The sequence below is a fragment of the Glycine soja genome, chromosome 5 (assembly GCF_004193775.1).
Source record: "Glycine soja cultivar W05 chromosome 5, ASM419377v2, whole genome shotgun sequence".
Taxonomy (NCBI): domain Eukaryota; kingdom Viridiplantae; phylum Streptophyta; class Magnoliopsida; order Fabales; family Fabaceae; genus Glycine; species Glycine soja.
In genome coordinates, this window is record NC_041006.1 from 25,695,813 (window position 1) to 25,767,901 (window position 72,089).

The 72,089-nt window shown below is 34.4% G+C and overlaps 2 protein-coding genes across 2 annotated transcripts; one reads left to right on the forward strand and one right to left on the reverse strand.

Moving 5' to 3' along the window:
• Positions 1-28,438: 28,438 nt before the first annotated feature.
• On the forward strand, positions 28,439-30,365 carry LOC114412410. Its single transcript, XM_028376302.1, has 3 exons — positions 28,439-29,154; positions 29,462-29,647; positions 29,760-30,365. The coding sequence occupies exons 1-3, from the start codon at positions 28,651-28,653 to the stop codon at positions 30,042-30,044; spliced, it is 975 nt and encodes a 324-aa protein (XP_028232103.1). The 5' UTR covers positions 28,439-28,650; the 3' UTR covers positions 30,045-30,365.
• A 20,410-nt stretch (positions 30,366-50,775) lies between these two features.
• On the reverse strand, positions 50,776-52,476 carry LOC114412411 (mitogen-activated protein kinase kinase kinase 17-like). Its single transcript, XM_028376304.1, has one exon. It carries the CDS (start codon positions 52,013-52,015, stop codon positions 50,990-50,992), a length of 1,026 nt encoding a protein of 341 aa, XP_028232105.1. The 5' UTR covers positions 52,016-52,476; the 3' UTR covers positions 50,776-50,989.
• Positions 52,477-72,089: the final 19,613 nt, after the last annotated feature.

Genomic DNA, 72,089 nt, shown 5'->3' on the forward strand with positions numbered 1-72,089 from the left:
CACATAACGTAGTGCAACAGATTGAACTAGCTACTGGTTGAAGTTCATCAAGCCGATGCCATACTATTTCCTACAGGTAACACAATTTCTCAGTATTAATGTTGAAAGTTCTCAGCCACAACACACTCAATTGGAGGTGCAAGGAACAAACAATAAAGACTAAATACATATCCAAAATTCAGAGTAATAAAGATTCAAATTATTGGCAACTTTTTTTCTTTTGGTTTCTCTGTTTTTGGAAATTGACTTATCATCCCAGGATTGTACTTTTACATTCTACTCTAAACAAATTTCTTATTTAATCCTATACTAAACTACTATATAAGAAATTATTAAAGATAAGTCTAAGTACATAGGATCATAAGAAACTTAATAAATTATAATAAAGAAATATAAAGAATCACATACACTAATCTCCTTTTTGGTAAGAGGAGCAAGTGTTGTATCATTTTTCACTCCAGTAATAAAAATAAAAGCATCTGTAGTACGTGCAACTGAATCACACAACACACATGTTTAGATGCATCCCCTGTCTAAATTGAACATTTAGATGCATATTCAAAATTCATGAGACACCACACATGTTTTGGCTTATTTGTACATTAAAGGGCAGTTATAAAGAATATAAAAACATTAAAGGGTGGGCAAACTCATTTGGAGAAAATAAACCTTAAACAGAGACAAAAAGAATTGTGCACTTGTACTTACATCAAAGAGTATTGCATGCTAGGAGGTATGTTGTCCAGCATTTTTTTGTTACTTAGAAGCTACTTTTACATCAGAACTCCTTTTATTTCCTTTTCCCAAACACATGTTGACATTGGGATAAATAAGCAAAACAGGCTGAAAGGCATCTGCGAGGCAAAGATTTAAAAAAAAAGAATTACCCGCTCAGAAGTTCAGCATAGAAATTAATAGATTATTAAATCTGCTATAAATAATTCAAATTGTACACATAAGTAGTATAACATTTTACAAATTTTAAAATTGATTTTTTTTAGTGTTGAACTTAAAAATAGAAAGAAAAAAAACTAATATCTAGTGGTAAACTCTCGAGCATTGCATAATAATTTCATTACAAAATCCTTAGAATAATCTGCTGAAGCAAACATTAAGAAGTGAAGCATGTGAATTATGAATAACATGGATTTTTATAAAGCTCCTTCAAATATTAAGCGTTAATTTTGTTGCAATATCACCTAGTACCGAATCAGCCAAATATTATCCTGTAGTACACACATAACAAATTCCAGGTTTGTTGGTTTACCTTAAAATACTTTTCATCTGTCAAAGGGGTAGAAAATTAATTCAAAGAAGCAAAATGCTTAAGATGCAAAGAAGAAATTGATATGCATCATAAATCAATTTAAGACATATCTCTGCAAACATGACTCAGATCAACCACTTATTCTATAACAAGAAGATTTAGGAAGCCAAATAAAATTGAATAGACTAATTTTAACCAACTAGATACAATAGGTTGTCAGTCAGGAAGCCAAATAAAATTGAAATTTTTTTATAAGCAAAGTAATTTATGGATATAAGAATGCTTGCAATGAGAACAAGAGATGCCCAAAACAATACTCAATACAAAAAATGATGCTGCATAATATAAAGCTCAACAACAAGCTAGCCTAAAACAGAACTTCAAGTATACGGAATACCTACATGTGGAAGTTCCCAATCATCAATATCATCATGAGCAGCATCCTTTTTCTTCTTTTCAGAATCATGTTTATTCTGTGCCCAAGCTCTTGATTGTGGCTTCCTGACATGACATCAATAAAAAAAATTAAATAAAATTAAATAAATATGGGAAATATAAACTTGGCTGCGTGATTGAAAAGGAAAGGAAGAAAAAAAGATCGTAGGTCCAAACCCTCTTCCCGCAGAAACAAAAATATCAAACTAATTTGTCAATAAAAAAAACTATAAATACGTTTTTTATTTTGATAGGGAAAGGAAAGTAAAACAACCTCTTTCGATTCCTTCTAGAAGCTTCGCAGGCCTTCCTCTTGATCTTGTCGTCTTTGTTCTCAGAGAACCTTCTACATTTGCACTCCTAAAGCACACCGGCTTTGAGGACCTCCTTCTTAAAGCGGTTGATGATTCTGTCCTCGGGCTCGTCCTCGCCCACCATGATCTGCACATTGAAGTGAAGAATGTTGGAAAGGGAGAGTGCAGGGTATAATATACTCTTAATTGAGGAATCATTATCGATTCCAATTGCACGCGCAGATGCAGATGTTGATGCTGATGTTGTCATGGCAATCGCTCAAGACCGCTACCTCCTTGTCTCCTTCAACCATGCCATCAGCGCAACGATGTCGTTCTTCACCGCGATTTTTGCGTTTTTGATCACATGCAAGAAGGAGACTGGGGTGGTGTTCGGTATCGTTGTGGCGAGCAACAGTGAAGCGGAGAAGACATCACCGCCTCTCTCTCTCTCTCTCTGGCGCGATGGAGACAGCGGAGGCCTTGGTAGGGACGTTAGGGTTGCTGCTGGCTGCATTTGCAAATAAATTAAACCAAAATAAATAAAATAATTAAAGATTCGATCAAAGGAAGTTTTTTTTAAACCGTAGTAGGTAAGTAGACTAACAAGGACGGTCTTTATAAAACCACCTTCGTAACATTAATATCGAAGGCGGTTTTACAAAACCGTCATAGCTGGGTTAAAAAAGTTTGATTTATTTTCAAAAATGCCATCGTATGATTTATTACATCGGTTTTTTATAACTGATGTAGATATGACGACGTGAAAAGATATTTTTCTAGTAGTGTATATATATATATATATATATATGTGTGTGTGTGTGTGTGTGTGTGTGTGTGTGCGTGTGTGTGTGTGTGTATATATATATATTGATAACATGGAGCACTTCCTTACAATTGGGCGTCCATTGGGATTTACCATGTTTTTTTAATGCACTAGAAGATAGGGCAAAGTTGATTTCTAACTTAGATAAGAATATGGATAGTGCGGCAATGCAGTTAGCCAACCTTTGGACTCACTTTTTTTTTTCCATGCTTTCAATTTTTAGGACGGCCTCACATTATTTGGGGTTGCCTCTATTCCTCAGTCAAATAAGATGAAGCAGAGGAATTTTCCTCTATCAACCATGAAGGTACATTTCTCTAAGTTAAGACACACGTTGAACTTTCTATCTCGATCAAAGATTTCTTGGAGGTATGTGACATGGTTTTTCAATTTTTTTTCTATTTTAGTGACAATGTTATCAATGTAAACCTTAGGGTTCTTACCGATCTTCTCCGTGAAGATTTTTTCCATCAATCATTGATGTGTTTGAAGGTCGAAGGGCAATTGTATTAGTAGTTAGCATTGTCTTCATAGGTCAGATTCAAACAAATCTAACTATACCTAAAGTAAGCGTTCATTATTTGATAGTCAAATACTTCATCGACAAGGTGGTCAATATAAATTTCATATATATATATATTATATGTAATATGATGAACATTATAATATAGAATAGGGATTCACTTAAGTGGAGTGGATCAATTGATCACTAGAAGGGGATTTGAATAGTGACCTTTTTACTGATCTAGCTCTTTTTGCACTAGCATACTAGTTTCTGAATTTCTCTTCAAGCTTCTCAGTTTTATGATTCATAAGACTAGTAGGAGTAACCTATAACAAATCACCAAGTAGACATGTTCATTACTACTTCAAAACCTACTCACACATGATATAGAATCTGTTAACAATAATTTCTAGTTCTCACTTGGTTGCATTAAGTAGGGTTTCTTCTTAGTAATAAACAATTTTGTAAAAAACCCTTGATCAAGGATCAAGTTTAAGTTCAAAGCAAGCTTTTGTAAAATTAGATTTAAGTTCACAACAATAGTAAATAATAAGCAGTAAAGAGAGACAACATTCCAAGGATTTATATTGGTTCACCAGGGATGACAAAATGGGTAAGCTGGCTTGGCCTGACCTAGTCCATCAGGCCAAGCAAGAAACATGGGTTGGGTCGAGTTAGCCCATATTTTATACGTGACTCATTTTTTGAAGTCCAGCCAGGCCCGGTAGACCATCAGGACAATCCATATTGGCCCTCTTTACTTTTTTGTCTTAATTTATTCAAATTGAAAAGAAAAAAATTAAAAAATATCGAGCCAAAATAGGCCTAGTTGAATTTGGGCGTATATTTCTTAAGTCAAGTTTGCCTGATGGGCTAGATCATATAGGCCCAGTTATATTTGCGCAACCATTTATCTTAGCAGGCCAACGGGCCGGCCCAGTCCAGTTTGCCAACTCTAGCCTACATCTAGACCCTACAACTATAGACTTTTCACCAAGACCAAGCACCCTGTGGTATACTTGTTAGAACTAGAGGCATTGGACAATGTCCAACCCCTCAAAATCAATATTTTTAATGATAACAATAATATTAAAAAAAATTGTGGACTGGTGAATTTATTTATGTGTTACAAGAATACATTGTCCAATCTTTGTAAGGTAACATCTTAAGCTTATATTCTGATTTTATCCAAGCATCCATATAACTGGAACTTGTTTTTTATTTAAGGCTGCATTTAGCATCCAATGTGCTAAAAGAAACACGCATCCAAAACATTTGTGAAAACCAGTACCAAAGTACTGAGGGTTTTACGTGTCCAAATAGGAGCTAACTAACTTACACAATTGTTTTATATTAGTTAGTTCACTTCCAAATATGAGCTACTACACTTGTCCTTTTATGAGGTTGATACATGTTCTAAAAACTCATATATTTTAGATAATTGCTTCTCACACCTTGTTGTTGTGAGCAATTATCCTAGTATTGTTTATAGAATTTTTGTTAATAATTATTTTTTGTAAATAAATTGTATAAAATCATTTCAGAAACTAAAAAGATAGTTTTTAATATTTTTGTGATAAATTTTGATGTTACAAGGGAAAAATTTAGGCTTAAAGGAATGATATGATGTAGACTTGATCTCAACACAATGAAATGAGTTTTTGCGACAACAAAAGAGGACCAATGATCAAGTGAAGATTGTGAAGATTTGCCACAGTGAAGCTACGCATCGCCACAACGAATATGAAAACTGAAGAACATGAGTTTAATAGAAACTCATCACAATGAATCATTATCTTGCCATAACAAGCATAGGTCAGAAGCATGAAGATTCAAGTGAAGAAGTCCTTTATAACTGTTGCAATTTCCTTGTACCGACATGTGCCCTCGCTATAGCAAAACTCCCACATGGAAAGAAAATAATGTAATTTCAGCTCTCTATATAAGAACTTGAAACATCTTAGTTTACAAACTTTGGTTCATTTTTCAGTTTCAAAAATAGAAACTCAAAATTACTCAAAATTCTTCTTCTCTCTCCCTCTCTCTTTTCTTCATTTGTGATTCATATTTTGAGGTTCTATTTGGATCAATCATGATCCAAATGAGCCAAATTTCTAGTTGTTGAGTGAAAGAAGTTGAATTGAAGTATGCAAATCTTTGTTTTCTGGTCAATTCTCTTAGTTATGTGATCCTATTTCAATTCTATGCTCAGGAGTGATCAACCTAGCTTTTAGGCATTTGGATTGTGTGGAAATAAGTTCATCTCCTAGATCTGAACTGAAATTGTAAAAGGATTTGGTTTTAGGGATGAAATAATGTATTTGCATTGTAGAGATTCATTGTTCATGTTTTGAGTTTTAGGTTAAATCACCTAAGGAATTAGGGATTTGATTTAGAACTAAAGGATTAATCATCTAAGGAATTAGGATTAATCATTTGAGTTGAATATTGGTTGCATTGAATTGAGAGATTGATTAGGATCGAATTACATATGTAGAATTCTATGAATTTCATCTCATCAATGTTTTTCTACTTTTGAATTTGTTTTTTCTCCAAAAATTCTTTCAAAAACCATAAACAATTTTGTTTTGCTACAACAAAATCCTTTCTTAAAAAAACAAAATGTTAAGACATTTGCCAAAACAAATTAACACAATGTCGCAACCTACCCTACGATGGGAGTGCGGGTGAGAAGCCAAAGGAGCGTCTTCCAAAAAGGAAAACATGCGGGAGTCACCACCAACGTTTATTCGAGGAAACGTCGAAAAAAACCAATAAGAGGTCTGTGAATTTTGAAAATAAGGGTTCTGGAGTTGTTTGCACGGGAAAGGTATTAGCATCCCACGTGCCCGTCACAAGGGACGACAACCATTGATCAAGTGTGCATAACGTGACTTCAAAATTATTTTCTTTTCCCTTTTTATATTTTTTTATTTTTTTGGGGTCAACAAGGGTGTTGCCCTTGCTCCTACGTATCCTCAAGTGCGATGAGGAATTCATACCTACGTAGTTCTTTAAGTCTGAATGTTTGTGTGTTAAATTGGTTGTTTTATGTTTTTGAAAGATTCATTTAAATTGGGAGCAAAAAGTCGTTTAAGGCATGGAACCTTGAAACGATCTTTTAAACTTGAAAAGTGGAGAGAATCGTTAAGGCGTTGAACCTTGAAACGATGTTTTAAACTTTGAAAAGTAAAGAGAAACATTAAGGCGTTGGACCTTGAAATGATCTTTCAAATTTGAAAAGCGGAGAGAGTCGTTAATGCGTTGGACCTTGAAACGATCTCAAGTGATATTTGATAAAAAGAAATTAGTTATGAGTTGGTTTTATCTTGGTTTTGTTTATTAATTTTCAATCTTTTTAAAGACAACTTTACAACACTAGTGATCGGTTAAGATTGAACTTTACAAAGAAAAATGAGATTAGTGATGATAGAAGAACGAGATGAAGATGCACAAAACAACAAAGAGGACCCCTAAGGGTGCATAGATCATATCCAAATCCTTAAAACAAGAACTAACCGGATGACGAATGAAGAACACTGAACGAAGAACGATGTAGAAGTCAATTATGGTCGCAATTCGGTAGCGCCTCGACCTCGTTTTTCTCTTCTTTCTTCTTTTTCTCTCTGATTTCTCTCCAAATTCTCTTAATACTGAATGTCCAACCTCTTCCTTAGCCTCCCTCACTCCTATTTATAGCCAAAAAGGGCACTTGGTGGACTTGCAGCTTGCCCAGGTGAGTTTTTGCTTCACTCTGAAGTAACTTGGCTCGCCCAGGTGAGCTGGTTACTTAAGCCCTAAGCCATTTGGAGGCCCAGGCGAGCCAGAGGCTAGCCTGGGCGAGCCAGGGTTCAGAAAATTTCCTGGAATGACCCTTTTGCCCCTCCCTTTTAGTATCTTTCGCACCCTTGACCAAAATATCGAATGCTATTTCGTCTTGCATGATAACAGGTGTCGAACAGCTCAATTCGGCTAGCGAGAATCAAAATATCCATGAATGATAGTCCCGAACGAAATTAGGGTATGACACACCGCATTGTCGCGAATGCTTCTAAAAACTTCTCATTTTTGATAACTTTACTTGTTGATTTCCCATATGTTACACTAAGTCTCTATTGATATGCTAACTCAATAATCATTATTTCTTACTACAACTAGACTAGGTTCACTTGTCTATCTCAAGAGTACAACAATGTCCCTTCCATGATTGAAATGCTAATCATTAGAATTTTGAGTTCATCAACAACTAAGCAGAAAGAATATTCTCTGTAAGACTATTATTGAACAAGAAGTGGAGCAAAAAACCACATCTTGATTGTACTATTGTCTCCATCCTTTCTCCTTTGCAAGTTGACATGTGGCATCTCCGAGAGTTATATGACAACAAATTTCTTCATTGAAGGCTCTGATCCCACATCGGATACATTAATTGTGAAGCCTATATAAATAAGATCAAAGCACTAAAATAAAAAACAAAGCTATCATTATTTACAAGTGTTGTTATTCTGTTGAAGTGATTGGACAATCTAAACACTGAGTGAAAAGAGCTAACCTTTACTTTGCAAAGTTATTCTGTGTATTCGTACTTATTGTACACTCTTGAGAGCTTTGAATATTGTTAATTTAAACTTTTACTTTGAAAATCATGAGTGGCTTAGTGACCAAAGAATACTTAGGTGTTCTTAATCTCAGGGGGAGATTAATGTGTGCCATAAGTGGCTTAGAGAATACTTGTTGTAGCTAGAAGTGGCAAGGTAAAAACTTATTTGTAATCTATGTGTGATTTTTTTTTTGTCTTAATCCTCTGGTTCATCAAGGGAAAGGGAACCTGACTAATTCAAAGTTCTGTTGGGAGGTAAGTAAAACCTGACCAAGAATTATTTCAGTCAAGAATCAAACTCTGATATTACCCAAATGATTCAACCTTGATTTCATCACATTAACCCATTTATGCCCAATCACTGGGTTAATTTGTGTGTGATTAGTGGAACCCTTCAAGGATTTGAAGGAAAACTGCACATAGCTCAAGAGTTAAGAGAACCAGTGTAAACCTTATGTTCTTACTCTAGCTTCTATTATAACTTATTTTATCTTAAGTTACTTCGTTCACACTAATGATTGCTTTTGATGGTAGAATCTATGTCATGGAAAAGCTTCCATTATAGGCTTATGCTTCACACATGTGTTATGCTTTTGAATATGCCTTGTCTTAATAAGAACACTTAAAGCAATCATTAGTATCTAAGTTCAGTAACTTTGGTTTTGCTTCATAGTGATTTGTCTTCATTAAAATGTATAGTTCTTGGAGGGACTTTATGTCTCAATATTAAGTGTGTTAATGCCTTGCTTTTCTTTCTCCCTTCAATTTTTATCTTCTGCATTGTTTTGTTTTTAATGTCATTTGAAAAAATAACAAAATAGGGTAGGGATGTTGTAACAACCCACCATCGTTACATGGAACTAGAAACTTTCTCAAGCGAAAGACTTTATTTTAATTCATTTAAAACTCTTCCATTAATTTAATTATGAAAATACTTGTAAACTTTTTTCGTTTCAAAGGCCAAAAGCTAAAATGCATGATAACAAGATAAAAACATCATGTGCTATATCTACATCACTGAAAATACCATGTGCCTTATGGCACTCCAACATAAACAAGATCTTATACAACATCAAAGAACCTCTATAAAGATAAGCCACATAGCCTCTGAGATGTCAACACTATAATGATGCTAAAAGAAAACAAAAGATATAACCATTTTGATTTTTGGTGATGCAATTCTACCCCCCCAAGGGCATTGGATAAAAGACTCCAAGAAGATTGGGCCAGAGATGTAAGAGAAGGCCTTAAGGTTCTCATGAGCCTTAGGGTAGATTTTGGACCCATGGGCTAAGTATGAGCTCACTTATCTTTGTACATATTAGATTAGGATTTCATTATTTTTGGGCCTTGTATTTAGGGCTCCATAATGTAGGTAGGGTACCCTAGAAATGTAGGATTTTTCAGCCCTTGTATTTTAGGGCACCTAGACTAGTTTTTGTATTAGGGGTAGTTTTGTAATTTCACATGCATTAAGTGAATATTTGATGTGTGTGTTGAGAAATAAATTTAATTGAATTGGGAGAAGCTCAATCCAATTAAATTTTAGAGGGGGAGGTGAGCATTTGCTTGCTATACCTCATTGTCACATCATATAGTCACATTTTGTGCATGTCCTTCATGTTTTACATGCCTCATGACACCTAAGCACACTTAGTGGAGAATCTTGGACTTGATCTTGGATTAGTGGGCTGAACCATAGCTAAAATTCACTAATCATAATTAGTGAAATTTTGGCTCCAAAAATTGGCTCCACAAATTCAATTTCAAATTCAAGTGAAATTTGAATAGAAATTCAAATTTCCCTCCAATTTTGTGTGACACTTAGGCTATAAATAGAGGTCATGTGTGTGCATTTTTTCAACTTTGATCATTTGAGAATTACACTTCAAAGTTTAGACCTCATTTGGGGCACAAAATTTCGTGCTCCTTCTCTTCCTATCCCTCCACTCATCTTCTCTTTCCTTCAAGCTCTTATCCATGGCTTCCTATGGTGGTGAGCTTCTTCTTGACTCATCTTCTCCTTGAAGTGGCATCTCCAATCATCTTTCTTCCTTCTCCATTCCACTGCCATTAAACTTCAAGAAGCAAAGAACTCCATTGATGAAGAAGATCCAAGGCCTACAAGCTCCAATGGAGCTACATCAGTTGGGGGCCTTCGTGAGTTCCATCCGTGGGAGCTACATTGTCTGGATCTACTCAGTGTAGATTATTGGAAATAACTTTGTAAATCAGACTCAGAATTGTTACCAAACCAAGGTGCAAATTATTGGAAGAAAGAGGTGCATGGATGACACTGTCTATATCTTCTAGTCTAGTCCTCTATGCTAATATATGTCTTCTATCCAATGAAGCGTCAAATTGTGTCTAGCAATGTATCATCCAGTTTGTTTAGTTAGTTGTTAGATGGTTCAGATAAAAAATTCTATTTGTAACCATTTTCTATTTCAGTTTGTTATACTCCTGTATAAAAGAGCTAATTAGAAAGACTTAAGTGCGACGAGAGTGTTAAACCCACACATTGTAATTTCATTGTTATGATCTTCAATAACATCAATACTCTTTCTCACATGTTACGATTATTTGTTTTCTTCTTCCCTAATCTGAATTCATCTTTATCAGTCTTAAACCCAACAAAATTCTTAAAAACTTCTAGTTTTTTCTCTAAACCATACCTAAGTGAAATTCTGATACCAGGGGACAGATGTCGTACCGGATGTCACGACATCACGCTTCAGAACATGCAGATTATATGTGTCCGTATGAACAGATTAAACAAGTAAATAACACAAGAGAATTGTTTACCCAGTTCGGTGCAACCTCACCTACATCTGGGGGCTACCAAGCCAGGGAGGAAATCCACTCTCAATAGTGTTAGTTCAAGGTCTAACAGCCCCTGTTTACAACCTTCTCACCTAACCACTACCCGTGCGATCTCTACCTAAGAGCCACTCTTAGATATGAGAACCTCCGCTCACTCCCTCTCACTCACACTCCCGTGTTTACAATTAAGTCAAAGACACACCAGAGATCAACTCTGAACAAAAGAGATCAACTCTACACACTAGAGATCAACTCTAGACACAAGAGATCAACTCTACACACATAGGTCCAACACTTGATGCTAGGGTACCATCAAGGTGGCTCACAAAAGACTCAAGTCCCAAAAACTCACAAACTAACTCTTCAATCCCGGACTTGGTACAGAACTCGTGCAGCCTCCATGATTATATAGCAATTTGCGTTTCTGGGCTGCAACGGCTTGATGCTGGAGGAGATCTATCTTCTTCTGGAAAATCTGCAGTTAAAGAACTAAAAGATAACTTTTGATCTTTTAGTTTGAATCTTTAATCTTTAATCTTTAATCCCTGAACGAACTCTTCTACTTTGAAATTCGAACTTTAATTATCTTTTAATTCGTTCCTAAAGATAGATCTTCTTATCTCTTGCTAACTGCACAATAATCTGTTAAAGATATAACAGAATTATATGTCCAGTATTATCGGGCCGGATGTCAGGACATCGTATCCGACATCGTGGATCCTGCAGCTTCACTTCTGCACTTGACTTTTATCTTGCATTGCACAGCAACTCCAGTATTCTCGAGCAGGATGTCAGGACATTGTATCCGACATCGTGGATCCTGCAACTTCAATCCTTCATTTGACATTTTATCTTGCCTTGTGCATTGTGCAGCCCGATCTTATTCCTTGACATAACGTTGGACATCATGTGCAGCAACTCCAGCTTTCCTTCATTGTCTAAGTGCTTATGTTTTAACAAAATCTTAGCCAATCTTTTAAAGCTCAGTAGAGCTAAGCACTAACACTAAGTCCACATTTCCCATGACACACTCTTGAGAACTCAATAAAGCATCTAATTAAGTTTGCTCTTCCACTTGTGTTTTGCAACTGTCTTCTCAAGATAATCAATTTTACATTGAAGATGCTTGCAATTTTCACAATTTGAACTAGAAGCAATATTCCTAGATTTACATTTACAAATGGAGTCCTAAATAGATTTTTCTAAATCCGCTTTCTCTTTTCTCAAATTATGGACTTCCTTTTGTAAATTAGTAAATTTCTCAATATGCCATCTAACTTGGCTTTTTAGAGTTTTGTTCACTTTGGTAAGTCTTTGTGCCTCTTCATGTAACTCTTTGAATGCATCAAGTAGATTGTCATAATTTTTGTTAGATTCAAAAGAAGAGCCATTTACATTGCCTTTAGTCGCATCCTCATCAATGTTGGCCATGAGATATAGATTTGCTTCTTCCTCCTCACTTGAGGAACTTGCATCGTTATAATCCTAAGTTGTGTGTGTTTTTCTCTTTTTAATTGGCTTCTTTGACTTTTTATAATCTCCTTGTTGTTTCTTAAGATAGATTGGACAATCCCCTTTTATGCGACCTTGCTTCCCACATTCAAAGCATGTGTAGGTTGTGGAAGTGAAGTCACTTTTCTTAATGTTCTTCTTTCGAAAGTTCCCTTTGTCTCTGTCATACCCTAATTTCGTCCGGGAACCTTCATTTGCTAACATTTGGATTCTTGTCAGCCAAATTGAGCTGCTTAACACCAATTGTCATGCAATCTGTAGGGTTTTGTGACGTTTCGGAATGAAATGTGCAAGATATTCAAAAGAAGGACAAAATGGTCACTTTTGGGACATTTTTCAGCCCCTGGGCCCACTAGAAGACTTAGGAGTGAAGAAACCAGCTCGCCTAGGCGAGCTCAACTCACCTGGGCGAGCAAGGTTTCTTCAGAATTAAGTCACAACTCGCCTGGGCGAGCTACCTTTAGCCCAAATGCTTTGTTTTTCTATAAATAGGCATGGGAAGGCTGAAGTAAAGGGTCCCTGAAGTCCAAAGGTCCAGAAAGAAGAGAAAAGAGGAAGAAAGAAGAGAAAACAAGGACGAAACGCTTCCGAATCGCATCCATGATCGATTCCTACACCGTTCATTGTTCGTTCTTCGGCCATTCTTCGTCGTTCTTCATCGTTCTTCCTTCTTCATCTGGTTAGTGTTTGATTTTAAGGATTTGAACTTGATTTATGAACCCTTAGGGGTTCCCCTTTATTATTTGTGCATCTTCATCTCCTTCTTCGATCATCGGTGATCTTTTTCTTTGTTCAAAGCAAGTTTCGAAAGACCATTCATATCGTAATCTCGTTTAATCACCATTAAAATTAGACCGAGTTTGTGTTGTAATCCCACTTAATCACTGTTTAAATAAGTTTCGACCGTCGTTTGTGTCGTAAACTCTTTTCATCAATGTAAAATAAGTTTTAACCTGTCATTAGCGTCGCAAGTTATCTCAAAAAAAGGATTGAAGATTAATGAGCCAAAACCAAATAAAACCAACTCATAAACTTCTTCATTTCATAAAAAAAATCAAGAGATCGTTCAAAGGTCCAACACCTTAACAATTCTCGCCTTTTAAACTTAAGAAGATCGTTTCAAGGTCCAACGTCTAAATGACTCTTTCTCCTCTTTTTAAAAATCAAGAGATCAATTCAAGGTCCAACGCCTTAATGATTCTCTCCTTTCAAAAATAAAAAGATCGTTTCTAGGTCCAACGCCTTAAACAACTTTTGCTCAGTTAAAATCAATCTTTCAAAAAAGATAAAAAAATAATTTAACCAACGTTCAATTCTTAAAGAACTACGTAGGTCTGATATCCTCATCGCACTCGAGGATACGTAGGAGCGAGGGAAACACCCTTGTCGACCCCAAAAAAAGTAAAAAATATAAAAAAGGGAAAAAGATAAAAAAAAAGGGAAAATAAAATAAATAGCGAAGTCATGATTTGCACACTTGATTAGAGATTGCCGTCCCTTGTGACGGGCACGTGGGATGCTAATACCTTCCCCGTGCATAAACAACTCCCGAACCTTCATTTTCAAAATATGCAAACCCTTGACCTTTTCCATTTTGATTTTTCCGACATTTTCCCCAAATAAACGTTGGTGGCGACTCCACACATTTTCCTTCAATGGAAGATGCACCCTTGGCCCATCATCGAGTCTCGCATCGCGCCCCCGCCGAAGGGCAGGTTCGACAATCTCTTTCTTTCTTCTTCATGAACTTGGAGAACTTCTTAACAACCAATTTTAGATTTTCATTTTCTGAGCTTTCGGAATGGTCTTCATCACTTACTTCACATTGTAAAGTGCTTGTTTTTAAGGCTAATCCCTTCTTCTTCTTGTCAACTTCTTCTTCATCTTTCAGTCTCCCAAGATCTAACTCATAGTCCCTTAGGTTGCCAAAAAGTGTAGTTACATTCATGGTTGTTAAATCCTTCAATTCTGATATAGTTTTACTTTTAGGTTGACAAGTCCCATTGAGACTTTTCAAAACTTTTACATTGAGCTCTTCTCTTTCAAAATGAAAAAAGATGATGGCCCTTAATAAAATTGGTTTTCAAAAACACGATGTACTTTTAAAAATAGAGTTGTGGCAAAAATCTTTTCTATGCGGATCGTAGCTCAAAACAAATATGAATCGAATGTAATCAATACTTAATCAATCCTTCCTTACACATGATCCTTCATTAAATTCCTTTCTTTCACAATCATAAAACTTGAATCTTTAAAACCATGATTTAAACTTGAATGAGTTGATTAAACCTTGAATGAGAGAAGATATGAACAAGAGAAAATGGCACAATCTTTTATCTTGGTTCACTCTCTATTTCTAGAAAAGCTAATCTAGTTATCTAATCCATAACCTAAATTAGATTTTCACTATGCATCAAGAATTCTTAGTAGCAATCATAATCAATCTACAATTCCCACCTCAGAAAAAGAGACTAAGGCATCCAATACTAGGACCCTCTGTGAATATAAGCCTAAGAGAACCCTACTCTTAGCCCAAACTAGAAATCCCTATTCTAGCATGTTTAAGCAATTCACGCATAAACACAAGACGGTGTAAAAATCATACACATGAAAAAACCAAATATGAGAGATACAACCTGACCAATCTTTCCACAAAAACCATGTTGGGTTGAGAAGCCGATCTTCTTCTACTCAAATGACACAACTCACTTTCAAGAAAAGATCTTCCAAATCAAAAGATTAAGAAGTTGTGAGTTACCATAAATCTTTTTTCTTCTCTTCTCTTATTCACCAATGACAACATGAAATCTTGCTCATTCTAAGGTAAGAGTAATTTTCAAGATGTATTGAGTATTCTCTCATGATCTCTTGATGTGTAGATGTGAACACAAGCTAGTTATTTATAGAGAAAATAGTTATAACTGCCTGTAATCGATTACATCTATAAGGTAATCAATTATTTCAATGAAGTAATTGATTAGATTATTCAAGTAATCGATTAAAGTGTTCATCCAACATTTGGAAAACAACTTAAGAACAATGTAATTGATTAGATGACCTAAGTAATCGATTAAAGTGTTCTTTGTTCACCTCTGAACAACTTGAACGAGAGAGAAGTAGTCGATTAATCCAGTTGGTAATCGATTAAAGCAGAGACTACTGAAAAATCAGTCATTGTCTCAAACAACAGTGTAATCGATTAAAATACTATCTTAATTGATTAAACCAATATGAGACTTAACTATTTAAGCTTCAGACAGCTTATTGTAATTGATTACGGCAACTCTATAATCGATTAAAACAGAGAGTTTTTGCCTCTGAAGAAATTTTTCTAACTTAGAAAATTTTCTTCACTCTCATTATGATGATGCATAATGCAACACAAATATCAAATGTACTAAGATGCAACAATAAAGCTAACAACCAATACAAATGTCACTCAAAGGAGTTGGTCATGTAAAAGCCAAAACATCTTCTAAAACTTCTTTAAACTTTTCTTTGAGCTTCAAGCTTTAGCCTTAGGTTGTTCCAAGTTGTTGATTCCCTTATCTCTAACACAAAATTCTTTCCAAGAGCCAACAAATGGCTCAGCACATGTGTAAAATGGTTTTGCACATCTGAAATGCTTTTTCTCGATAACATTCTAAACATTTCATATTCTTGAATGAGAGTTTTCTTTCTTGCCCTCTTTACTTTTGTAGTTCCTTCATGACTTACTTGGAGAAGCAAGATAAAACTCATCAAGGGTTAAAATGGAGGCAAGAATATCTTTAGCTCTAACATTATATTGAGCATGTCTACTTTCTTTCGGTGTACATGAATTAAAGTATTTTTCTACCTCTTTTCCATCAACAACAACCTTAGGAATATGAGGACCATTTACAACTACATCTCCTACTCCCCTATCAACGGAATCAAGAAAAACTCTCATGCGTACTTTCCCAAATGAATAGTTTTCTCTAGTAAAAAGTGGGGGATGGTTAATAGAAGCACCTTCACAAAGGTTTGATAACTTCCAATCATTATAAAGGATCCTTTTCAAAAATGGTTTGAAGGACTATCAAAACAAGTTCTATTCACCAATTGTTAGAAATAATGGCACATGGAAATACAAACCAAGAGGGGGTGAATTGGTTTCAAATCAATTTTTGACCCAATTGAATGTTTTTTCACAATTTGCTTCCTTTAATCCAGTTGAATCAAGAGACTAAGGTGCGTTGCAAATACCCTTTGACTTCTTAAACTCAATTAAAGGTTTACACAATGATACAAATCAAATATCAAAACCCAAATCTTAAGAAACTTAAGCAAGATGCAATATAAGAGATGAAAGGTTAGAGAAAAAATGTAGACACAATTATATTGGTTCAATTTCAAAGAAATCTACATCCAGTTGATCCATAGTAACCTTACAAGGATCTTTCCATTATAATATTTGAGTTACAACCAAACTCATATGCACATGCAACCACACATGCAACAACCCTTGAAAACCTATCGAGAAATACAAACCTACACGTAGAAACCTAGTACATGAACACAATTGAGTAACCCACTCAATGCAAACAAAAAATAGTCATAGACTAAGGAAAGATTTCACCTGATTAGTGAAAGATATGAAAGTTGAAAAAATCTTCTTATGCAATATCAACTTCTCTTCATGATCCCATGTAAAGATCCATTGATTCTCTATGTAGAAAGGAGTTTTCAATCAAAGGACCTCAATGAAAAACACAATGAAAATATGAGAGAATGAGTGTCATACATGAGCTCCTTCAAAAAACTTATTTTTATAGCCTCAAAACAAAAATAGTCGATTGTCCCCTAAAGATAGTAAACTAAATTGTTCTTTGCATCACCTGGTTTTCCTAAAGAACAAATACTCTTCATACCCAAATAGTGGATAAAACACTAAGGATAGACAACTGATGCAAAATTGAAACTTAGAGATTTTAAAAAGTAAGTTACAAAAGTTTGAATTCCTAAAGGCTAACAAACATGGATTAATGCCATGCCAATCAATTTAAGCATGTTGAATTACATATCCTAGTCTAGGATGCATGCATGCATGACTTCACACACAATCAAGCATTAAAAGCAATAACAATCATCCTAATCAAGACTAGTGTTTATCATTTACAACTCATCATCAACAATATTGTAGGGTCACATAACTTTTATGACATCTTCATGTTTACAAACTATGTTCTGCACTTTGAGGCTGAACCTCAAACATTTCACGCTAAGCCTTAAGCCCCTTGAAGCTAAAACTCTATTCAACATCGTTGATAATCCTAGGCTTTGTCCTCCCTACACACAACCTTTTTCATTGGCAAAACCGCAAGTCGCATCACTTGGCCCAACTCCTCCACTAGTAATGTTGAGTCATAAGACAAATCAAGCCCCTCAATTATTTTGATTTGATACAAATAAATACTAAGTTCCAAAAGTTATACCTGATATTAGCGATGGGCATGGGAGTAAATCTGCCCCTTCAAACCCGCACTCAAGAAACTCGTTACCCGCGAAGCCCACCTTGTGAAGCCCGCACTACCAGATATGCGGGTAGCCCGCATTCACAAAAAAAAAAGGAGTACGAGGGAGATTGTTGTTGTGCGAACCGTGTTGAGGAGCCAAGGTGGCACATGGTGCAACACAAGGAAAGGAGAAGAGGAGTGAGAGTGCAAAAGAGAGAAGTCAGTGTGACAGCATGTGCCAGTGAAGGAGTCATCGTTGCGCCGACATGGTGACTAGCTTTGGCTATTGGCTGCGCGAGGAAAGGTGAATGCATGGTGGAGGTGGTTGTCTGAGTGGTGAGTGAGTGCACCAAAGGGATTTAGGCTTAGTTTAGTGTTTGTGTGAATTAGAGTTGGGCCTTAGGTTAGGGGTTTTTGTTTTGCTAAAACACCCCCATTTTTTGCTAAACCAAACACCCTATTTTATTTTTTTAATAGGGATTAATTGTGGAGCCCGCCCTACAGGTTATGCGCGTAGCCCGCATTCACCAAAAAAAAGAGGAGTGCGAGGGAGATTGTTGTCATGCGAACCGTGTTGAGGAGCCATGGCGGCACATGGTGCAACACGAGGAAAGGAGAAGAGGAGTGAGAGTGCAAAAGAGAGAAGTCTGTGTGACAGCATGTGCCAGTGAAGGAGTCGTCGTTGCGCCGACATGGTGACTAGCTGTTGGCTGCTAGCTGCACGAGGAAAGGTGAATGCATGGTGGAGGTGGTTGTCTGAGTGGTGAGTGAGTGCACCAAAGGTATTTAGGCTTAGTTTAGCGTTTGTGTGAATTAGAGTTGGGCCTCAGGTTAGGGGTTTTTGTTTTCCTAAAACAACCCCATTTTTTGCTAAATCAAACACCCTATTTTATTTTTTTTAATAGAGAATAAAATACCCGCGGGACCCGTGGGTAAAACTCATTTAACCTGTAGGTTATATGGGGCGGGCTAAAAAGCCTACTTTTTAAACTGGCTCAAAAAATTGGGCTCGTATAGCATATGGGCTGTGGGTAGCCCACAAGCCTGAACCTTTTTGCCCAAGTCTACTTGATATGCTTATAGATGAAAACATTCTATCTGTATTTGATGGATCCAACAATAGCAGACAAACGTTAGTTCGTGAAGCATTAAAGACTAAGTTAATGTTATGATTTCTTGATCCTTTGTGCAAAGAATGTTTGAGCATCCTTCCTAGGATCTATCAAAGTTGCAAAAGTAAGAGAATAATTAATTTTAAACTCTCTCTGCCTAAAAGGCCATCTCACTACTGTGCATACCTGTTCTGATCAAAACTTGACAAGACTAGTAAAGATAATAGAAGAAATATTGCTTAAGAAAGATAAGCAAAGTGCTTTATCAGCTGGACATTGGACGTGCGTTTAATGCTCCCAACAGACATATTTCCTAGACACTACAACAGACACAAATGAAGATCATTTAGAGACAATGGTTACTTGTTAAAGAAGTCTATAAATACCAAAAGAGTTGAAGTTTTGAATACACATATTTTTTAATTGAATATTCCATTCTACCTTCAAGCTCTTTATTCTTGTATATTTCTTAAGTTCTGAAGATCTCCAAATAACTTATAAATCTTGAGAGAAAGAAATAGTGCACTTAACTTGTAATTCCATATATATGACGCTCGTGATTGTCTGTGTGCACCTTTCTTCAAAAAAAATTGTTGATTTGTTTTAGAGGAAAAACTCGCTTGGCAGAAAACAATACATGGGGTAGGAAAATCTTGGGTAACTTTGTGTAAGAGCTAGAAGTGACAGTAAAAAATACTTGTATCTTTGTTGAAAGATGGTGAAACTTGGTGGGTTGCCAAGAACTAGATGTAGTCTTAATGGTAGAAACAAACCAATATAAAACTCCTTATGATGAGAATCCCAAAGCACAGATGATGTGATCCTTATTAGGAGTGGATCGCTTGGTACAGGTCACAGAATTTGGATGATTTGATGCATAAGGCAGTACGGGATTAACAACAGCTTAAGAGAAAAAGTGCAGCCAGAAGGAACTCCTCCAACACTTTCAACCAAAACTGGATCAACAGATCCAAGAAGGAGGGAGGCAACTTGTCCAGAGCTGGAACCAAACATAATTCTGCCTCGTCCAGTGCTAGAACCAGAAACATAAAATGCTTCAAATGCTTGGGTAGAGGACATATTACTTCTGAATGTCCAACCAGGAGGACCATGATCATGAAGGCAGATGGAGAACTCACCAGTGAATATGAAATCAGTGAAGAAGAAGTGGAAAATGAGCTTAAGGAGGAAGCTATGCAGGGTGATATGCTAATGGTGAGAAGGCTATTGGGAAGTCAAATGTAGCCACTAAACAACACCCAAAGAGAAAATATTTTCCACACCAGGTGTACCATTAATAGTAAGCTTTGTTCTTTAATTGTTGATGGAGGAAGTTGTACTAATGTTGCAAGTTCCAGGTTAGTGTCCAAACTGAATTTGGAAACTAAGCCCCATCCTAGGCCATATAGACTTCAGTGGCTTAGTGAAGATGAAGAGGTAAAAGTGACTCAGTAGGTTCAGGAATGTCTCACCATTGAAAGATACAATGATAGGGTGCTATGTGATGTGGTTCCAATGAAGGCGACTTATATACTGTAAAGAAGACCATGACAGTATGACACTAAAGCAGTACATGATGGCTTCACCAACAAGATTTCTTTCTAGCACCATGACCAGAAAATTATTCTTAAACCTCTATCCCCTAGAGAAGTGTGTGATGACCAAATCAGAATGAGAGAAAAGAGAGAACAAGAGAAAGAGAAGAGTGAAGCACCAAAGAGGAATAAGAAAAATAAGAGTGATAAATATGAGAGAAAATTTAATTGTTTAGCAAAGGCGAGTGAAGTGAGGAAAGTACTACTTGCTCGTGATCCATTCTATCTATTGTACTGCAAAGACAATAAAATTTGTGCTGATAATTCTAATAAGTTAACTATTTTTGTTTCTCCTAGTGTTGAGCTTCTATTGCAGGAATTTAAAGATGTTTTTCCCAGAGAGATTCCTCATAGACTGCCACCTTCAAGAGGCATAGAACATCAAATTGACCTCCTTCCAGGAGCTTCACTGCCTAACAGGCCAGCTAGCTTATAGGAGCAATCCATAAGAGACTGAGGAGATTTAGAAGCAAGTGTAAGACCCCATGCAAAAAGGGTGGGTGCATGAAAGCTTGAGCCCGTGTGTTATTCCAGTTATTCTAGTGCCAAAGAAAGACGGAACTTGGAGGATGTGCACAGACTGCAAAGCCATCAACAACATTACGGTAAAGTATAGATATCCCATTCCTAGGTGTCGCAACCTACCCTTCGGTGGGAGGGCGACGCAAGGCTCACGGGTGCGTCTTCCAAGAAAGGAAAATGTGTGGAGTCGCCACCAACGTTTATTTGAGGAAAACGTCGGAAAAACCAGAAAAGTGTGGTCTACGAACTTTAATCGTGAAAGGTTCGGGAGTTGTTTTTACGCACGGGGAAGGTATTAGCACCCCACACGTCCATCATAAAGGACGGCAACCTTTAATCAAGTGTGCAAATATGACTTCAAAATGTTTTATTTTCCCTTTTTCATGTCTTTTTGTGTTTTTATGTTTATGTTTTTAATTTTGGTGTGGTCGACATGGGTGTTTCCCTCACTCCTACGTATCCTCAATTGCGATGAGGAAATCAGACCTACGTAGTTCTTTGAGAACTGAACATTGGTTAAGTTGTTTTTATCTTTTTTTGCAAGATATATTTTGACCGAACAAAAGTCGTTTTAAGGCATTGGACCATTTAAACAATCTTTTGATTTTTGGAAAGGAGAGAAACGTTAAGGCGTTGGATCATTAACGATCTCTTGGTTTTGAAAGGAGAGAAACGTTAAGGCATTGGACCATTAACGATCTCTTGGTTTTTGAAAGGAGAGAAACGTTAAGGCATTGGACCATTAACGATCTCTTGGTTTTTGAAAGGAGAGAAACGTTAAGGCATTGGACCATTAACGATCTCTTGGGGTGGTCGACAAAAGCGGGGTTTTTGCTCCTACGTATCCTGAATTGCGACGAGGAAATCAGACCTACGTAGTTCTTACAAAAGCGATAAAGTTACGTGTTGATTTTATGCTTTTGAACGGTCCATGTTAACCGATAAAAGCAAAGAGGACCGTTTAAGGCGTTGGACCTTAAAACGGTTTCAAGTGATTTTTGCAAACAAAGCTTGATTTGTGAGTTGATTTTAGCCTTGGTTTCACTTTGGTTATTAGTCAATTAATTCAAGGAAACTTTCAAAGAAAAACGTCCAATTGATTTTTCTTGATTATTTTATTATTATTTTTTTTTCAAGATATTTTGATTATTTTATTTTTATTTTGCTTTTTTTGGTTTAACTGAGGTTATAGCGTGAACGATCGGTTAGATTTTGCTTTAACAGTAATTAAACGACATTACAACACAAATGATCGGTTGAAATTCATTTTATCATTTATTAGGCGAGATAACAGCTTAAATAAACGATTAAAAAGCTCGTTAAAGTGAAAGAAAAGAAAACTGAAAGTAAAAGAAATGAAGATGAAAGCAAACAAAACAAAAAATGAATTGAAAGTCTCGAATTTGAACACTTACTAGTTGAAGAACGAAGAACGAACGAAAAACGGACAAAGAATGGAGAAAAATCTTCACAGATTTGCTCACGGAAACGTCTCGAAAGTGTTACGGAAGCATTTCGACTCGATTTTTCTTCACGGAGACGTGTTTTTTTTACCCAAAATAGCTTAAATGCATAGCCTAGGGGTCATGAACATTTTGAAACAGCCCCCCCCCCCCCTCCCCTATTTATAGGGAAAAAGGGAGGTGCTTGCCGCCCAAAGACTTCTTAAGATTTCTAAGCGCACCCCAATTACTAAGTTCACCCCCATTTTCGTACTTTACGGAAAAGTTACGGAAGCCTTACGGAAGTGTTTCGGATTTGATTTTCATCTTTTTTTTTCTCTTTCCTTTCACCAATGTTAAGTGAAATATGCTTACCCAAGGTTTTTGGAAATTTTACGAAAGCCACGGAAACCATTTTTCAACAACATGGAGGAGCTTGCCGCCCAGTTGCTTCCTCCTTAAGCAACCCAACTTCCAAAATGTTCCGGGAGGGCCTAGATTTGAATTGCTATTTACACCCCTATCTTGATAAGTTCACCCCCTCCCCCGTTGTGTTTTTGGCTGTTTTCTTTCCGAAATCTCATGAAACTTTACAGATTCCACCGTGATGAGTGTTAAGCCTTCCAAAGCGATCAACAATGGTCCTCGGATGAAATTAAAGTGTAACAGTTTATTTACACACACCCCCCACTTTGTTAAATACACTTTCGTTTTCGTGTTTTTGACCGATTTCTTCCCGAAACATCTCAGAACTTTACGGATTCCACAACAATGGGTGTTAAACATTTTGAAGTGGTCAAACGAAGGTCGCATGCCGACAAACAATGGTCCCAGGACGAAATTAAGGTGTGACACTAGGTTAGACGATATGTTGGATGAATTGCACGGTGCTTGTGTTTTCTCTAAAATTGATTTGAAAAGTGGGTACCATCAAATTAGGACTAGAGAGGGGGATGAATGGAGAACAACTTTCAAAACTAAATATGTGTTGTATGAATGGTTGGTTAGGCCCTTTGGGTTGACCAATGCTCCTAGCACTTTCATGAGATTAATGAACCGTGTGTTAAGGGAATTTCTAGGAAAATTTGTTGTGGTTTATTTTGATGATATCTTGATTTATAGCAAATTCCATGATGAACATCTTGTGCATTTGAGAAGAGTTTTAGAGGCCCTTAGGTGTGAGAGCTTGTATGCTAACATGGATAAATATGTGTTCTATTTGGACCATGTAGTTTTCCTTGGTTTTGTTGTTAGCTCACAGGGAGTACAAGTTGTTCAAGAAAAGGTGAAAGCCATTCAAGAATGGCCAACCCGAAAACTATTGGTGAGGTAAGAAGCTTTCATGGTTTGGCAAGTTTCTACAGAAGATTTGTTAGGGATTTTAGTACTGTGGCAGCACCTCTTACTGAGATTTCCAAGAAAAATATAGGATTTAAATGGGGGGGAAAACAAGAACATGCATTCGCTGCACTCAAAGAAAAATTGATGCATGCACCAATTCTTGCATTAACTAATTTTGGAAAATCCTTTGAAATTGAGTGTGATGCGTCTGGGGTTGGGATAGGGGTTGTTTTAATGCAAGAGGGACATCCCATTGCCTACTTTAGTGAAAAACTAAATGAGGTTGTCCTTAATTATTCCACATATGACAAGGAGTTGTATGCATTGGTAAGGGCATTACAAACTTGGTAGCATTACCTTCTACCCAAACAATTTGGTGATCATGAATCCTTGAAGCATCTCAAGGTACAAAACAAACTGAGCAAGAGACATGCCAGGTGGGTGGAGTTTCTTGAACAATTCCAATATGTGATCAAGCACAAGAAAGGTAAGTCCAATGTAGTTGTTGATGCACTTTCAAGAAGGTATGATTTATTCTCTACTCTTGAAACTAAATTCATTGGGTTTGAGCACATTAAAGAATAGTATGAACATGATCCAGATTTTGCTTCTAAATATTCTTCATGTGTACATACTACTCAAAATGGTTTCTTTCAGCATAACGACTATTTGTTAAAAAAAAGATTATGTGTGCCTAAAGGATCCATAAGAAGATTGCTTGTAAAAGAAGCCCACGAGGGGGGATTAATGGGGCATTTTGGGGTTCAAAAGACTTTAGACATGTTACAGGAGCATTTCTATTGGCCACATATGAAACATGATGTGCATAAGTTTTGTGAACAATGCATTGTTTGTAAGCCGTCAAAGTCTAGAGTCATGTCTTATGGTCTTTATTCTCCTTTGCCTGTCCCTGAATATCCTTGGGCTGATTTATCCATGGATTTTGTTTTAGGTTTGCCACGGACAAGGAATGGAAAGGACTTTATTTTTGTTGTAGTTGGCAGGTTCTCAAAAATGGCGCATTTCACACCATGTAAGAAAAATGATGATGCGTGCCATGTTGCTGAATTATTTTTCAAAGAAGTTACCAAGATGCATCATTTTGGACCGAGACACCAAGTTCCTTAGTCACTTTTGGAGAACATTATGGGATAAGGTTGGAACAAAGCTTCTCTTTTCCACCACATGCCATCCTCAAACCGATGACCAAACCGAGGTAGTAAACACAACTTTGTCTTTTCTTCTTAGAGTTGTGATTAAAAAGAATATAAAGAGTTAGGAAGAATGTCTGTCTCATGTTGAGTTGGCATACAATAGGGTTGTACATAACACTACACAACACTATCCATTTGAAGTAGTGTATGGTTTTAATCCCTTGACTCCTCTTGATTTGTTACCATTTCCTAACATTTTTTATTTTAAGCATAAGGATGCAAGGCTAAAGTTGAATAAGTGAAAAGATTGCATGAGCAAGTGAAGGCTCAAATTGCAAAGAAGAATGAAAGTTATGCCAAGCAAGCCAACAAGAATAGGAAGAAAGTGGTACTTGAATCAGGTGATTGGGTTTGGGTACAAATGAGGAAGGAGAGGTTCCCTTAACAAAGGAAGTCCAAACTTCAACCTAGAGGAGACGGACCTTTCCAAGTACTAGAGAGGATCAATGACAATGCTTACAAGATAGATATTCCAGGTGAATATGGAGTACGTTCCTCTTTTAATGTTGTTGACTTGACTCCATTTGTTGCAGGTGGTGATTCTAAAGGTTTGAGGGAAAATGCTTTCCAAGAAAGAGGGAATGATGAGAATCCCAAAGCTGCCCAAATACAATGATCTATGACCAGGAGTAGGACCAAATAGTCAAAGGATACCCTCTAACAAATGGTATCAGTCATACTTTATAAGGCCCAAGTGGAGAAGGATGAAGGTCCAGAGGCACTACCAAGAATCTTGATTGTTGTTGAAAGCCCAAACTAATTTGAAGGTCCATGTCAAATATTTTTCTATTTTTTTTTTGTAATTTTAATTAAATAAAAAGTTGGTGCCTTTTCAGCTGCACCTCAACTACATTATATGTATTGAACTCATTTTCAAGAAAAGGGACTTTGGCATTTTTGAGAATATACGTGTGTATTTGATGAGAGCTTCTCTCTTGGTTCCTTACAAAACCAATCTCGGACTTATCAAGGTTGAACTCTTGTGGCATCTACCCTTGGCTTATCTTCCATCCCTGAAAGTGGCGTCATTCGTTTCCATGACCTATACCAAGTGATCCGCTCCTAATAAGGATCACATCATCGAGCTTCTCTTTGGGTTCCTTGTTAAACCAATCTCGGACTTATCAAGGTTGAACCCTTGTGGCGTCTACCCTTGGCTTATCTTCCATCTTTGGAAGTGACGTCATTCGTTTCCATGACCTGTACCAAGCGATCCGCTCCTAGAAAGGATCACATCACCTTATGTCTTTGTTTCTCTTTTATATTTGATTTTTTTATAGGCAAATATTAATTGTTAGTTTTTTGTTAGCAGGAGAGATTGAACTCGCAACCTTCCCTCCTTCCCTACTTTCTTAACCACCCAACAAACCTTGTATCTTCTTGTCTTCTATTTGATTTACTAATTCTAGGTTATGTTTTGATTTGTTGTGGAAACCTATTTTTAATTTTGCTCAAGGTTCTATTGATCTAAAAGGTTTTGTGAAGACTTTGTTTTCAATCTTTCAATCAACAAAGGATAACTTTGATCTTCGAAAAAGCTTACCAAAAATTTTATATCACAATTCAACCATCATTATTGTGATTCTTGCCTTTAGAAGTAATGTCTTCTTCATCCTTTGCTTGTATAGAGCAACCATGTAATCTAGGGAACATTGCTCTTGTTTCACGAGAAGAAAGAACAAGCATTTTAGAGTAAATGGGAAGAGGAAGAGTCAAAGGAACAAGCAATTGTATCATCCACAAACACGAGAAGAAGGAGAATTGTTACGTGATGTACTTTTAATGAATCAATATGAATCATTAGATTAAAAGAAATAAAGGATCGAGAGAGTTACTCCTAAAGTAAGGGACTATAATACCTCCTTTGTCCCAAAATAAGTATCGACGCACTTAATTTTTTAATGTAATATTAATTATTTTTTTTACTAATACACCCCTAATAAGTATCACTTTAAATTTTCAATGTATTGAATGTAATATTAATACTAAAGCTAATTTTATAAAATCATTATTCTCTTTCATTTGTTTATTAATTTTTCTTAATTTGTGTAAAATATCCTAAGACACTTAGAAGGAGTATATATTATTATATTATGTATATATGTATGTGGTATGTGTACCTCTGTGTACATAGTGGCGGAGATTCTTCAAAGCAAGGGGCAGCCATGGCCCCCTTAAAATAATTTTCTTATAAATAAAACATTAAATACATTTACATATATTTGAGCAAGATTCCCCAAATATTTCAGCAAGATTCGCCACCACGTATACACACATACAACTTATTACAACATGATTTATGATCGGCCTGCGTTAGTTAACTTTAGTGTCAAAGAATCTTTACAAGAAGCTTCATAAATCAAATCACAACCCTAACTATTGCTGCCATTTATGGGAGGAGATAAACACATCACTACTTCCATCATATTTTAAAACAGAGGGAACAAGTAGCAGTAAAGCAAGACAAGAGGGTGGATGAAAAGCTTCCTACTCTCCTAGCAATTATCCATCGCATCCATTAAGAATGAGTCTTGCTACCGACAGTCACTTTAGAAATCAACAAAATATATACTTGAAACTACAAACTACATTATAAGATTTTAACGAGCTTAATACTGCATTTTATATGGAACCAAATTGTAAGAAATTTTTGTATTATATAAGTATTTTAAATTTAAACAAAATTCTAATATAAATTAAAAGAAAATATTTAAAATAATAATTAAGAAATATATGCATAACTAATTTATGTAAAATTAAAAATATAGTAAAAGAGAAAAATTAAAATTTTAAAATTTAAAATTAATTTAGAAGAATGAAATTACTAAGATTTGGGTGATAAATTTAATTTATATAAAATAAATAAAATAATTTGAAAATAAAAATAGTTGAGATGTTAGGACTAAGGAAATAAATTTAAAAGTATTGCGGGAGATAAGCTTCTAAGATTAAAAATAATATATTCATTATTCAATATTTTCAAAAAATTATAAAAACAAAATTATTAATCTAAAAAAGAAAAATTAAAAAAATATTTTGAAAACAAAATAATTTAAAATTACTAAGAGAAAGAGCAACTAAGATTTTGACAGAAAAAATGAATGCAAAAATAACACAATTAAAATTAAAAAATAATAACCATTAATGTCTTACATTTTTATGCATAAACATATATATTACTTTTAATTTAAAAATAAAAATATTTTAGTCATTTGTGTGAAATTAAATTACTTACAACAAATAAATTTAATTCAATTTTTTAATAGTAAAACTCTTTATATATATATATATATATATATATATATATATATATATATATATATATATATATATATATATACACACGTATCAGTGACATATGTAGGATAATTTGACTACATTAAATAAACAAGTGGAAATGCATGGCATCTGACAAAAGTCCAGCTTTCTCTGCTGTTAATTAGGTGCCACGAGGAAAAGCTTCGTAAAGAGTAAAGAAAGCGAGAAAAAAAAAAAGTCACCATTGGCCCTATCCGCCCCAACAAGTACGCTGTCAAGATTCTGCATACACCCTTCAGGGTAACATGACACGAACCACTCTTCATCCTCACTCTTCTTCACTACTACTCCATTATCTTCCTCTTTCTATTTCTCTCTTCTCACACTGAACCCAAACCCCAAACCCAAACCCACCAATTCAGATCACAATGAAGCCCAACGACAACATGACAATGCTGGCCAAAACCGACTCCGAGGTTAGCAGCCTCACGCAGTCTTCGCCGGCGCGGTCCCCGCGACGGGACGTGTACTACGTGCAAAGTCCGTCGCGGGACTCGTCCCACGACGGCGAGAAGACTACGAACTCGTTCCACTCGAGTCCGCTGCAGAGCCCCTTAGGCTCCCCGCCCCACTCCCACTCCAACTCCTCCCTGGGCCGCCACTCCCGCGAGTCCGCCTCCACGCGGTTCTCGGGCTCACGCAAGAGCAGCTCCTCCGGCAACAACCGCAAGGGTCCGTGGAGGCCCTGGAAGGACCAGTTCCACGCCATCGAGGAAGAGGGCCTCCTCGACCCCAACGACAATGCCCACCATGGCTTCCCTCGTCGCTGCTATTTCCCCGCGTTTGTCGTCGGCTTCGTCGTCCTCTTCTCCGCGTTCTCCCTCATTCTCTGGGGTGCTAGTCGCCCTCAAAAGCCCGCCATTTCTCTCAAGGTTCTTCTTCTTTTAACTCTCAATATTTTTTTTTATCTATGATAATCCAAATGTTTAAAAAGTTTATACCTCTTTACCCACATTATTCAACCCAATTTGAGTTAGACCCTCTTGGTCTATTAATTGTCAATATAACTTTTAATTTGGAAATGTCTGCACATTTTCTCTTATTATTAAATTTGGAATTCAAGTTCTTATTTAAAAATTTTAAGTATATACTTTCCGACAAATCATATGTTGGTTAACGTTTAAATTTCTTTAGTTATTATAATTCTTGTTAATTTACTGATTATGTGATCTTTGGCAGAGTATAACGTTTGACCAATTCGTGATACAAGCGGGAGCGGATATGTCAGGAGTTGCCACAAGTTTGGTGTCCATGAATTCATCTGTGAAAATGACGTTTCGTAACACCGCTACATTTTTCGGGGTCCATGTGACCTCAACTCCCGTGGATCTCAATTATTATCAACTTACTGTAGCCACTGGAACTGTAAGTTAATCATAAATATTCTCGCAATCAATCAATTAATCATAGACATTTTTCATTATATTATATGTTGTGTTATTATTATAATGTGGGATTTAATTTGATTAATTCGCAGATGCCAAAGTTTTATCAATCAAGGAAGAGCCAAAGATCTGTTCGGGTAATGGTAATTGGGAGTCATATTCCACTGTACGGAGGTGGAGCCAACCTGAACAGTGTGAACGGTAAACCGGTTGAACCGGTGCCGTTGACGTTGAGCGTGATGGTGCGGTCGAGGGCTTATGTTTTAGGCAAATTGGTGAAGCCAAAGTTCTACAAGAAAATAGAGTGTTCCATCGTTATGGATCCGAAGAAGATGGGCAAGGCAATTTCACTCGTCAAGAAATGCACTTACCAGTAAAATCAGCGGCATGATTAATAAGATCAAACAATAATTTAATTAAATTTAAGGGTATGGTTGGAAACAGCCGAAAGGGTAGTTTGGATCTAGTCGGTGGCTCAATTTCAACACCCCCCCCCCCCCCCCCCCTACCGTAGTTGGAACAAAAATATTGAATTCATGAATTGTATTGTATCCCCAACCCAGAGAGAGAGAGTAGATTGTTATCGGGTCAAATAATAGAATACAATACACATTGATATATAAAATTCATTTGATGTTATTCATGGTTTAAAGAATGCTGTATATATGTTTCACACGTTATTTGATTCACATGTAAACTTTATGTAAGCGGGAGAAAAAACATGTAAGTTGAAGATTCTTAGATTGTCTTTGATTTGTTTTAAAAGTAAAAGATAAAAGCTTAGATTGCATAAAAATTATTATATTATATTTTATTTTAAAAACAGTGTAAAAGGTGTCCAATGTAATCTACTTGTATAAAAATAATTCACTATTAGATTTGAATAGTCATTCATCTCATCTACCTTAAATTTTGATGTATAACAATAAATATAAATTATTAATATTCTAATGAGATTTTGACAAATAAACAAGATTAATATGTTAAAGGACTTAAGAGTATTCAGTATCATTACACATTACTTGGTTCACACGTAAACTTTATGTAAGCGGGAGAAAAAACATGTAATAGTTGAAGATTATTAGGTTGTCTTTGATTTGTTTTAAAAGTAAAAGGCAAAAGCTTAGATAGCATAAAAATTATTATATTTTATTTTATTTTAAAAGTAATTAAGGAACAGTGTAAAAGGCGTCCAATGTAATCTATACTTATATAAAAATCATTTACTATTAGGTTTGGATAGCCATTCATCTCATCCACCTTAAATTTTGATGTATAACAATAAATATAAATTATTGGTATCCTAATGAGTTTTTGACAAGTAGACAAGATTAATATGTTAAAGGACTTAACTGTACTCAATATCATCTACAACTCAAGAGACAATGCTTTGTTTTATCTAGCATCCAACATGCTAAAACCAAAGAGCATCCACCCTTATGGAAATCAGTATTATACATTGTCTTTTAGTTAACTTTTGTGTCCAATCTCAAAGAAACTCTAAAGATTGAGAATAACAAAAAAGGGAAGTGCATGTGTTCTATTTTATATGAATTCATTTTGTATCTCTTTATTTTGAATTTTTAATGTTTTAATTTACGAAAATGACAATATAGAAGAGTATAGAAGGTTTTCACAAAATATTCTCTTAAAGGTCGCTTTCGCTACTAACAAGAAGCACATTGCACTGTTTGTACTATGGTTCATTCCTCTCCAATCAAAGCATGACACGTCACCTTATCCTTCAATGTGAGAAAACGGTTTTTTAAGGAATCGACGTTGATCCCGTAACAGATCCTTCATTGAAGTCTATAAAAGGCCATCTCCATCTAGGAAGCTTTCAAGGTATCAAAAGTGGTATTAAAATTACTTGTAAAAGCTAGGAGTGGCAAGTTAGAATACTTGTTTTATAATCAAGTTTTGATTAGTGGAACCCTTTACTAGTGAGTGAAGGAGAACTGGACATAATAGTTTATTGAGCATTCTTATAACAATTTCTATCACCTTTTTAACATCAAATGTTTATTTGAAAATTTGTTTTAAGAACACTCTTTTATCTAGTCATTGGACAACTATATTGATCTTCATTAAATATCAATTTTATCTTCAGTGGACGACTCACCACAACACACACACATACACACAGATAATATCTCACTCCGCTGATACTAGAGATCAGCGAAGTGGGATCAGCGGACAAATGAGAAGTAAGAATGCAGTAAATGAGAATGAATTGTAACAGAAAGTATTAAAAACGAAAATAGAAAATTGTAAATGAAATTAAAATAAAATAAACATTAAAAGAAATCGAAACGACGACAGAGCCGAATAGAATTTGTGAGGAGGGAGAAGAGAAGAAACTGAAGCAACGGCAGAGCCACACAGGATCAGTCAAGAGGGAGGAGAAATATGGAAAGAAGAAAACTTGAGCTTTATTGAAATTGAAAGAAAAGCTTACAAAGATTGTTTCTTATGCAGAGTCTCTCTCTCTAAAACCTGAAAAATGACTATCTGAAGGGTGCCTCACAAATGAGTCGAGGACTCCTTATATAGCCAATAATTTTACTATTGCTACAGAACCAATTTTGTAATCGGAACTATTTATACAGTTCATGTTAATTACATTTAATCATCATTTAATGAAATACCAAAACAGTCATCCTTGTTTTGGTAGAAAGGATCATCTTCTTCTGAAGAATTAGTTTCTTCCTTCTTTGAGGAAGAGGCTTCATCTTTTTCTTGCTGCAAAAGTTGTAAGACTTCTTTCAGATTTTTGGCCAGACTTTCTTTTGATCTGGAGCTTGCTAGGAGCGCAGCTAGTTGAGACTTCTGATTAAGGAATAACGAAGTCTCAGGATCAGCTGCTTTCAACAGTCTGTTTTCTATAGGATCAAAGGGTACATAAAATTTTTTGGTTTGATTTAAATTGGATCCAAATTGTCTAGGTTGCGTGACCTTTAAAATTTGGATTGTTGAATGGGTGTTTAAAGATGGATCTTTAAAGTCTTTGAAATGCTTGATAGATACTGAGTTTGAGTCTTTGAACCAGAGTTTGACTTGTTCTGGTTCAGCTTTGGATGCATCAAATTGTGTCCACCACTTGGCAAAGGCATGTCGGTGAAGTGATGGGAAATTCTTGTTTCCTTTAGTTTTATTGTACAAGTATTGCTAGGAGAAAATCCAGGATAAAGCAAAACTAGAAAAAAAAATTTAAGTCCGCCGGAATTCATGATTCCTGGGAATTATACAACTTCTTGAATTAGGTATATCCTTGTTGGACTTGTTCTGGGAAAATTTCTGGAATTGGGCCAAAAAAGTCCCACCATTGAAGAAACCAATTAGGAAAATTATAGATTGTGTTAGTCTTAAAATAAATAAGCCATGAATGTTTAAGTTTGATGTTTTGATGCCAGAATACTTTGGTCTAGGCATCCATATAATCCTAATAGGTGTAACCTATAGGATCAAAGGGTACAAAATTTTTTTTGGTTTGATTTAAATTGGATCCAAATTGTCTAGGTTTCATGACCTTTAAAATTTGGATTGCCAAATGGGTGTTTAAAGATGGATTTTTTGGGTCTTTGAAATGCTTGATAGATACTGAGTTTGAGTCTATCAATATGAACTCATAGAAAGTTCTTGTTTTGTTTACAATCAACCCTTATTTAAAAAATTTGATTTAGTAAATCATATTGAAATTTGGATATGCACAAAACAATTGCTAAAACTTCTTTTTTAACAGTTGAATATTTTAATTGTGCATAATTCCAATGCTTTGATGTATATGCAATGACATTTTCTTGGGTATGGACTCTTTGTTTGAGGATACCACCGTAAAAAATGTCGGATGCATATGTTTCAATGATTTTGAATGCCTGTGGAATTGGGAGATACAAACATTTTATGGATTGGACTTTGAGTTTGATATCTTTGACAACTTGGGTATGAGTGTCAAACCAAGGAGGTGGATTTTTCTTCAACCTATCATGTAATGGTTTGACAATATTGTTTATGTATGGTACAAACTCTCCTACATAATTTAGACAACCAAGGAATCTTTGTAACTGGGTTTTGTCTAAAATTTGGTTGTGGAATTTGCTGGCAAATTCTATTGATATGTCTATTGGAATGATTGTACCCTGATGTATATTGTGACCAAGGAATCTAATTCGTGTTTGAAAAAGATTGATTTTTGATTTGGAGACTACCAGACCATTTTGTTTGATGATGTGGATAAAGGTCTGTAGATGCTTAAAATGTTGGTCAATGTTTTGGGAAAAAAATTAAAACATCATCTATGTAGACAATGACGAATTTTGAATAAGGATTAAAAATATCATTCATGATTTTTTGGAATTCTGAAAGGGCGTTCTTCAGACCGAATGACATAACATTCCATTCATATTACCCGAAAGGTACTGTGAAAGCAGTTTTATACCTATCAGATTCTTGTATCTGGATTTGCCAAAATCCAGATTTCATGTCAAACTTGGAAAATATTTTTGCAGAATTTAATCTATTGAGTAAATCTTTTTTGTTTGGAATAGGGTACCTAATCCATTTTAAGGCTTGATTTAGCGGTTTATAATTTATCACTAAACGAGGTGTACCTCGTTCAAGTCCCGCCTGTTTATTGACATAGAAAGCAGCGCAAGACCATGGGCTTTTGCTCTTTCTAATTAAACCTTTATCAAGTAAATCTTTTATTTCCTTTTGACAATATTGAAGAAGTTCTTCATTCATCTGAATTGGTCTAGCTTTTGTGGGAATTTGTTTTTCCCTAAAGTCTTTCTCATAAGGGAGATCGACGATATGTTTTTTCCTGTTCCAAAATGCATGCGTCAAGTCGGAACAAATGGTTGATTGAATATGTTGTAACAGAGATTGATTTTTTCTTTTAATTGGGGTTTTTCCAATTGTTTTTGAATATTATTAAAAGAGACTTCCTCTTTAAAGAAATTGATTTGGCTAATTTTCTTTTCTATGAAATTTATATTTCTTGAAATGGGTTTAGTAGAAAAATTGAATGTAATCTTTCTTCCTAGATGAATGGTAGTTATTCCTTCCTTAGATAGGTAAAAATTGAACGTAAAAATTGTAGGTACCGTAGGGAAACTTTGCTGCTGCTTTTATCAACAAATAGGACTCCTCCTATGAACCTAAGAATCCATGCACGAGTAAACCTTTGTAATTGTTCTACATTCCTGTCATGGTTATTGATGTGTGAAAAATGATGAGACAGCCAGCTTAATTTAACGACACTGCCTTGGAGTTCACCTTCTTGTGGTCTGACTCCCAATAATTCTTCACACAATTCAGCCCAATCCAGATTCGTTTGACCAATTAATGGTGCCCCATCAACACGCATACCTAATAATACTGAGACATTTTGAAGAGTAATCGTACACTCTCCACATCTCATGTGAAATGTATGTGTTTCGGGCCTCCATCTTTCAATCAAAGCAGTAATTAATGAAGCATTTATTTTTAAATAGCCCATCTTGATTATCCAATAAAAACCGCATTGCCGAAGAAGAGGAATAATTTCCTCTGGAATTTCTTCTTCCCCTTGATACGTGGGGACAGCTCGTCTTATGTGTAATTTGCGGTCTTCTTTTCCGTTCCAAACATGTTCTGAAACATGTTTAGCTTGCATCCATAGTACGTCTCCATCAATCGGACCAGACTTAATTTTAATATTTGATGAAGATGATGACGAAGATGCCATTGATACTGCAAAAAAAAAAATAATAATACAATAAATTCACATAATAATTTATACATTAGTTATAAAGAAATAAAACTAACTACATTTACAATAAAATAATTAATTATATATCCCACACAATTTAAATTTTAATAAATAACAAAATATATAAAGAATTTATTTAAATATATAACAAAATTTAAAAAATTTATTTAAATCTATTGCGTAAATAAAATAAATTACATGCAAATTTTTTTTAAAAAAATAACATCATATATATATATATATATATATAGCCATAAATTTATATAATATATATACAAAATTATATAACTAACCTAGCATAGCAAATTTAAATATATGTAATTAAAACTAAACCTAAACTAAATAATTTAAATTAACAAATTAAACCTAATTTAGCATTTCAAACTAAAACTAACTAACACAATTTTTTTTAAAATAACATCATTTATCATTTTTAATTAAAACTAAGTAAACATAAATTTAAATAAATAACATAGATTATCATTTAAAAATAAAACTAACTAAATATAAATATATAACGTAATATATATATATATATATATATATATATATATATATATATATTTAATATCATGTAATATATAACGTAACATATATATTTACCTACAAAAACTAACTAACTATAACTTCACATAATATATATATTTAATGTAATCTAATATATAACGTAATATATATATTTACCAAAAAAAATTAACATAATATATATACAAAATTAAAACTAAACCTAATATCATATAAATCTCATATAGAAAACTAATCTATCATACAAAACTAATCTAACATAATCTATCATCAAAAATTTATATAATGTATCGCTAAATTACCATACAAAATTTAAATATATTTCACTAAAACTAAACTAAACATACGACTAATGTAACGTAAGCTAACATAAAAAATTTATATCAAACTAAACCTAAATTAGCATACAAAATTTAAATATATTTAACTAAACCTAAACGTAAACCTAATATTATTTAAAACTAAAAATAAATCTATTGTACAAAACTATAATTATCAAACTAAACTTAATTTATCATTTCTAACTAAAACTAACTTAAAATAGGAAACTAATAACATACATTATTAATTATAATCAAAATACAAATAAAATAAATATATTTAACTAAACCTAATATTATTTAAAACTAAAAATAAATTTATTGCACAAAACTATTTCTAACTAAAACTAACTTAAGATACAAAACTAATAACATACATTACTAATTATAATCAGAATATAAATAAAATAAAATTTTAATTAAACAAACTTACTATAACTGAATTTGTTTTGGGAGAAAGCTTTTGAAACTTAAGAACCAACAGCTTCCTCTAACTTCCTTTTTCTTTTTAGCTGAATGCTCTAAGACACACCAACAGCAACAAACACCCACGTTCTTCCTTTTTCTTTTCTGCTGGATCCTCTAACACACACGAATAACTCACGTTCTTCCTGCCTTTTTTTTTTCGCGTGATGGTCTACGGGGGAAAGGGGGGATTTAAGCAAAGCAAACCGCAGTTCCTGTTGGCGGTTTCGAGAACTCACCAAGTCGCAGGTCCTGTTGGCGACTCCCTGCAGCTGCAGCTCCGTTCAAAGCCTCGGAAATGGCTTCTGTGGCTTCTGTGCCTCTGCACCCTACAACTCGTAGCCTTGGAAATTGCCAGTCAAAGCTGCGATTTCAGCACAGGCTCGAAATCGCCAGCTTCACTGGCGGGACGCTCCTCAACCTGAAATCGCCAGCAGCAGCAGCGGGTTGCCATCCACGTGTCTGTTGCCCACGATGTCGCCAATGAAGGTTGCGTTTTGCATGCAAAATCCATGCAAACCACGTACAAAACAACACCATGCCAGAAATTCTTTCAAAACGGCCCCATTTGGGGAATAAGTTTGCAAAAGGAGACCAAATGGGGAAATTTGCCGAGGATGAGATGTTTATTTTTGCGTTCAGATTCTTAACTATGAAAGACAAGCAAGAAGGAAAGGAAAATTAGAAAATAATACTGCCAATGACTCATTTTTGCATTTATATTTTCATTTTCTTTTTGCAATTTGTGGGGATATAAATAGCACAAATTTCAAATCTAATAATCGTTGTTCGGTCCGCACTAATTGCTTATGTGAAGAAGGAATAAAAAAAATCAAAAAATTTGAGACTAAAGAAAGTAAATTTAAATTTGGAGGATAAAAGAATAGTGACCTAATTTGGTGGACTAAAAAATAATTAAGTCTATTAATTTTAATAGGCCGGTTATTGAATTCAGAAAAATCGTAGATCACACTATTGATTTGAAGTATATATTTTTAATATTATATAATATATACAGTAATGAATTAAAATAAAATGAAGTTTAAAATTATCATCAATATAAAAAAAAACAGGTTCAACTGTCTAAGAATAATATGTACTACGATGTCTCATAATTTATTTTTATTTTTTTCAGAATTTATTTTAAATGAACCGCAAGTGTCTTAAAATAATGTTATGAACGTTTTGCCTTGAAAGTTTAGGAATGAAGAAATTTTATGGAGGGGGAAGAAATAAATGAATGCATGTGTTATTATACAACAACTTAAAATGTAAAATCTAAAATAATTTTTAAGTTATAAAAAATTACAAATATATGTATTGTCAAAGGCTGGATATGATTAAAAGACCATGAAATGTTATATACCTGTACTGCCCTTGGTACAATGTTACATATTCACTAAGAACCGACTATATCGCACATAGATTTTTTGTGGGTCACATAGTTATGTGGCCCATCTTTCTCATGGACTGGTTCAACATTGCTCTGAATCGAATTAATTGGAACAATTTATGGATGTTGCTTGCGGCATCGAGCGTTTTTGCTGGGACACCCAGTAACCCGGGTGAAAGGGCGAAAATGCCCTTCACCCTTTCTTATAAAAGCCAAATAGTGACTCATCTGTACGAGTCACTATTCAACCTTTTTTTCTGTGCTCTTCCTCCTTTCTCTATTCTCCTTCCTCATTCCTTCGTTCCGTGCCTCCGTGACCGTGTTGTTCGTGGTTCCGTTGTTGTTGTTGTTCGTGTTGTTACTGTTGTCGTGATCGTGTTGTGTTGTTGCTGCTTCTTCCTTCTTCTTCTCCTTCGAGGTAATTTATCATTCTTCTTTTGTTGTTGTTGTTTGTTTGTGGTTGTTAGTGCTTGTTCTCCTTATTGATTGTGTTTTTCTTGGTGTTCACTGCGTTTGTCTTCTCCTTTATTGGCATTTTCTGCATGTGTTCACTGTGTTTTTCTCGGTGTTCTGCGAAAATGAGGCATACGGATTATCAATCCGTATGGTCTATACGGATTGTTAATTCGTATGGATCATACGGATTCGTAATTTGTATGATCCATACGGATCAACAATCCGTATAGACCATACGGATTGTCAATTCGTATATGATTTTTTAAAAAAATTGTGGTTTTTGTTAGTTAAAAGCCATAAGGATTGCCAATCCGAATGGCTTGTTTTAAAAAAAAATTGTCATACAGATTGGCAATCCATATGGTTTTTTTTAAAATAAAAAAAAATTGTCATACGGATTGCCAATCCGTATAGCTTTTGCCAATCCGTATGGCTTTTTTTAAAAAAAAAAATTCTTGTCTTATGGGTTAACAATTCGTATGGCTCATACAGATTGCTAATTTGTAAGAGTTTTTTTTTTTAAATCATTTTTTTAGAAAAAAAATAGGAATAATGAAAAATATTTATATTCATTTTAGTTTGTTTATTATTGATTTTAAGAATAATTTATTTATTTATTCAGTTCATCTAAGAAATGTTAGTAGGATTATATTACAATTTAGATTAGATTTTTAAAACAAACATTAGATTTCAGAAAAAAAAATAAGATTAGAAACAGGAAAATGTTAGTAGAACAAAAATACTAAAATATTATTTTGTCAAATATATTTCAGAATATCATGCTCTCGTACGTCGTCATCATGTTGGACCAGCCTCAATGAGAACAGCTTCTTGCGAATGTGTCTAGTAAGAATTAACATATAGTTACTTGAATGTTAATTCTGTTTTGTGCTTGAATACATGTTAATTGTTTGAATGTTAATCATGTTAGAATTAACAATTGAAGAGCACGGGGAATGGAGGGAATTGGCAAATATGATGCAGAATGTCGCGGCTCCACCATAGGCTTTTTTCTAGACCATTCATGCTAGGGACCAGGTCATGTTCATTTTGATTTAATTAACATTTGATTTTTCTGTTATTTCTTGAAACTAACCAACCTTATTTTGTGATATGACATGTAGATTTTCGATAAAGTTGGTAAGGTATATGTTGTCAAGTGGAATGACGTACTGGACGGTGTATGACATTTAGTTGACAAAGACGGAAATTATCATAATGTTGTGTACAACAAAGATTTGGACCAACCAGCCATTGTAGTAGGGTGGACAGCACTACGAGATTTTTACCAATTGACCGGAAATCATCTAGTATCCTTGCATCATTATGGTAGCAGTGCATTTTTTCTTACCATATTCAAGACCAGTTGCCTACCAAGATCATTCCCAAGATGACACTCTTTATACCATCAAGTGTCAGGTTCTGTCACCTTCAAAGTTTATCTCACTGACCAGAAAGTTACTTGTAGTAGTCTAGTAAGCAACTTCCTAATTTAGTTGTCAACATTTCTTTATTTTTCAAGTTTTAAATTTCATAACATAAATTGTTGACATAACATTTCTTTATTTGTCAGGACGTTCCAAGTAACATGTATTATTTTCTTAAAGACAAAGGTTGGACGCATTTGCACTTGGAGGACGTTGCAGAATGTCGGCTCGTGCGTGTTCAATCATTATAGGAAGACACTTAAAATTGGAGCCGGATGGAAACATTTCTACGAGACCTTGTCGTTGACCGCTGACATGGAAATAGTTTTTGAATTCATTGATCCCAATGTTAACCGTGTGCTCTATTGGTCGTGTTTATGAACAATTTAGGATTTTGAACATTTTAATTGTTATGAACATTTTAATTATATAATAATAATTATTTTATCATGTGTTGATTCTAAATTTGTTGCAACAATGTTCTTATATATAATAGTTATTTATCATGTATAATATTATCCCATTGTTTTTGAAAAAATTTGGTCATGTTTTTGAAATAAATTATTTTTAATTAATGACCAAATGAAAATTTTTTATCATTGTTAAATTTAACCAATTACTAAATTAATCATTAAAATATTTTTTAAATTGTTTTCTTTTATCATTGCAAAATTTTGTAATCCTATGGCCATAACTGAATTAAATTTTTTTAATTGATTTGTTTTAAGCAATAAGTGAATTAAATTTTTCTAATAGATTTGCTTTAAGCAATAACTGAATTAAATTTTTTTAATTGATTTAATTTATCATTGTAAAATTTAAAAGAAAAAAATTAAAAATGATTTATACGGATTGACAATCCATATGAATCATACGGATTGACAATCTGTACGTACGTCATTCTTTTTTGCACTCCTCTATCCATACGTATGGCAAATTCTTTTTTGCACCCCTCTCCTTTTTCGACGATGGAAATTGACCAAAATTCATCGTATACTTCTCACAAACGCACATACACCACCGGAGACCAAATACGTTTTCAAATCGTCTTTAACAGAAGCAATTTACACTAAGTTACGAAAATTTTACGAAAAAAATGACACTACAGAAATGAAAAATTTAACCTACTATTTACAACCCAAAATATCATAAGGGTATTTTTAGCATTTTTCAAAAATTGTTGGGTGCCCCAAACAATTCCCACAATTTATTTGCCTGTTGCTTTATTATGGCTACCCATACCATGTTTCTTCAGGCTAAAAGCTGGATTTTTTTCTTACATATGTTTTTGCTTTTTGTAAATATGTATTTTTTTAATTTTGATCCCTCTAAAAAGTTTTATTTATTTATCGTCCATATAGGTTTGTACTTTTCCAATGTTGATTTAGGTAAATTATTTTGATCATTTTTAATTCTAGTATCATTTTTAATTCTTATTAGTGTGAATTATATGGACTTTAAATAAAAAATTGAAATCTTAAAGGGATTAAAATAAAAAAATACAAACTTACAAAGACTAAAAGTGAAATTTTTTTTTTACAAAAACAAAGTTGAAAAAGTGTCAATTTGTAAGAACAAAAATTAAAAAAAAAATTACACATATAAAAATAAAAAATTACTAATTTACATGAACAAAAACATATTCAAGCTACTTTTTTTCTATTAACTCTACCAAGGGTTGATTCATCTGCACAAGTACACATCATTGCTTTTAAGTTTTAACGCTTCTTGAATCTTGCATGTTTTTTTTCTTCTTTCGATTATGAATGTTAAGTTTCTTTGTACGTGATTGGATTGCAATTTAAAATTCAAATTATGGTTTGGAGAGTGTAATAAATAACATAAATAGCATTTAATTCCGCTTAGTTGCGAGAAATTTAAGTAATTTGGACAATATTTTAAGTTCAAAGTTTAGTGTATTTTTGTATAAAAAAATGAGTAAAATTATGATTAAATTATATATACAATTTTGGATCTTAGGTTATAATAATTTGTGTTGTCATGCTATAAGTATAAAGTATTTATCAAGTTATAAACCTATAATATATTAATATGAGTACAAGTAACTGAAAAAATTATAAATTATATATAAGTTTCTTTTTTCGTTGAGGCACCAGTGGACTTATTCTTCCTACACCTCATTAATCTCATCCTACACCTCTTATTAATTTTAAAACAAAGCTAAAGTCCAAAAATACCCTTACTTCCCCTATTCCTCTCTTCTTTTTTCTCCATGAACCCTAATCCTATATGTTGCCACAAAGCATTGCCACCGTAGACCACCACGACCATAGATCAATGCCACCATCAAGTTGCAATCAAGTTCCCATCCCTTCTTTCGAAAAGGTATTTTTTTTTCTGAGATTTGATATTTTCGAAATAGATTTTTTGTATTACGGATTGATTAATCCATACTAGTGCATCTTAATTTATTGGTTCTGGATTTTTCGATTAGTAAGTTTTTTTTTTAAATAGATATTATTGAGTCATAATACAATCAGGACCCTCAATAATTTTGTCTTGATGCAAATAAATTTCAAGTTTAAAAGTTGTGACCTACATACATACAAACGATAATATTGTATCTGTGTCTAATCGATAAGACGATAGTAGACAAACGCCAAGTTTTTAAAGCACTTAAGACTGAGTTAATGCTTTGTGTCTATGATTCTATTTGCAAAGAATGTTCCAACATCCCTTCTAGAATCGGTTGAGGTGAAGAAAGTGAGAGAACAATCAAGATCAACCTCTCTCTTCTCATTAAAAGACATGTCAACTGCTACACTTATTATTATCAGACCTACTATGCACTATGACTATTGAAGCCTATTGTAGAAGTGTGACTCAAGGAAGATAAGCAGAGTGGTGTATCAGCATTGAGTGCATGTGCATTTAATGCACCAACGAATACCTTCTTCATATGCAATATCAAACGCAAAATGAAGACTGTTTAAAGACGACTACTTGTTGAAGAAGTCTATAAATACCAGAAGCTTTGAAGAGTTAATGTTAGAAGAATGCATCAATGTGAAATTCTTATTCTCTCTTACCTTCAAATTCTCTTATGTAAACTTTTTTAAGTTGTAAAAAGCTCTCAAAACACCTTGTATCGTGAGAGAAAAATACATTATACTTAGGTTAGACATAAACCAATATAAATTTTTATGTTCATATGCTTGCTTTCTTTATCTATTTTATACTAATTCTTATTCTCTCTTACCTTCAAGCTCTCTTATGTAAACTTTTTTAAGTTGTAAAAAGCTCTCAAAACACCTTGTATCATGAGAGAAAAATACATTATGCTTAGGTTAGAGATAAACCAGTATAAATCTTTTATGTTCATATGCTTGCTTTCTTTATCTATTTTATACTAATTGTAGGTTATTTTTGTTCCTTGGAGAAAATGTTTTTTTTAAGTTTGTTAGCTTTTTTTTTGTGTTTTAATATATAGACAATAGTTTCATTTTAAAAAAAAAACTTGCAAAAATTTAATATTATAATTTGACTTTCCTTCTTGTGATTTTTACCTTTACAAATATTTTGACATTTCACACCTATTCCAAATTTGTCAATCCATAAGTATCATATAAAGGTGTGAGTTTACGGATTGACTAATCTAAAACTATAAATTGATTATTTTGGGTTAATTAATATGAAGTGATCTATTTTTAGTTTTGGATTAGTCATTTGATCTTGAAATGCCTTTCTTTTGGGATGACACTTCTAATGAATAATGTTGTTGATGGCACTTGGAAGGCTAATTTCCCACACTCAAATTACCACAATGTATTGAGGTTAAGGTTGAAAACTATCACCGTTGCTGCATAGTGTGAACCAAGATTTGTTGTTGATTTCTTCCTAACCTTGGTATCCACTGTCATGGTTGTTAAAATCACAATCCACCTCGTAAGATCGCACCAAGATCTCGATCTTCCACTCAAAGTCATGGGATCGGTGATCCCCTGCGAGGCAAAAAATTAAACAAAAAATGGACCAATTCTTTTATAACCCTGTTTAAATCAGTTTTTGAATTATGCATCCCCTTTCTTCTCTTCTACCCTCTTTGTGACTTGCGACTTCTGACCTCTAGACATCCATTGTGGACTAAATCAAGTTGTCGTGACACCATTGGGCTTCACCGGATTTTTGTTGTTAGCACATCACAACAACAACGCGTCAGCGAAAGCTAGCTAGCGTTTGGTAGAAGAAGCTAACAATTGATAGGATTTCACCGTTTTCAGAGAATTGGCCAATCATTTTTCTTTTTCTTTTATTTTTTGTTCTGATTTATTTCACCAGGCCTTATTTTCAAGCCAATTAAGTTTCTTTGTTTTTCATTGTTGTTTTTTTAATGTAAAAACACATCATATACAAAGTAATAAAATACAATAGTAATAAAAATATAATAAATTATTTAGATACAATATATAATATAATAAAATAAATAATAATAATAAATCCAAAAAGCATAAAATATGATATAATAAATTAAAGAATAATAGTATTATATATAATTATTCTAAGTTTGAGAAGGTAGGATCTTACAATCCGAGTTATGATCCTCGAGTTACAAGATTTCATATCTCTTCCAATTCTAAGAAGGATCTAAATTTTAATAAGGCTAAAATATATTATTCCTTCCTAAAAAATACCAAAAGTTTGGTTTTAGTCCCTGCAAAAAAAAAAAAAAAACTTGTTCATTTTTCATTTTTGCAAAATTAAAATGTAGGACTTTTAGGCCTATAACTAGATTTTTACGAATCTGAACCTACATGACATTTTTTTAATTTAAATTTTAAAATGAAATTTGTGGGGGTTAAAAACTATCACAAACTACAAGATTTTTTTTTTTTTAAAAAAACAATGATTAAAAACTACCACAAATTGTAGGAATTTTTTTTTCTCTTTTCAAGAAATCCCTTTCTCCGAAACCGAGATCGGATTATGTGAATACCTCTCAAACCAAAACACATCATGCTGCAAGTATACAATATAAGAGTTAGGCTTTGATTATTTAAACTTGATAAATCCCCTAAATATTTTTGAACAAGCCATCCACCAATCACTTGATTCACACACCTTAGGATCACATGTTGAGAACCTCCTCTGTGCACCACCAAATAGCAAAAGTTGAAAGAGTGATATGCTTATTGGTCATGTTGATATGTAAAACACAACCTCGAAATAAGAACAAACTAGAATAACTAGCACTTTGATCTCGTCATTTAAAATCAATTTCCATCACCAAACACAACAATAGCCACCAATAAAATCACCAAACACCATCAAAACCACTAAACCACCTCCATCACCAAACACCACCATCAAACCAAACCCGTGTTTTGTCGTGCCCTTCGTCATGTTCACCATCGTCGTTGCCACTCGTTCGCCCTTGTCTTTTCCTTAACCGGGCAATTGGTGTCTACTAATATAGCAAGTGGTGCCCACGCTCTCACGGAAGAACGAGTAGTTGTCATAGCAAAGGAAGCAGTCATCAAGGTACCTTGGGCACCCAAATCGTTACACTTACCAGATCCATTGCATGCAGCACGCACCACCACCACAAACCTCCACCATCAACCTTTGTCGGCCGCAGCAAAACCAAACCTTCGCACTTACCAAATCCACCATAACAACACCCAAACCAACAAGGAAGAAGATGGTGGGAACAAAGGAGAAGGCCCGTGTTGGATGAGGCAGTGGAGGGAGTAGCCAATAAGGGAGTGACACGTGAAAAAAGCCTTGACATGTGTTGCACAACTGACCACCACATAGGTTCAATTCAAATTGAGCCTACTCCAGGTCAAAAAGTCAATTTAATTTTACGAGAACGAGAAATGAACAACAAATTTTATAGGAATTAAAACGAATTTTGGGTATTTTATAACAATGAAAAAAATTAGTCTTTTAACAACAATGTCCACCGCCTTTGTTCTTAACAAATCCTCCTAATCCCTAAGGTTGTCGTTGTGGTAAATACAAACAAATTATTGGCTTAAATCCTTCTTTTTCGTTTTGTGCATAGTAAAATACAATTTCTTTTTTATTACGGAGGTCCTAGAGTTGAAAATAGATACTAAGATTTTACGAGATCATATAAAGCATCTCCAATAGAAGATCAAACTTTATAATCTTAGCCAACTTGGAGATCTCTCTAACTTTTTGCTCCAATAAAAGATCAATCTTTGTAATCTTAAACCACTTTTTGTAGGTTCCGCAATGGACTCACCTTCTAATATTTATGTATAATTTATTTTAAAATAATTAAAACTAATTAATTATATATTTTATTACAAAAAAATTAACACAAAAAATAGGAAATATATGAATGACTAAAATATTTATCTATGAAGATAATTTAAACTTATGATGATACATAACATTGATAGAAAAAATACAAGCATCGACATTAAGCAAGAAAAATTATATTGCATCATTATTGCCATCGAAACGTTCCCAAATATGCTCCACCAAGTTTACTTGAAGTTGTTGATGAACTCCTCTTGTATGCATATAACGCCTTGCTTGCAGGTATGCAACAAAGTCGGGATGAGCACCATGAGATACGTCAATGTTTGAAATGTCTTTGTCAATATGATCATAATCAACATCAATGGTACCATTTTAAGTATGTCGTTCATCTTCAACAATCATATTATGCAATATAATGCATGACAATATTATGTTCTTCATGGTACCCATTTGCCAATTACGCGATGAACCACATATAATTGTGAAATGAGATTTAAGCACACCAAATGTTCTCTCCACATCCTTTCTTGCCATTTCTTGACATTTTGCAAATAACTTTTTTTTTCTCTCCCTATGGCATTGGGATGGTCTTAACTTACGTGTCCCAATTAGGATAAATGTCATCTGCAAGATATGGCTCTATTAATTGTAATGGTTCTATTAGTAGTAAATTTCACTGGAGGAATTCAACCTTATAAAATGTCATTAAACATAGGAGATTGATTTAACACATTAATGTCATTGTTTGAACATGCAACTTTGAAATATGCATGCGAAATCCATAAATCTTATGACGCGACAGCCTCAAGTATTATTGTGGGTTTTTTATGATCACCTCTACAATATTGGCCTTGCCAACTGGATAATATTTTCCATTTCCAATGTATGCAATCAAAAGAACCCAACATACCTGGAAACCCATGTGCCTCTCGAATTTATAGTAGGTGATTGATGTCATTGTTGTTAGGCCTTCTCAGATACTCGTCTCCAAATATATTGTTCACACCCTTTCGAAAGCTTCTAATCATTCAACTCTAGTGCTTTCGCCGATTCTAACATACTCATCCACACTATCGATAGGTGATCTGTATGTCAATATACAAATTACTGTAGTGCATTTCTGCAAAAGTGAAAGACCCCTTCTACCAGATGCATTAGATCTCATTTGGAAATATGAATAACAATTATTGCGAGCGTCTGCAATTTGAAGGAACAACTGCTTTTGCATTCGGAACCTCCATCGAAATTAACTCTCTGTGTATATGCAATTTTCATAGAAGTAGTCATTCTTCAAACGACTATGTCCGTCTTCACGATTGCAATTTATGTTTCTTCTTATTCGTCTGGGCCAGTTGATGCTCTCTACTTGTTGCAACTAGTGTAAGTATCTCATGATTTCTTCATTAGTATTATCTTCAAGTGCTTCATCAACAATTTTTTGTCAGACTCTATTGAAGTCAGAATTTCGAGCCATTTTAGAGTGAGTAAGGGTAGAAAAAAGACACAAGAAGTATGAAGAAGAAGGTCGGTGTGCATGAATAAAATGAAACTAAACAATTAAATAGTATCATCAATAACGACTAGTTTTTACGATTAGTTTTTAATGGATATTTTTTAATGGCTAGATTTTTAACAGTCTCTTAACAGTTATAGATTAACAAATAACTTTCATAATTAAAAATAAACTTCAGCATTCAACTAATTGAAAATGTGTTACAGCATACTGATATTAGTACATAAAAAATAAACTACTAAACTAATAAAAAAATTAATTAAAAAGAAACTTAAACATACAACTAATTAACGATAGCTTAAGACATAAAAACTAATAAACTTCTTTAAAGTATAATTACAAGTGATTTCGTATTTCCTATGTTGATTTTCAATCATGTTAATCGTGTACTTCATAAGAATATTGTACATCTTCTTTAAAGTTCATGCTGTCTATTTGTAAAAGAAGTAAAATTTAAAGATTAATTAAGAAAAATTAAAATTTATTATGTGTATTTGCAAAAGAAATAAAGTTTAAGGGGATTTAATGCTTTTTTTCCAATAATAATTATAAGTATATTTTTTTTAAAAGAGTGGTTAGATCAAAATTAGATGGAGAAACATACATGTGATACACTTAGTTCAGTGTTACAAATTGAGGAACACCAAAGAGTTATCGTACACAGACTTATGTGGCCCATCTTTCACATGGACTTGTTCAACAGTGCTTCGAATTGGATCAATCTTTACAGACTATTTGATTATTGCTTTGTGGGCTACCGTGTTTTTTCCCGCTCAAAATTAGGTCTGTTGCCGCCAACTCAACCAAGGGCTTATTAGTTATTACTGCTTTTGGTGTATCAGATTATTTGTTGTATCTGATTACAAGTGCATGCTACTGCTTTTGGTGTTCCCTCTTGAATCTTGAGTTTCTTTGTGCATTAGTGAATTGTAATTTGTGGATTCTAAACTATAGTTTGGAGAATGTAAATAAAATGAATTTGATTTTTATACACTATCATTAAAAAAATATTATTAATCAATTAAATGTAATCCAAACACACCAGTGCTTCATAAAACAGGAGCGACAAGCCCAGCGCTTTCACTTCAATATTGACCCAATAAAATCTCAAAGACAAAAACGTGCAATGCATTTTAAATACCTTATAAATATATGCTATCCCTTCGGAGATTAGGTCCAAGTCTTAACTAACTCAAGTTGTGCTGGGCGAGACAAATTTAGACAATATAATATATCATTATAATACTGCTTAAGTATCTAATGCTGTGTAGAAAAAAACATATTTTAGTGCCCAGAAAAATCGTGGCCATTGTTTATGATCCTCGACTACTTTCCTAATTCCTATTGACCTAATATTTAATCAGACAGGGTTTTCCTTCTTGACTTTTACTTTTCTACTATTCTTGAAAGATTTTCTAAATGACCGAAAATAAACAATACTTCTAGTTAACTAGTATCTTAAAACACTAGTTAAAAAAATAAAAATAAAAGGTTTTAATTAAAAGTTATATAAGAACAAACATTTAAAATTTAAATTATAGGAGAGCATATTTTAATGCATCTCAATGAATTTTTTATTTTATTTTACTTCTTTAGTTGGTGCTATAAGGACACTTATTAAGATTGTCATAATTCATAAACAATTTATCAAACAAATATCTGACAATGCGCTGTGTTATAATTTTCCCCTTTTTCTTTTTTCTCGTTTTGTACAAAGTCACACATACGAATGTGGGAGTTTGTTATTTGACCTTTTACTTTTCGGCCTAGTTGTTACGATCTGATGCATCTTCCCTCTCCCATAAGAAGAAAATCTAGAATACTTTGATCTCACTCCTACGTTGCCAAAATTCTATAAAGTTTTGTGTCAATTTGGTAATGGTCGATTCCTTTCTTTCTATCTTACCTAATAATCCTATACGTGTGATTCTATTCACAAGATTTACAAGACATTAATTTAGATGGTACAATTCCACAACGGGTTGATCGGGTTTTTTTCCAACACAAATTAATTAAAATGATAAATTCTTAACTCCGTTTCCTTTTTTTTTTCTTCTTTAGCACTATAATTAATTAATTCCGTGCTGTTTCCATATGCTGTAAGAGCTGCCTTCATGCTGGCACGCGACACCGTGAAGGCCCAGGTTCTCCCATAAGACCATACTTCCTTTTTCATTTCACACTATAAACCCAACGAAGTCAAATAAAAACAATTTTTTTTAATAAAAAAAACAGCGTCCACCAACATCAAATCATTGAATTACTTTACCCATTTACATCGAATATATGTCAAAGAGTTAAGGCCAAAAATATGAACTTCGGGTGTTTGACGCCGACTAAACCGACACAAAAGTTTTAGACCTCATTTACCCCATAACATGTACGTAATCATGCCTTCAATAATCATGTCAACGCTTTTACAACCAAGAGCTTGCGCCTCACCCCAATTCATTCATCACGCTCGTAAAAGTAAATTTAAGTGTGTTTGAATTATAGTAGAGTTTTTTTACTCTCTTTTTATTATAGATCACAAATATTCTTCTAGGAAGCAATCTGTATAATTTTGTGAGATGATTATGAGACATAAATTCTCTTTAAATATTTTAACGCAATTATACATTTAAAATTTAAATTCGAGATTTCTAATTAAATTAGAATAATCACGAGTCAATTAATTCACGTTAGGTGATGAATTAGAGTAGAATTTGATTGAACTTAATTTTGTAAAATAAAATTTAGTTAAAATTAATTTTAATGTAATTTAATTTATATTTAAAGTTTTTTTAAAAAAAAACAAGAGAGATAACTTTATTGTAAACCTTAGTTTTAAGTATTGATTAAAAAAAAACTCACTTTAAGTGAAGTCAGGCTCAATTCAATGACAAAAGCAATTTACCATATTTCTATAATGGCTAAACCTCAGTTCAGTTTGGATTCTCGGAAGCCAAATGAAAAACCAACTCAAAGGCTCAAAACCAAGTTCCCCGAATAAACTAAAACAAGAGTAAAAGCAAAACCATGATATTTATACTATAGAATCAGCCTCTGTACAACGCGCCACAACCGGCGCAAGTTAAAACTCTTCCATCAAAGTCAGTTCACAAATCATGAATATGTATGTATGTATATCTACCCAATTTACAAAAATTAAAAATCAACGAATCTGAATATAATCAAAATTTTAACGATTGTGATGAACAATCTTGGAAACCCCCAATTTCACCTAACACTACTCCACCCATCCGATTCTGACCAACTCGCCGGCCGATTAACCGTCAAAAGCTGCCGGAGCCGGTCCTCCGGCGAACAGAACCCGTCATCAAAATCCCACTTGTCTTGAAATTCCGGCGAACTGGGAAGCGAATTCGTCACGCTAGAAACCCAATCGGGGAAATCAAAGTGGCTTCTCGGCGACTCATGAACGCGCTTAAATGGAACAGTGCCATCATTAATAAGAAAAGGGTGTTTCAATAGCATTTCTGCGCTCCACCTCTTCTTAGGATCCTTAATAAAACATTTTTCAATAAAATCTTTTCCATCTTCGGACAAATTATTAGGGATCTCGGGAACCTCTTCTCCCACCCCAATTCGAAGCAACAGCGACCACATGCTCGCCCCCTTCTCCACCTGCCACGCCGGTTTCCCGGTCACCATCTCCACAATTGTACATCCCAAAGCCCATATATCGGCCGGCGATTCGCACTCGCCGCCGGTCGCTTGCTCCGGCGACATAAACATCGGAGTCCCCCTGCATTCACTCTTCTCCTGTTTCTGCCCTGCCTCCCTCGCAAGCCCGAAATCCGCAATTTTGATACCTCCGTCCCCGAATACGAGGATGTTCTGCAGCTTTATGTCGCAGTGAACAAACCCGCTTTTGTGCACGTGGCTCAGACCCTCCACGATGGCCCTCGTGTATTCCCGAGCCTCATGCTCGGAAATCTGGCCATCGTGATTCTTCAATTCATCGGCAAGGCTCCCGCCGGCGGCGTATTCGAGGAACAGATTGTAGTACTCAACGCCGTTCTCGAAACTGCAGTCGTCTCCGAAGCAGCGAATTATCCTCGGAGACGACGAACCTAGGCGATCCAGCACGTGTTTCTCGTTTCTTAGCCAGCACGAGGTTTGAGCCTCCGCGGACTTAACGGCGGTTAGAGACGGAAACTGATTCGGATTTGTAGTCGGAATCGCTAAACTAACGGTAGCGAAGCTTCCTCGCCCGAGGGCGTCTCCTCGAACCCAATCCATGTTTCAAATTTCAATTGAACTCTGTTACCAAAAATCAATCACTGCGTTTGAGAGCGTGTTCCTATTTGGCTTTGTCTGAAAGAAAGATAGAAAGAGAGAAGTGAGAAGCCCAAAAACTCAATAAGAAAGAAAGAAAGTGTGAACTGTGGCCACTAAGAATGAGCAACGGTTCTTTATATACGGGAAATATGGTTGATATTCAATGACCTAAGCCTCAAGCTGTCTCGGCAAAATTATTATTAAAAGATATTTAAGAGAAAAAAAAAGGGGCAACGAAAATGCTAAATATTCGTGGGGGTGATTGAAGCATGTGATAGGCGAGGATATTTTTCTCACCAAGTAAGAAGAAGTGTTTTTGTTTTTCCTAATTTGGCTGAACTAGCGTACCACACTCCTGAACGTGGTTGATGAGATGAACGTTTTCGAAAGATCTTTTATGACAGATATCACGCTGCTTCGAAAGTGACGTGTAAATACGCCCGTGTAAAATTTGTAAAATTATGTGTACACTAAATTAACTATTTATGAGGGACTCGTTTGGTGTATGATACGTGTGATTTGAGTAATTATGTCGTTTTACGCATCATATCGGAGTATCTAAGCGTGTATAAGTAGTTTTTTTGGTCGTAGGAAAACTTTTACGCGATTATTAAGCCCTAAATAATACTCCTTCGATTTTTAAATAAGAGTCGTTTAAGGTAAAAAATTAAATAACCACGAAAGTTATAAGTATTTTTTATTTGAAGGGAATTTATAAATATATTTTCCATTTTATCTTTTTTAATTCTTTGTTTTCCACTAAATTCAAGGAATAACTGTCATCAATTCTCTATTTCTACATTTAACGTTTTCAAATTCTCTCTTGAGAAACTAAAATTTCGGGCTTACAGTACAACCTCTCGAATACTCCTTTTTATTGAATTTCCACTGCATCGTACTACTCTTTTTATTTAATACTCCATTATCTCAAATTTCCAGTATCTCTTTGGTTTACTTCTTAACCTCTCATTCTTTATAATTTCGTGAAATCCCTTTGCGTAAACGAACAACCATTCGATCTTTAGCTTGTGCCTTGAATAAAAATCCAGCTTCAGTATTTAACTTTGCCGAAAAAAAATTCACAAGTTGAAGACCATCCCACCCAGAATATATATATGCTGCCACTCAGAATGCTGTCAATAAAACTTAGGAAGAAAAAATTTCAACATCTTTCTAACCACGGTCCAAAATCATTTTTTGAAAATCTTCTTCTGGAAATTTGTTCAAATCAAATCCACAATCTGCCTTTTCATTTAAGTCAAAATCCCTTGTAACTTTCTCCTTTTTGATTTTGTCATCTTGCAAGTTTGATTCGGCATAATCTTCAATGTTATCAAATGAGTCTTCAATTCTTTTTTTGTATGCTATCAAATGAATCTTCAACTCCCTCTATACTTTCATTCTTTCAAAAGAGTCTTCAACTCTTTCTTTCAAGCAAATATCACCAGGAGTTTCTTCCATGATTTTGTCATCTTGCAAGCCTAATTCAGCATCATCATCAATGCTATCAAAGGAGTCTTCAATTCTTTTTTTCTTCTATGCTGTCAAATGAATCTTCAACTCTCTCTACTTCCATGCTTTCAAAGGAGTCTTCAACTCTTTCTTCCAAGCAAATATAACTAGGAGTATCTTTTTTCATTCTTATGTTATTTGTGGTTCAATTTCATGTTTTCCTTTTAAATAAAAATTGAGATTCATAAAAAAAACAATATTGAATTTTCTATTATTGAGAATTAAGTTTTTTGTATTGGGAGTAGATGCAAAATGTTGTTTAATAGAAGTACTTTAAATCTCAACGAGCTATTTTGAGAGTATCTAGACGTAACAATTCTCAACTTAAAAATATTTATCATCTAACTTGGGAGTATATAAAAATAATTTATGGAGAGAAGGGTATAATTGGGAGGAAAAAATTATATCACCTTAAAATCTGAAAATGACAAATAAATAGGAAAAAAATATTTAAAAAATCCGGGAGTTAAAAAAAACGGAGGAAGTAGTTATTATTTTATTTGAGGTGTGTTTTGCATTAATCATGAGTTTGTTTTGGGCAGAAAATTATGGGCACGATCTTCACAATACTCACTACTGCTTCCGGCTTCCGAATTGTCGTCACTCAATCTTATCCTTTTTATTACAAATTGCTAGGAAGTAGTTGCTCAAACTTAACAAATTGCTTTTTTTATTTAAATAATAAACACAACAAATTGCTATCTATTTAAATATTCGTAGATTTATTGGAATATGCTCGACTCAAAGGTTTTTCGTCGGCCTTTTTAATTTTCCTCGCTTTCGATGATGGGTTGGAAATTACATGCACTGAATTAATCCGGTAACAGGTGACATCAATCTGGCCTCTAAAATCATTTCTTTTTCAAGAAAAGTAATATTAAGAGCAAATTATTTATGGCCTTTGATATATGAGTAAATTATTTTATCTGTGTTGAACTTTGAGAAATTATAAAAATTTACAACTTTCTTAACGAATTTCTTAAGGTAAATATGCATTTTTTTTAATTTTCAAATACAAATACTTTTGCCATAAATTTCTGTGCAAATCCGCACATACACGCGAAATTAATTAAGAAAGCATCAGCAATGTTCAACATTAAATTCCGCTTTTCACTATGTTTTACAAATCTTACAACAAAATTAATATATTTAATTTTACACGTTAAAATATTTTACTCTGGATTTTTTTTCATTTAATTTTAAGCAAGATTCAATATATAAATAGGATATAAAAAAATCGAATAGTAAATGTTTCTAAGCCACAAATACATCCAAATAAATTAAAACACAATATGTGATTGTTCTGCTGTAAATTATTTAATTTAATCGGAAGATCGAAATGCGAATTAAAGATTTGATTTGTGCAACATCATCATAGGAAACTTTTTACGGCTGCAACTCATTCAGTCTATTTATTTGAAAATCTATCTAAACATACAAAGCATGGATTGAAAAGGTAAATGGTTTCCTGTCTGTATCCCATTTATTCGAAATCAAATCAAATAATAAATAATGATCCTTTATTGATAGCCAAATCAGCGAGGCGTATATACTTATTGGTGTTAAAATTAAATCAATCTAAATTAGGTTGCTCAATTGGAAAGGTGATAAAAATATGCTGAAAAATTATTAAAAAATAAAACACGTTTCCAATCTAAATAATAGGTTCACGTTTTGCATTAGAAAATAAAATATAGACTGGATTTGTTCAATTATCAGCCAACACTCGGAAAGCATGCATCTATATATTTCGCGGGGCTGGGCGTGCAGGTGATATATATTATTCAAACGTGTATTCAAGGTTTAAACAATTTAAATTACCAAAGTTAAATCTTGCATTAGGATTAAAAATAATTTTATATGTTACTTAGTAAACCTTTCAAAATTAGATGTGTGTTGGATTATAGTTCCATCTAACTAAACTCACGTTAAACTTAATTACTTTTCCATTTATGCATTGAAAAGTGTAAAATTTCCGTCCAACACCGTTCTAACTTAGTAAAAATGTGACAATTTTTTTTTTGAAAATGTTATTAACATGTTTTCACTATATTTTATCAAATGTTATATATAATTCATGTTGCTAAGAGTTTAAAATCTTTATATTATAATGACAGAGACAATCATGATGGTGATTGTAGTAATGTGTTAATTGAGATATTTTAAAAAGTGTTAATTGAGATATTTATATATTTATTTGTTATTTTGTTAATCTTTTAAAAATTTAATGATATATTAGATTTTAATTTAAAAATTTAAATATTTAAAAATAATATATAGTTGAGATTAAAATATTTAAAATTTAAAATTAAAATTTAATATATATCATCAAATTTCTAAAAGATTAACAAAATAACAAACAAATATATAAAAAACTCAATTATCACTTTCTAAAATATATCAATTAACTCATCACAATCATTATCATTATTGTCGTTGCCACCACAATAATTGTCGTCACCATCGTCACCATCAGCAATCACCACCACTGCTGTCAACTATCACCACCTTCGCCACCATGACCAATGTTTTAAAATCGAACCGCTCATTGACTCGATGATGCCACTAGGTTAATGGATCAATGGTTGGACCATTGGGTCATTGGTTGAACTACATAAAGTATATTAATATATTATTTTTATTATTTTACATCAAGTATGGTTTAAGGGCAATGCAAACAAATGGAAAGTGGAAGGTACTTGGTTCAAAACGGTAGACATAGAAAAGTTTAAAATTCAAACTTTAAAAATCAATTAACATGTAATCCGATCAGAATGATTTGATCGGGGTTTTCAGATGATTATTGGCTTAATGACGTAAGCACCGGGTGGTAGAGCCAGTAACACTGGCCATGACTTTTGTTGTCATTGTTGTCACCACTATGATTGTTACTGCCACCACCATCTTTATCAACTGCCTCCTCCTTTGCCACCATGATCGTCGTTGTTGCTATCGCCACCACCATCGTCGACGGTCATCTGATGTTGATGAGTTAACAGTAATTAAGATATTTTATGATGATATTTGTTTAATGAATATTTTAGAGATTTAATGATTATATTATTAGATTTAAATTTAAACTTTTAAATATTTTAATCTCAACCGTCTATTATTTTTAATCATGATTTAATTGTTCTCATGTAAAAAAAATATTCTCACAGGTTGTATTATATATATATATATATATATATATATATATATCCATTTTGTCTATAATTTGATTTTCTAAATTGTGTTTTTATTTGTTTTTTATCGGTTATGAATTATAATTTGAACATTTTTTTATATCTTTTTTTTAATATATATTTTTTGTTATATTGGAAATAAGCTTTAATAAAGAATTGGTAGAAAGGATAAAATATAAGATATCCTTAACAAATGACTTTATCTTATATTTATTATGACTCTAAAAACCTATTTATTGCTTAAAAATAAAAGAAAAATAAAAGGACACATTTGTTTCATGGAACCTTATTGGATTCTCGGAAATATGGAGATAAGAATATACATTTCTATGTTTGTTAGAAGATAATAAAAAATATTCCTTGACATAATGAATTCACAGGAATCCATATCACCAAGGGCAGAGCCAGAAATTTGGTTCAAGGGGGACCAAAAAAAAATATTAAATTTTTACATTATAAAAAATATAAACAAAGTTTAATATATATATATATATATATCTAATATTTTTATAAATAAAAAAGATATAACTATATTGAATAAAAAACATTTTTTTACCAAAGACTGAAAAAAACATTACTATCTTGCTAATTTGATCATCTATATAAATATAAGAAACAAATAGATACATTTTTTTCTTGTAATTATATGAAACATATACTCATTTTTTTTAAATATATTATACATTTATATAAAAAAATATAAATACATTTTTTTTATAATGTATTGCATGGGGTAAACATGTAACTTTGTTTCTCACTTATGTCTTTTTAGGGTCTCTTTCTTCAGCAATATAGCACTCGACAATCCAGAGGGTAAAGTACTTGCAAAAGGCACTCCAGTGCTCAAGTGAGATATCAGTCTAGAACAATAAATGAGAGTGTTAAATGAGAATCAACAATGTCCTTATCTTGATATTCACGTAGCTATTTGTACATACCTTAGTGGGCCTTTAAATCATGAGCCATTTCTCATGATTACCTTTTTAGGTAATATTTTTCTAATTATCATTAGGGAGTTGAATTATCCTATAATGGTTGTTATTAGGATAATCTAGATAGTTTTACCTTTATATGAGCAACAATGGTGAGGTGAAGGTATTTAGGTACTTGGCTTGGACAAGTACCCGAATACTTACCATTCTAGAGGTCACCTTAGTGGAGGAGACAATAAGTGTTCATATATTCGGCTTGGCTGAATAGTTGAGTCTTGATACAAAGAGGGTTGAAGGGCACCTTGGGTGATAGGGTTAGAAAAGTACTCGGGTATTCGATCGAGTTGAACACCTAAGTATTGATCTAGAGAGGACAGAAGGGCACCTTGGGTGATAGGGTGATAGGGTGATGAGAGTACTCGAGTATTAGACCAAGCTGAATACTAGAGTACTGTTCTGGAAAGGAAGGAAAGACACCTTGGGTCACAAAGTGAAGAGAGTATTTGGGTATTTGGCCAAGCTAAATACTCGAGTACTATTTTAGAAAGTGTCTTGGGAGTATCTAGGCATTTGACGAAGCCAAATTACCTGGGTACTAATTTAGAGAGAAGTTCACCTTGGATGATATGGTAACAATAGTACTCAAGTACTCAGCTTGGCTGAATATCTGAGTACTTTTGGAGGTTATGCTTCAATGTCCTAAAGGTTTTACTAGGGGTATCTTTGGGTATTCAACCTAGTCGAGTACCCATCTAGTATACAAGACCCCCAAGCCTCTTGGAATACAATGATTAGGATAGGCTTTAAGGGAGCTCAAAAATTCCTCTTTAGGATGTGTGTCTAAGAGTCGCATTGAATTCTAATTTTTAAAAAGTAAATGTTTTGTTGAGCAAAATGAGGTACTGCTTGGTATGGGTTAGATCTAAAGGTTGTAAGGGTTTTGTTGGGCATTACCAACCATAGCGGGCTTTCCTATAAAGTGAGGGTTCACCCATCCTGATTTCATGTTTATTTGATTGTCAAATTTGCTTTGCGCTGAGTACTCTCCTTTTTAAGGTACGCTTTTGTCTTGAGTTATGAGTTTGGTTTTTGAGGCCAGTAACTTCGGGGATTTCAAGGATAAGTGTTCGACTTCTACAACTAGGAGCGCATGGGTATGAATATGATCCGACGTCTTCTAACTCATGTTTGGGTTCAAGTAGTTGCTCTTGCGGGAGTTTGAATTCTTCATCCGACGAGGGTAGTTCTATGTGGTCGATCATCGATGAGATGCTTAGTGAGCCTATTGAGATTGAGTTTGACCAAAGGATGGATGCCCAAGCCTCATGTAGTGATAACATGGAGATTGTTAAGAAGCCAAACTATTGTTCCTTGACGAAAAAGAAAGAGTATCCACAAATTGCCCTACCTGATTATTCATGGGTGGATGACGGGGTAGGTACCTTTTATTTTGGTTATAGTGATAAATTGAGCATTATCTATTTTATCAACTGTGTGAATGTATGCACTTTCATGGATGAAGAGTTTATCATCATCCATCTCTGATGTTGTTGTAACAACGCTTATGAGAAGCCAAACTGAGTGTTTCTTGCGAAGGAAAAACCGAAACCGAACCTGATGGGGCTGAATGGGAGCCACCCACTTAGGTGGCACTGCTAAGGGATTTCGTCTAGGTGTATGATTGCATTTTTTCATAATTTTCATGTAGAAGTTCCCTTTGATGACTTTACCATGAGTGTACTCTGCATACTCAATGTAGCACCCTCTCAACTTCATCTAAATGGGTAGGTAGCAATCCAAGCACTTCATGTCTTGTGAAACTTTTTTCAGATGGAGCTAAGAGTTGGTTTGTTCCTTCACCATTTTCAAACTAGACCGACAGATAAGGCTAGGTGGTTGTCTTTAATTCGCCATCAAGAAAGGCCTTTGCTCAGGTTGTTTTCTACATCATATAAAAACTTTAAAGTTGGTTTTTTCAAAGTTGTTATCCTTCCTGGCTTGGGTGATAACCACTTTTATGATATTAACAATAAGCCCTTGTTTCCATTTTATTGTCAACAAGTGCCGAGGAGGTATGGTAATTTTCCTAAGAGTTATCTCACTGACGTGGAGAGTCGAAACCTTATCCTTCTTGATAAACTACCTTAGAGGTTGTTGGCTAAGGTTGCTGTGTCTTTGTTCAAGTCCTCATCCATTTTTGCAGATTTAAGGGGTACGTCTTCTTTCTTTTTGGCATTAAATGTTCTCTATTGTATTGTTTGTTATTGGGTTATTGTTTCAACTATACTCAAGTTTGTCGATATGGATGTCCTTGACTTTGCTAGCATTTGCTAAGAAGATGGTGTATTGTTGAGAATGTTTTTATTATCGTTCCTATCAATCAAAGTCCTACCCCTCTCTCTTTGTTGACTAACGTGGTACCCTTTGATGACAAGAATAAGAGGAAGAAGACTAGGGGAAAATATGAAGACAAGACTCATCCTCAGAAGAAGCTTCAACAACAAACTCTTCACCAGATCAACACTCATCCTCCCAGATCACTTGACGCTCTTCCTCTAGTGTTGGGGAAAGATTTTTTTAATGGTACTTACCACCTATAGAGTCTGATGCCGAGTAGCGCTATTTCGAACTTTGGCAAAGATATTTTTCAAAGTGTCGGTGTGGCTTCTAACTGGGCTATGTTTTGCGACCTTTAATCAAGGTTGTCTGCCATTGCTCAACACATGATTTTGAGGAACTCATCAGCTGACCAAGAAGTTTTTAAGTTAAAAAAGGCACTTGAAGGGATGAAAAAAAGAGGGATTAAGCCAAAAATGCCAACATTGAATTGGTTTCCAACTATTGAAATCTAAAATTTTATATTAGGAAGTTTGACGATAAGGAGGCTTCCTAGGGCTGAAAGCTGAAAAGAGAAAAGAGTTTGTTGCGGCCTTGAAGGATAAGGTTGACAAGTTGAAGGAATCTTTGATGAGGGCCGAGGTGGAGGTGGATAAGGGAAGAACTGAGTACCAAACCATGATGAGAGGTGCTCATGAAAGGTATATGAGGAACACAAAACTGATTTTGATAAGGCAATCCGGCAAGTGAGGCATAAGTTTGAAATTATGGGTAATGCTGAATTTAACATCCTCAAAGATGTAGATGAGGGTGTCATAATGTCTACTAATTATATCCCAAAAAAGACTCCTCATTCCAATCGCCCACCTACTCTGTCTATCGACACCATGATGATTAATGCAGCCTCTGAGAAACAAGAAGATAGGCAGCCTAATGATGATGAAGTGAATCACCAAGGGTTTGGGTAGTAATGACCGAATATGTAATAGTTGGCCAGTAGTGTCTTTTATTTTTATTTTTGATATTTTGCTTTGTAACTTTGTTTTTTTATTATCATTGAAATGTCTGGATTTTTTGTTATACCCGAATTGTGTTTAAGCTAGTTTATTTTTAGTTAATAGATTATTGGTCAAGCATCATCGTTCGAATAATGTGGTTAACTTGTGTAAGATTGTAAGCAACCGTGTTGTCTTAGCATGATATTAACATTTTGAAGTAGACGTTGTTTTTAATCAAATGAAGGTATTCGAGCGGATTAATCCTTGTAAATAAGTTATAGGTGCATCTTCAGTCGAGTAGGAAAACTAGGTAAAGAAATCTTTATAATTAAATTAAAGGCGTGTCCTTGGTTGAGTAGGAGTACTCGGTAAGGAACCCTTGTAAAGAAATTGAAGGTACATCATTGGTCGAATAAGACTACTCAAGAGGGAAACCTTGTAAAGAAATTGAAGGTGCATCCTTAGCCAAGTAGGAGTACTCAAGAGGAAAACCTTGTAAAGAAATTGATGGTGCATCCTTAAAATTTCTTAAAAGTAAATGTCCAACATATGATTTGAACTGCTCTTTGTATTCACTAACTTGAAAAGAGGTGTCTCTTAAAACCTTCTCGGCAAAAACCCTTACATGTTCTTATAGGGAAAGAAACTAAGTAAGAAAAAATAGTACACCATTGAGCACAAGATTTTAACTATAGTAAAACTTGAGATGTGTGGAGTTCAAGGTACACGGTATGAGCTTGCCGAAAAGTTCTTCTAACTTGTAGCTGTTGAAATAAAGGTCGAGTTTGGTCGTTAGGGTGTCAATGTTTCCGACTTCATCATATTGTAGCTGTTGAAATAAAGGTTCTCCTATTAGGATTAAGGCACTAGTTCCATAAGTTAACTGGAATGGTGTTTTCTTAGTGGTTGACTCTGGGGTGCATTAGATTCCCTATAAGACTTCTAATAACTCTTCGGCCCATTTTCCTTTAGCCAACCCAAGTTTGTTTTTCATTTAAGCTAGGATGACTTTGTTGGCTAACTTGACTTGTCCTTTGGTTTGGGGATGTTCAATTGATGATACCCAGTGTGTAATTACCAAACCCCTTCATAAACTCATTCAACCATTTGTCTATAAACTGCAATTCATTACCTATTATGATAGTGTGAGGAATGCTGAATCTGGTGACCATGTTCTTCCATTAAAAAAATTTCACATCGGGAGCCGAGATAATGGTTCAAGGTTTAGCTTCTACCCATTTCGTGAAGTAGTTGACTGCCACTAGCAAATACTTGCATAGCTTTTAACAGGTGGAAAAGGTCCAAGTAGATCCATGCCCCCACATGGCGAAGCGCCAAGGGAAAGCAAGAATGTGCAACTCATTGGCAGGTTGGTGAATGAGGTTACCGTGTTTCTGGCACTGAATGCGTCTTTTTTTCAAATTCAGCATAATTTGTCCTCAACGTTGGCCAGTAATATTCGGCCCTTAGCACCTGAGTTTCCATTGCTCGACTTCCTGAGTGCACTCCATAAATCCCTTCATGCAACTCCTTGATCACGTATTCATTTTGTCCACCACTGGTCTTCAAAGTGACTGATTGGGTGTAATTTGTTAATAAAATCCGCCAAATACTGAACTTTTGTTGGTCTCCTAGGCTCATATTGGATATTGAATTCCAGCAACTTAATTGACCATGCCATCATTATTCCAACCAACTTAGGCTTTCTCAACACTTTTGCTATTAGGAAATCCGTCCTAACTACCACTCGATGCCTTTGGAAGTACTACCGAAGAAGTCTTGTTGCATGGACTAGTGCTAAAGCTACCTTATCAATTAGTTGGTATCATGTTTCAGTGTCATGCAAGACTCTACTAACTAAGTAGATAAGATGTTGGCTTCCTTCATGTTTTGAATTGATGATGCACTTATGACTTTGCAAGAAACTGAAAGGTATATGATTAACTTCCTCTGTGTGTCAGGCTAGGCTAGCAGTGATGGTGTAGCTAGTGTTAGCTTCAAGTCTTGAAAGGTTTGTTCACTTTCTTGATCTTGTTGGAACCTTTTTTTCCCCTTTTTAAATAGGTTCATGATAGGTTTATGCTTTTTATTTGTTATGGGAAGGAATCTCGTCAAAGAGGTTATCTGACCAGTGAATCTTTGGATTTCTTTAGGTTTGTCAGACTTCTCATTTTAATGAAGACTTGTCACTTGTTCGTATTTTCTTGTATTCCTTTATGAGATAACATGAATCCTAAGAACTTTCCCCCTCCTACTCTAAACACACACTTCTCTGGATTGAGTCAGATGTGTGTTTTTGGATTTAGGCGAATATTTATTCTAGATCTTGAGCATGGAACTCAACTTCATTGGACTTGACCACCATATCAACAACATATAACTCCATGTTTCTTCCAATTGGATCTTTGAAAATCTTGTCCATTAAATGATGGTATCAATTTTCGTAAGAGCTCATTGTATGGTATAAACATTGACCCTTCTTTTCTGACAGTGGTGGGCACTTTTCTTCACTGCAAAGTAGGATCTCTGCTGCTCAACTTCTTGGGGCTGCTAGTGGGTGCTATCCCAAGATTTATCAAGACTTGGAATCCGGTGGTGGAAAAATTCAAGAAACGACTATCTATATGGAAAGGAAGGCACTTGTCGATTAGTGGTAGACTAGTCCTCATAAACTCTATTTTAAGTAGTTTACCATTGTTTTACTTCTCCATTTATAAAGCACCGAAAAAGGTCTTGGAGACTTTTTCTGGTACACAAAGGAGATTTCTATTGTAGGGAGAAACAAAAGGAAATAAAATCAATTGGGTAAGGTGGGATCGTGTTTGTCTACCTAGGAAAGATGAGGGACTTAGAAGCAGAAATTTGAATATGTTCAATGTTAGTCTTTTGTCAAAATGGAAATGGAGGATGCTCAATAATCAAGACTCTTTATGGTACCCCCTACTAATGCACAGGTATGGCCAACAAGATGAGTTCTCATCTATTCAAAGGAGTTGTCAGCAATCATCTTAATGATGGAAAGACATTCAACACATCTTAAATCAGTAAAATGCAACTTATGGGTGGTTTGAGGGTCAAGTTTATAAAAAGGTTGGTAGATCAAAAAACTCTTTTTTGATCTTACAAATGGAGTGGTGACTTAACCCTCAGAGTCATACTCATGATTATACCAAGTTCCAACAAACAAGAATGTGTTGTCAGTTGAGTTATTAAACCATCACGTTGATCCCTCAAACTGGTCTTAGTATTGGCGTAGAACCTTTTTCTCGTGGGAAGAAGAATAGTTGGCTGATTTGATAAGAAAAGTTGTTAGAACTAGGCTCATATCATAAAGTTCAGACTCCTGAAGGTGGAATCTGGATGATGTTGGACAAATGTGTCCTCAGTTATCTTAAGAAGGGGTGAATCAATTTCCCACTAACAAACTTTTAACCCCCTTCTAAATGAGATAGGCTCAGAATGCAGAAGAAGCAACAATCAATTTAATAATGTTTTTTAAACATGCAAGACAAAATTGATTGCAATAAAATAAATGAGATAAGGGAAGAGAGAATGCAAACTCAATTTTATACTGGTTCGACAAAGTCCGTTGCCTACGTCCAGTCCCTAAGAAACCCTCTTGGGAGTTCCACTATCTCTTTGTAAAATCCTTTTACAAAGTCTGAACCACACAGGGACAACCCATCCCTTGTGTTCAGGAATCCTTATAACTTAAGAGACCCTCGGTCCCTTAAACAATCTCTTTGTATAAGAAGAAAGAAGAGGAATTCTCTCTTGAAGAGAAGGATATTACAATTGAAGTCCATGGATGAACTCTTAATGGATTTGCAAGTGTTTGCCCAAGAGTTTCTTTTGAAAGAGCATTTGGCAATGAAGTTCTCTTAGAATATCTCTCTCATTGCTTTTTGAAGTCAGACACACACATATATATAGGCCCTTCGTGCCTTTTCAAAATGGTTTGAAGAAATGTATCTTTTTAAAAAGTTTTTTCTGAAATTCTTCACTGGTAATCGATTACAGGTTTTTGGTAATCGATTACACAGTTATATTTTGAAGGGTCATGACTTTTGAATTTGAATTTCAGGAATTTCGTTGCTGGTAATCGATTACAGACATATGGCAATCGATTACATGTTCAAAATTCAAATTCAAAACCCTTTTCAATAGCTATTTCTCAACCTTCCCTTCTGGTAATCGATTACACTTCTTGGTAATCGATTACCAGAGCCTTGCATGACTTTGAAACCCTTTGTTTTGAGGCAATGCTTGATCTTGAAGAAATCTTGAATCAAGGCTTTGTTTGTTGAAGCATTCTTGTATTAATCTTGAAGCAAATGTAGCAACCTTGTTTGATTTTTCTTTGGCATCATCAAAATCATGTATACATACATTCACAGATGAAGGAAATGGTTTTTTTTTGTAGCTTAAATACATAAAAATTTGCTGGAAAGGTATAAACTTGATCTTAATATGTAGAATCCACCTTTTTTGTCTTCAGAGTTCTAGGAGTGCAAAGCACTATCTAAGGTTCTAGTTTTTTCATGGTGAATACTACAAAGGAAACTGCCTACATGCTATCAATTATTTAAAAGAGGGATACAGATTCAAAGTGTGGAGACTTCATGCTACTTTTGCAATCAGTGTATGGAAGATACTAACCCTTTGTTCTTGCTATGCCCAAAAACATTGCAAATTTGGTATCATGTTTTCCGATGGATGGGGTCGATGTGGTCTTACCGCAAGATATATCACATTTATACAACCATTTTGGTCATTTTATCAAAGGAAGAAGGAACCGTTGGTAGAGATATATGTTGTGGCACAAAACATGTTGAAGTGTATGGTATTGGAGAAATAGTGTTGTATTTAGGAACTAACCTTTTGATATAGGTGGGATTCAGAATTTGATCAAATCTATATCCTGGTAGTGGTTCTAATACAAAAGGAAATCATGGTCCCCTACCTTCTTCTCTTCATGGAATAATAATCCTTTGCTATGTCTTATTTCATAGTTATAGTATTTTGCAACTTTTTTTTATGGTTATATGGCCTGAGGTCTTTTGTTTCCTGGCGCAAAATCACTTTTTGATGTAAACATTACTTGTAACGCTTGTACAATTATATATATATATATATATATATATATATATATATATATATATATATATATATATATATATATATATATATATATAACCTTTGCCTTAAAAAAAAATCTAGTATGTGCCTCCTACGTTTTTTAGGTCGAAAAGTATAACTTGGTACCAACAGTTGGCAAAGTCGGTTATGAAAGTTATTTTTTCTTCATCTCTGGGATATCTCTATGATGCATCCATATTTGATTGTATCCTGAGTATGCATCTAGAAAATTGAGTAAGCAATGTCCTGTTGTCTCGTCCACTGGTCAGTCAATAGTGGGTAAGAGATAAACATCTTTTGGGCATGCTTTGTTAAGGTCGGTGTAGCCGGTACACATTCTCCAGTTACCATTTAATTTATTAACCATCACAACATTGGATAACCAAGTTGTATACCCGACTTCCTGACCAAACTGGGTTGTAAGCAATTTTGTAACCTCTTCTTGAATGGCCTTCTGTCTCTCTTCTCCCAATTTTCTCTTCTTTTGTGCTATTGGTTTGGCGTCTTGGCATACTGACACCTGATGATAATGGTAATTGGGATCTATGTTAGGCATATCGATCATTGACCATGCAAATAGATTGGCATTTGCATCTAAAACTTGAATTATAAGCAGCTGCTCTTTTTCCTAAAAGTTGAGTTTCAAGATAAGTCACTTGTCCCTCTTTTCGTCCCAGATGGTGGGTTGGGTTTCCTCACGTGGCTTCACCCTCTCCTCTTTTTCATTTCTTGGATCAAGGTTCAAGGATTCTTCATCTTCCATGTACCAAATTTACCATATTAATTTCCTGAGATCCTAATATTTCCATGATAGGGGTGAGCTTTTAGGCTTGCCATGTAACATTCTTGAACGGCTTTTTGGTCCACACTTGTGGTTATAATGGACCTTGATCGGATGAAAACTTCATTGAAAGATGTGGAATGGATATTATAGCCCCAAGGGCATTAAGTAATGGTCGACAAAGTAATATATTGTATGAAGTACTTGCATGGACAACAACAAAGCAAATTTTGATGTCCTTGCATCTAATTTTTCTAGTTGCAAACCTTGTCTACAACTCTATGCATTCTTATTCCTACCCTTTCACCAGGGAACCCAAAAAGTGGGTCGTCATGGGGTTGTAGAGATGACTCAAGTATCTCCACCTGTTTAAAGGTGTTTCAAAACAAGATGTCTGCTATAGAGTCATGGAGATCTATTTCTTTATATTTATTATCTTATATTCTCTTCCAGTTGTAAGATTTCTAACTCGAACGAACACTTGTAGAGGAGCTTGTAACATGTTTATCTCCCGTATCTTGGGAAAAAGTAGATGTTAGCTATTGCAATAGCAAGCATAGATTTTCTTCTCATACTATCATTCAGGTGTACTTCTTGCACTACCCTTGTTATCACCATGTTTGTGTGCATGATGGAATCCCAGAGGGTCTTGTTCTAGGCAAAAACCCAACTGAAAAATTGAATCTAGCCTTTTCTCCTAACTTGTCTTGAGAACCTTCACAAAGGTATAGAATTAGTGGAAGCAAGGACAAAGAAGAGAGTCACATGCATCATTGCAGATGCTTTTGCAACCTTTTCTCTCCTTGTGGCTCAGACCCTCAATGTTCCTTGGATTGCACTTTGGCTTCCCAATTCATGCTCACTCTCTCTATTTCTACATTGGTGAATGGAATATAACAGCAACACTACTAACTTAATTAGTTTGTTTTTATCTCTGACTCAATATTATTAGCATACAATAATAGCATCGCTCTGCAAACAATTGGTCATCATAAACACCGAAAGTATGTTGATCTTAAAATCAAAATGATTGACTACAATATACTTTACACAGACATGGTTAAAACAAATTCTATGAACCACCAACACACATACATTATATATTTTTTAAGGCACATTTATGTCAACATAGATGATTCTTTTATTTTCAGACTCGAGAACTTCATGTTGTTTATATCAACCATGAAGGCCACTTAAGACCCACATCCACAAATCACTCGTAATGCATGAATTAATTCATAAAATAAGCCAACCTACAATTTGCTTTAATACATCCAACATTTAGGGGACATACCTAAATTGGGGCTAAGCTTCACAGGAACCATGCATATTCACAGCCAGGTAGGTCACCATGACAGTGGACCAAGCAGTAGTCAAAGCAAGATCCAGCGGACCGGCATGGGAAACGACGGAGCTGGCTGCGATGTCAACACGGAGGGCACGGGAGATGGTGGAGTGGGATACTAGGGCGTAGACAATGCATTGTCAGGGACTAGTGAACCACACATATTCACAGCTAGGTAGGTCACGAGTGAACGAAGGACAATGATCATCACATGCTCAAATCACTAATGAAACAAAGACGGTTTTTGGGATTAGACCATGTTTGTATGGTAAGCAAAAATTTACAAATTTGTCGTTGCCTACTGTTCAAATACAAGTATGCGGAAACGTCGTCATTGTCTTCCTGTTTATTACAAAAATGCCACCGCCGCACTTTCTAAGACGGTTCTAAAGAACCGTCTTAGAATCACCGACGTAAATAACACATTTTTTTAGTAGTGGGACAATGAATATCTGTATGATTTATGCACTTTTCATGTTGTGTGATGATTCCAAGAATGTCTTTGATGGATCTTTGTTCATACTACTTCATATTATTAATTAATTTGTTACATTTTTTTTATTTGTTTACCATCCACATAATAATTAAAGTAAAGTAGTGTTCTCCCTAGCTAGATTTAACTTTTATGCTATATCGTAGCTAGCAGTCACATGATTACATATGATAGTGTTTTTGGATCTTACAGAATATTGTGATTTCAATCCATCCTTTGAAACTTGTGTCCGACCATTATTTTGGAGATTTCAGATAAAGCCATTAAAGTTGGTGCAACACGTGCTTAGGAACATCAAAATTAATTAAACTAATTAGAGTTAATTAACATAGGTTGTGGTTTGGGTGCAAAATTGAGGTGAAAATGGAGGTATTATAACTTGTCCTTGTTAATTTCTAACAACTTTAATAAATTCCACTTATGAGTTTTTCCCTGATCGTGAATCACAAGTAGGACATTTTGTTTGTCCTCATTGTCAAAATTTGAAGGCAGGGTTCAGGACCACCAAATGCAGAGTCTTTAGTTTCACATATTTGGTGCCTGTTCCTTTATCACAGATTAGATCTGTACAAATATACAACTTTTTCCAAAGCGTCAATGTGTGAGGAACTATGTATAGTTACTACACTAAAAAAAACAACTTTCTTTTGGGTAACTAACTAAAAGAAACTTTATTCAAGTGAAATCACCCCTCGTATATATATGCTTAAAAACAAATTCCCAAGTGAAGTACTATACATTTATAGTGTGTAACATAACCTAGATAAATACTATATGAAGGAAGAGTTAGTTAAATCTTACCACAATTAGTTATACAGAAAATTATAGGTTGCTATATTGTAAGTGGCTTGTTTATAGCATATGTACCCAGAAACTCTATTTTTGTTATCTATCATTATTAGTCTTTAATCCCTTGGTTTGATCTAATGTATTTTTTACGAAAATTTCTTGTGTTAGGCTTTTGTAAATAAAAGATAACAGTATTTATCATGTTATTTCACTGTCATCTATGGGTTCTAGCAAGGATACAATGTTACTCGAGCTCATCCTCAAATGATTTGTATTAAACTCCCTATTTTTTAATTGCTTTGTTCTATTTGACTAGTAAAGCCTTATACATTCCTTTTACGTGTAAGTCTTTGGGGTAGTGCATAGTTTATCATTCATAATGTTTGACCAAATTAGTAGTTGATCTGAAATTCAGTAATTATGGATTTCTGGATGTTTCGGACGCATATGGCATGATCAGACATGATTTTCAAGATTTTGGATAAGTTATATTATTCTAAGACTTATTTATTGGTTTCATGTTGACTTTTAAATTGTATATTAATGGAAAAACAACTCATGCTTTATGCCTAATCCCTCGGTAAAGCGATTTTAATATTAAAAATGTTGATTAGCTACTACCAACGCCAAGCTCATAACCCTTAGATTTAAAAAGTCAAGTTATAAAATCCATATGGAGATATTTATAAGAGTGTTCGAGAATTACGACACAAAAGCTAGCTGTAGTTGGAGAAGAAGAGGCCTTTATAAACCACACACTAGAATCCTAAAGTTCCAATGTGGCACTTGGTAAAACCTGTTCGGCTTCCTAAGTCTCAGCATGACTAGAGAGTGAGAGGTAAGGGTTCACGAGGGTTGCATGTTACAACTCCAGGTCTAGAGGAATTGAAACATGCTCATTTGTATATATTGAATAACAATAATGAAGTTGTGCTATACATAGTTAACCATGAAGCCTTAGTCAAGGAAAGTAACCCAAAAATGACCAAGAATAAGGTGTTGAAAGAGCATAACAAGACTTTCCTAAATTTGTTTAAAGATACAATCTTTGTTGACAATAATTTGAAATGTTAAGGAAGTTAGTAGATGGGCCTAAAGGAAATGTTAGAACTTGACATCGATACGATATAAAAAAGTATTCATTCTACACCAAATCACAAGACGACAAGAGTACAGTGCAAAACAATGGGATTAGTCTTAAGACTGAATCCCAATACTTTGCTACTGTAAATGATGACAATCCTCATCTAGCGCCCATGCCCTACTTTGGAGTCATTGACGAAATCTGGGAGCTTAATTAATGTGTGTTTTTAAGTGTAAGTGGGTTGATAGCAATATCAGTGTGCGAACCGATGATTTTATCGTCTATGCTTTTATTTTGCATAGAATTTGTTTTAACCATGTCTGTGTAAAGTATATTGTAGTCAATCATTTTGATTTTAAGATCAACATACTTTCAGTGTTTATGATGACCAATTGTTTGCAGAGCAATGCTATTATTGTATGCTAATAATACTGAGTCAGAGATAAAAACAAACTAATTAAGTTAGTAGTGTTGCTGTTATATTCCATTCACCAATGTAGAAATAGAGAGAGTGAGCATGAATTGGGAAGCCAAAGTGCAATCCAAGGAACATTGCGGGTCTGAGCCACAAGGAGAGAAGAGGTTACGAAAGCATCTGCAATGATGCATGTGACTCTCTTCTTTGTCTCTGCTTCCACTAATTATATACCTTTGTGAAGGTTCTCAAGACCAGTTCGGAGAAAAGGCTAGATTCAATTTTTCAGTTGGGTTTTTGCCTAGAACAAGACCCTCTGGGATTCCATCATGCACACAAACATAGTGATAACAAGGGTTGTGCAAGAAGCAGACCTGAATGATAGTATGAGAAGAAAATCTATGCTTGATATTGCGATAGCTAACATCTACTTTTTCCCAAGATACGCGACATAAGCCTATTACAAGCTCCTCTACAGGTGTTCATTCGAGTTAGAAATATTACAGTTGGAAGAGAATATAACATAATAAATATAAAGAAATAGATCTCCATGACTCTATAGCCCAAATTCAAGCAATGTTAATTATAAGGGCAAGATCAATGGCGACAATCACAACCAAATCTTATCCTATTAGGTAGAGCTAGATATAAATGGAATAATGGATCAATAACAAATGTTTGGATCTACCAAATTTAGAACAAGTGGAGAACCATCTAGTGTGAGGATTTCTTTACTGTCTCTCCTAATGTAGCCGACCCCAACAAGTATTCAGGGGAATCATAGAAATAAATTTGTCATTACCATTATGGTTGTTTCCAGATTGTTTACCATTTCTCATGGTTTGGTTGCCCTCCATGAAATATGTTCACCTTTCTACTGGGATTATTTATCCCCACAAAATTTAAACTTTCTATTTAGAGACATTAATTATTTGATGCACAAGATCATGGATTTCTTTTAAAACAAACTATAGATATTTTTTTCTCTTCAGAATGGTTTCCATATTTCATTATATTTCCTGATT

Coding starts and splice junctions, on each gene's coding strand:
- LOC114412410 (XM_028376302.1), top strand. CDS start 28,651: ATGAAGCCCAACGACAACATGACAATGCTGGCCAAAACCGACTCCGAG. Junction 29,155..29,461: donor AGCCCGCCATTTCTCTCAAG/GTTCTTCTTCTT, acceptor GATCTTTGGCAG/AGTATAACGTTTGACCAATT. Junction 29,648..29,759: donor TTACTGTAGCCACTGGAACT/GTAAGTTAATCA, acceptor ATTAATTCGCAG/ATGCCAAAGTTTTATCAATC.
- LOC114412411 (XM_028376304.1), bottom strand. CDS start 52,015: ATGGATTGGGTTCGAGGAGACGCCCTCGGGCGAGGAAGCTTCGCTACC.